The sequence below is a fragment of the Chenopodium album genome, chromosome 23, assembly GCF_948465745.1.
Source record: "Chenopodium album chromosome 23, dcCheAlbu1.1, whole genome shotgun sequence".
NCBI lineage: Eukaryota > Viridiplantae > Streptophyta > Magnoliopsida > Caryophyllales > Amaranthaceae > Chenopodium > Chenopodium album.
The window spans coordinates 24,932,795-24,999,534 of NC_137856.1; the positions used below are offsets into that span (position 1 = coordinate 24,932,795).

Genomic DNA, 66,740 nt, shown 5'->3' on the forward strand with positions numbered 1-66,740 from the left:
GTAAGACTGTCTTGTTGTCTCTTACATTTTGCTGTTTGGTCTATAAACAAGCGACTTGATGTTTCATTTAAGAACTAGATTTTGCCGTGCAATCTATGTACACTATCTCAACCCCATGATTTATTTTTTTCGTGACAGGGAACCATACTTAAGGGCATCTGCTTCAGAACTTCTACAGGTACTTCTCATACTTTTTGCAGTCCAATTTAGTTCTTTTCAAGTTAAAATGGGACCATGAAATAGGATGCTTTACTGTTGAATCTCCGGGATCTCCTCTTGCTATTCCCTCACCACCTTTACATCTTCCTGTCATGTTGTTCAGAGAAGCCACTGAAATTTCTGCAGCATATTTTGTCTTAACTACTATACCTGTACTATAATTGTTGCAATTTTATGCAGCATCCATTTGTCACTGGAGAATACCGGGAATCTCAACCTGGTTTTCGTCGTTCAGTTATGGTTAGTTCAATCTGAATGGCTATTTGGTTTATTTTACTCTCGTTGCTTGCTACTCAACCAAGTTTTTGTGGTCCTCCAGGAAAATAGTGGAAACCAAACCGCAACTACACCAATAGACCAGAAGAGCATGTAAGTGCTTTTACATCTTTTTTCCTCGAATAAACCTTAGCGTTCAAGTTGATTGTGAATTAATATGGACTCTGAAGGATTCATTCAATGCTGCAGCAGAAGCAACGTAATGAGGTCAATAAGTGGTGGTCTAAAAGATATTTGCAATATGGGTAGTGTGAGGTGCTCAACGGTTTACCCTGACAAATTCTCTGGTACAAGTCCTCTATGGGGCACAAACACTAGTGATGATGACATGTGTATAATAGATGATAAAGATGACTTTGCAGTATGTTCATCAGCACAATCAAACCCTACAGTGCTTGCAGATGACTTCAGTAAGGTAACACATTTTATATATTCATACTATGAAATAAAAAGCATTATGTTCTATAAATCGTAATGAGTTTACTGACATATACTTTGAATAAATTAGAGTTTCAATCCTATGTGCGAGCCAAATGATGATTGGCCATGTAAATTTGATGATAGTCCTGAGGTTGGAAGAAGCAACATTGACTTGTTTCCTAGGGAAGACTGTGGAACTGCTGAAGCATCTTGCAATGTAGGAACTGAGTTTGCATTCCCTAGTGAAGCATTGGGTGATGATGATGAAGAAGTTACCGAGTCAAAGATTCAGGCCTTCTTGAACGAAAAGGTAAATTGTTCATTCGTGAAATGTCCATATTCCCTCTATTATGCAGGTGCCAGATTTTGGTCATTCTGAATGTCATCTGACTTTGATGTACTTTTATTAACCTATTTCTTGAATCACTCAGGCTTTCGATCTCAAGAAACTTCAAGAAGAGTTCTACAATAATACAATAAATGTAACCTCTCCTAAAGCTTTTAGGGGCATAGACAGTGATGCTGCTAGTAATTTACCTTCCAAAATTAAGTCCCCTGCACCCATACCCAGTCGACGACTGTCTACTGCAGCTGATGTTTCCAAGAATGTGAGTCCTGTAAGTCACAGCAGACCTGTCCTAGATATGGATGGTCCCAGAGAGCAGCCTTTAAAAGAGCTTCCTGAGATCAGAGAGATACAGAAAGAAGGACATAGTTCAAGGTTTGTGAAAGGCATAAGTTTCTTGTTTTTGCTCTCTTTTTTTTTTTTTTTTTTTTTTTTTTTTTTGAATTGCTCTGATAGTAGAGATCCTGTGTTTGCAGTCCAAGCTTTTCTGAAAGACAAAAGATATGGAAGGAAGAACTCGACAAAGAACTTGAGATGGAAAGAGGCAAGTATTTCATTTGCATTTTAAGTTAGTAACTGACACCAGAGACCTTGCATGCAAGCTGAATTTGTTGATTTTCTTGCAATTTAACTCTTAAACATTGACCGGTTTCTTATCTGTGAAACTAACTGCACCCTAGAATCTTAAGTAGACTATCCACTGTTAATTCAGTTATGTCATTAATTTGATTTCACATAATGATTACCAAATGAATCTTCTTTTTGAGTTAGAAAGTGAAGGTACCTGTTGAAAATCCAAAATTCTTATTAATGACAAAGATAATACAAAGTAATAATAACCGGAGACAAAATTACATACTCTGCATTATTTTGGAAATTCATCTAGTGTGAAATTCCAGGGGAAAAAAGTGACTTCAAGTCTCATTAAAGAGTAAACCATCACCTAATGCTAGAATTTTTATTCTTGGAGGATATTCAACAGGCAATTTTTTTTGTTTGGTGAGTAGGTAATTTTGGGATGCTGTGTGGTATGCGGAATGGGTTGAGGAAGGAGAAAAATGGAATCTGAATTTGCAAAAGCTTCTTTTGTACTCTGGGTGCTCCCCCTCCCACCGCCCCCCCCCCCCCCCCCCCCACACGCACACACACACACACACACACACGGACTACACTCTTTTTAGTATGCGACTACAATAACATAACATGCTCTTTTTTTTTCCTTCTGCAAGAACATGTTCATTGAGACTAGACACATGTAGATCACGGTGTATGCAGCCTCTTTGGTTGTGGGATTTTACTCATAATCATAAGAAAACATGCTCCAACCCACACCATTTCAGAGCAGGGTAGAGAAGCTAGAGAATATGCTGAGATTAAATCAATACATATGTAGCTATTATAGGTCTGGAGACACTATGGTCATTCTCATTTGAAGATACTAGTTGCTAAGCTTGTAGATTCTATTGGGAAGGAAATAATAATATTAGTACTTTTATTGGAATAAATTATGTTCCAAGAATGGTGGCAGTCTTCTGTGTTATGCACGGCAATAATATCTTTCCCACGGCAATAAACTTCAAGAAGAGTTCCAAGAACATGTTCTTACACCACATTACACTCTTTTCATGCCAAGCTGCATATTCTTAAATCACTCACATTTTAGATACTCAACACTGTAGAGCGGGTTTGGAATCGTTATATGTCTCTTCTTTTGTGGACACATCATATATAACTACATATTAGGTGAGATAAAATATTATAGGAAGGGGGAGGAGAAGTTAAGTACTCACAGATGGTCTAGCGATTGGAATGTAAACAAGTATCTATCACAATAAGAAATTAATGAAACAAAAGCTTTGAGCGAGTCTGATCTAAAGATTAAATCACTCACATTTTTGATATTCAACAGTCAACACTGTAGAGTTGGTATGAAATCATTATTTGTCTCTTCCTTAGCTAAATGAGTCACAAATGACTGAAAGAGGAGGAATTCAAACAAAGAGTCATAAGCTTGAGATTACCAAAAAAAAAAAATCCTACTGTTATCATCAAATCTGAATTATATTAACGAAGAGCTACATTTATAAAACATATTATACAGGAAGCCACAGAGGGGCTGGCATATTCCTTCTTTAAATTTTCCATTTCTGGAAGGATTAGTTCATTGAAGGACGGAAAGTTGATTCCTTTTTTGTCTTATTTCATTGTGTCTGTTGAATACTTGAATTTTCCATTGCCTAGGAGTTTTACCAAACTAGTGGGCCTCCAAAACTATACTTTTGTGTATATGATTCTGCTGGATGGTTAGCAAGTAAGATCTTTCTGCATCTCTGCTGCGATAAAAGGGTCTTAGTCAATCATCTGAGCTCTTCTCAACTCAATTCTCCCTTGTATTTATGGTCCTGATCATATAAAACTCCATTGCAGAGAGACTAGCAGAAAGATTGCGGCAGGCAGGGGGGAAGACTTCATCTCCAAACAAGCGGGTTCCCAGTCAACAGAGGGAACGATTACCTTTTGCATCCCCGCCTAAATGAGTACATGCTTTTTAATGTCTCTGGCAATGATGCTTCGAGGAAGACGTGCTTGCCAGGAAAGCACGAATGTATCTAGCAGTATTTTTGGTAAAGAAATATGTGTGTTAAATAATACTCCATATAGCGACCACCTAGCAGTCTTTCCATGAGTAGCAGGTCTGCCAGTTGATCAATTGTATCAGTCTTCTGGAGGGTGTGAAGAGGCTGACAAATCACATCTTCATTCAGTGTTTTGTAATTTCTTACTTCTGCTTAAGCGCGATTTGTATGTTTTATGCTGAATATTAAGGATGTGATATTGAGTTTTTCTTTAGCAATGATGAAGATGTTATAGCAATGTATAAAGGCATTGATAACGGTTGAATGTATAGTGGCTCCAGAAGTTGCTTGTTTGCTTTAATCACTTAAATCCCACTTTTTCACCTATGCATCAGGATTTCATTGTTTGATTTATTGGCATTTTGACACTTCAAGTTTTGTCAAACATACTCTTGATAGCTCTTCAAGACCATGATTCTAACATGTATTGCATAACTGTTCATGATATATGAATTAAGGTTAAAAATATGTTGATTCTCAGTTAATTGATCTATTCAAACTGACTATATGTTTTAAAAATTTACACCAGTGTAATGTTTGGAAACAGAACTATGGGCTAACTATGAGTGTGATCCATCCAAAAATTAATATAAATAAATGATTTTAAATATCGACTGAGGTTATGTTGGGTTGTGCTTTTCTCTCATTGTAACTTGGTTGGATTGACAAAAATACAAATCTATCTATACTTTGGATAAAAAGATTTGTTGGAAAATTAAATTTGGCATCAAGCCATCAAGAAATATTAATGACATTAGGAGTTTTGTTAACATTCTCTTAGTTCCTTAAGTTGCCATTTGCTCTTGGTCCATCATCAAGTTGTCACTGAATTCTATTCTTGTCTAGCTTGTTTATTGCCTGAAAGTCAAAATATCACCTCTTGCATTTTTTTTTAACCATTAATCTTAGTTTTCCTTTGAGAAAATGCCATACTCATTCATGACTGACCTCCGAGATTCATTGATCATTGCGAAGTCGCCTTTTCTATATTCAAACACAATGACACCAGTTTGTACGGACATTTTGGCGTTTCAATACATTTCATTGCAATCTAAGATAATGGCACTATGGTTCGAGATAAGAATTAGGGCGTTCAGAGTGTCGCTTTTGGGTTAGACCACCATAAATGAAGTCGAGTAAGGTCAATTGAAATTACGGCAAGTAATTCCCTATGTTTTACTAGTAGTCATCATTCCCATGAATGGGATGCTTGAAGAATGTCGAGCTTAAATTGACAATATCACTTATAGTATATGCAATCTGCTCATGAATAGAAGTAAAATCAAATTGTAAGTGATCATTGTAATACGGAGAACTTTTTTTAGGAACAAATCATACATGTGTAATTTCTTATAAATGTAACTTAGTTCCCAAGTATATAAATAACTACTCCGTATTAAAGTTTTTTAAATGAAATGATTTTCAATATTCTTATTAGTTGTTTAAGTCACACATTGAATTCAATAGTCATACCATTACTTTGATTTTGTTTCTCCTTATTATATGAAAAATGTTACTCGTTTGGATATTTCCAAGTTATAGTAGCAAATTAGCAATTTCACGTGTTCTATGATCATGGACTAATAAACATTATGTAATGGAAATGGCTTGAAAAGGTTATTTGTTCCTGAAAAGTTGTTTTGATTCTTGGATACCCACTTAAATCATACGGATTTTGTTGTCCACAATCATGCATTGTTTGACCAATAGATTAATAGTTTTGTTGAGAGTTAGTCAACCAATGGATTAATGCATTGTTTGTTGAACGAGTGAACGACTTATTTATGGAGCGGCATTCCTTAAAATCTAGTGCTCTTGGTTGGTAATATAGTCCTTTAATCTGATACAAAATCTATTGTTATACTATCTACCTCGTTTAATGATATTCTTAAGATTATGAAAATGTGCTCAAATCTTAAGAAATATCACATAGGACGGAATTAAAAGAACCTTACTTTTGAGAGGAAGAGTTGAATTATAGCCGTGTGTCCTAATTGATAAAAGATAAGAGAGTTTAAAACTTTATAAGGATACATGTTATTCTTCCTTGAATTGTGAGCAGACTTTTCCCCTTTCTGACGAGGTACAACCAACATAGAATATAGATAAATTTGGTTTGGAATTTTGTCTAATTTAGGGCTTGTTTCGATTTAACAAAAACAACTGAACTGATTAGGCTAAATTGTGAGCTGAGCTGAAATGAATTGTTTATGAGAGAAGGAAATTAGAAACTGAACAGAACTGAACTGAAATTAAGCTGAACAACTGTTCCCTTAAAGTTTAAACACAAGACTTAATCATTGTATTTGACATTTGTTCCTTGTTACGAGTTTAAAATCTAGAGTTCGACAGACCAAATCTCTAATAAATTTTTATTTGTTTGTTAGTTAGGTTTATTTTTTATTTTTTAAATTTACAATTAAAAAATATCTCATGATACATCGCCAATAACTTAATAAGGGGATTAAAAATCATGAATGGATTGCACCAAAAAAAAAAAAAAAAAAAAAAAAAAAAAAAAAAAAAAAAAAACACTTAGCTTAGAAGTGACAACTTATGAAAAAATTGTCTTGATATTATCATATTTCTCACGAGAGACATTTTCTATAAGGCTTCCATGATGAATGCAAAAAAGGCAAATAATAATGAAAGACAAGCTTTTAAAAGGGCTTTTTGAAAAGAAAGATACTAGTAGCTAGGGTCCTCCCCTCTTGTTGTTGCATATTGTTGAATTGAATAGAGAGAGGTATACGGAAAACCGAAGAGTACTTATCCATTGTCTTGACAACGATTTTATGCCAAAAAGTTTGGATTTGCATATTCTCAATGGATTTCACTTTTTATTAGCTAGGTCTTTGTGTCTCCTATCAATTGGCCCAATTTTTATTTTTTCCCTTTTCTTATTTCCTTTTGAATTTAAACACATTGTTACTTGAAAAATAGAATGTTTATTTTCAAATTTTTGGTAACGCAATTAGTGGCGGAGCTAGTATACATGTAATATATATGGATTCTGAGTTAAACACTTGTACCATGTTCCTTGCCATAATCAAAGGGCCAATTTAATTATATCCATAAAATTAGATAGGGTTGAATATGGGCTATGTTGATGGCACGACACAATACATTATCTGTGTAGTTTAATGTCATGTTGCAAATTCAATAGATGGAGGAAACACAATTTGAGCTCAAGTTCTCATCGCGACATGCTTAAACGTCTAACTTAGTGTCGAATATGCTCTATACCATAGATTATTTTGCTAGATCATGATGTGCTTCAGGCTAGCCTAACCAAGTGTTATCTTTACTCGTAATGTTGCAGCTTTTCATAAAATCTTTCCACACAAACATGTGAGTTTAGCAATATCTCCCTCTATTGGCTCTATAGCTTTGTGTCGCTCCTCTTCTACCTTTTGCTTTGTTTTGGACTATATGACAAATTTTCTTTATTTATTTATTTTTTACAAGGAGACATTAGTTACTATATCATTGTGTTTTTTTTAGACATGAAGTAAAGGGAGTCAAAGAGAAGAAGACTTCTTTATAAGGGTGTGTGGTGACCATGATCCATTTGAAGATTATGAGATCTTCAAGCATAAGGTTTTTGATTTTGATCGTTCATTAACAACATCTTCTTCAAAAATTGAAGGCCATGGTTCATTAGAAGTGGTCCCTATAAATCTATATAATAGAATTATGTTATCTACTCCGTATCTACATACAACTTGCAAATCTACCAACTTAATTCAAAAGAAGAAAAACAAAAAGAAAAGAAAAAAAAAAAATTGTGACTTCGAATTGTGCTTTTATGGTGTGCGATAAAAATCTTATTGACAACATGATATTTACACACAAATACACAATGTAGAGAACATACAAGTTCGTTCAAAATTGCATTGCACCAATTGTCAATGTTTTAGAGGATCAATGATAATTTGATGCATTAGAGATAATGCTGGTATGATTACCACCCTAACTTATTATAGTTACATAATTAATTAGGAAAAGTGTGACACCATGTACATGATAGAAATTAAATGAAATGCATGCGTTGATTTTAACGGTTGTCCATTTAACTCATAAATTATAATATTCAATAAGAACTAATAAGTATACGCAAATTACTTCATTTTTACATTAATTCAATTCGAGGAGAATAAGTTAAGTCCTCTATTCAATAATACTATTGCATTATTAAATATTTCTCTCTTTCGACTTTATTTAATACTTTTGTTTTTATTTTTTTTTAACATATAAACTCTACCACTAATTACCTTCACTTGTATTGTACTAATGTTATCTCTCTTCCACAATTACAAATGATTTATACCTTCATTTACTCTACATGCTTGTACATTAATTCCTTTGAATTATTCAATACCATGTAATAATACAAACAAAGTAACAAACCTTCTTATAACTACGTGCAAATACAAGTTGTGTTTGTACTTATAAATAGAGGGAATTTTTATTCATTTTAGGCAATTAAAATTTCAAAGAAAATGATGTACAATAATAACATTGATTTTGACCACGAAAAATTTTCAATGGCTTTGTGGTTTCTTATGTTGGAGACATGAAATATTTATCGTGCTATGGTTACTTCAAATATGTAATAATAATTCATGTTGTAGTATGTAGAGTACACCTTATATATCCATTTCAAACAAATTTATAATAAAAGCTAGCTTCATTCTAAAAGTTTTACAAGTAATTAACAAAGAATACTTGCATGACTAGGAGACAAAACACCCCTCGATAACAAACTTTCACAAATGGAGACACCACCACTATTAACTAACATAAAGTAAACCACAATAATAAAGTTGAAAATAATGTAAATACTACATAAATAACAAAATAGGTTTACCACTAGCGAAGGCACAAAATAGGAAATGTTTTATTCCAAGAATGGTTTTGGCACTACCCCCGTTTGGCCGTATATGGGCAACACAAGTGAAATTTGGACTATCATAATGGAAGTGTCAAAGCTAATTTTTTGGAGTGGAGGATCACGAGCAAGCCTCAATTCATCAACTAGACGCGCAGATACAAAAGTAAATCAAATGATATATTCGTAAATAAGTCAACCACTTTAATTTTTATTAAATATAGGGCACCATACTTGTTGATTTTATTACAAAATATCGATTGAGAAAATTTATTGGCTTGTTTACAAAAGTGTCATTTAATTTGCATATTTTGTTATCAGATTGTTTTCTTTTGCAAATAATATATACTGTGAATTAACACGAGTACGTTCTAGTAATTTTTAAAAGCAAAGTAAATAATACTCCATATACTGATAATAATAAATAAAAAAAACTAGCTAGACAAAAAAGTCAGACAAAGAATAAGACATCTTATTATTATTATTCCCTCAAATGTTTTCTCTTGTTTCTTTGAAAATCTATCTTTGGTCATTTATCTGAGTCATTTGGGGTTTATACAAAGGAAAGGATAAAGATATAGAGTTGAGGATTGGTGGTCGAGTCAGAAATTGAGCCAATTACATGAATTTTGGATGCCAATCTACTTGAATGGACGCCGTAACTCCACGGTTGGCCACTGATTTATCTCCTTTACATATAAGCACCATGTGATTTATTCTATGAATATAATATATAGTACACTCATATAGAAAGTTACACTTTCTGAGTTAAATTATGCTCTCACTCTTATATTATATGGTTGTTACTTCTACTTGATTATGTGGTCCTGATCTCTTAACAATGGAAACAACGTGTGAATGATGTAAAAAGGTTAAAATCAAGTTGATACCATGCATTGGTCTATGTTACATGTAAGGTCGGTACATTCATATAGCTAGGGTGGTAATTAAATGAATGAGTCTACATGGCTAGCTAGCCTTCAATTGGCTTGATCCGAACTCACTATAAAAGCTTGCTCGATCTGAGATTTTAACAAGACGAGTCAATCCATCGAGTTGGAATTTTAAGGTCACACATAATTTTGTATATGTATGATACATTGATATACCTTTACAAAAAACAAGTTGAATTCTCAAGTTAAAATAAATGTGTATTTTTCTTAAAAAAAAGTGTATAGATATTCCTTTGCAATTTTTTATTCATACACGACTTTGATTCTCTTAAGGTTGTACTAGACCTTTTCAATTGATAGGGATGATGTGGACAAAATAGGAGCATATAATTAGTTTTATAACATTAAAGTCTTGCTCTTTTAAGCTAAAGTGAAGTAAAATATTAAGAATTGAACTGAATAAAATTAAAACTAAGCCGAAAGAACAGGGTATGTAAATGTGTTTGTTAAATTAAGGAACTGCGCTGCAATGTAATAAATAGAAAGAAAGCACTACCTTATCCAAATGATGTTAATGCTTAGTTATTTTAAATGCTTTAAAATATATAGCTTTCTTAGGTAGTGCATACATTGCATATATAATCATTATTAGTAGACGTGTAACTTCTTGCTATGTATAGCCAAACGAAAATTATAATTTTAAGATAATGTGTAAAAATGTACAAGTACTATTAGTTAACATGGAATAATAGTTGTATTCATGTAATCATGCTTCAAGTGTTTAAGAGTAAGAGTTTATCAAAGAAAATAAAGGTTAGCTAAATCCTAAATGGACATTTATATTTGACAAATAAAAAATATACTAGTTCCAATTTCCAAATAATGAAAAGATAGGATTGTTTAAACATGATGGGGACAGTTGGGACTTTATTTTTTGTGCTATATTACTATATTTAATACTTAAACAAACATGCCTTAAATTTTTAATTACAAGCAAAACAATTCTCAAAAGAGTCGTTACATGTTGTATGTTGTATCCCTTATAGATGAATAAATATATAAAATATATTCAATCTTCTAAAACTATCATAATAAGACATAATTTGATCTTATAACAATACTTCAATTACACTACGTACCATATTTATACGGCAATCATAATGAGAGTATAAGATACATTCATACTAGGCCCAAAATTGAAATTTACACTAAGGAAAATTTTCCACATGCAAAGGAAAAGTAGTCATGATCAAGACCTTAATATGATCAATTGATCAGCCTTATATTAAGCAAATTTATCGCTCTATTATCATTTTATTCATTTAATGTTGGTGTGAACAATACTACGTATAGGGTACAAGAGATGCAAATGGCGCTAACATTATCGCAATAATTGATTGAAGATCTAATAAAAGATCGAGTAGCCAACATGTTTCGGCAACAACATTACATATCAACTATTACTGCAAGCATCTTCTATAGTAATTTAGATTTAGCATATTGTTCATGCAACACTATACTTTGCTCCAATGTTGAAAATCAATGTCGAGTGTAAGGTAAAACAATTGATAGGAAGCTAATAATATTCAGTAATCAGTATCCCAAGAAATATACGCCCCGAAAGAAGAGCCTGTGATTCCCTGAAGGACTATTACTAAAGGCTGGTCATCAGTAGATTTGAGAAAGATATGTAAAATCCAAGCTACTATACTGACATACTACTAAGGACAACCAATGCTGGTTTAACTTACTGCATATAATTGGGGGCCGCAACTTGCCACTCCTCACCATTACGGAATATTTTACTCTTTTCATCACAGAGTATCCTTGTTTTTGGGGTGTTTTGAGGTGGTTAATTTTGAAAAATTAGGTCAATGATGAAAATTTGGTCAAATATAATATTTTATAAAAATTTTACCTTTTTATTAGGTAGTTCTAACGAATATTTTTATTAATCATTAACTTTTATATGTGGCTGGTCCACACAGTGTGGTCGGAATTACTCGGTCAGTTAGGGGTTATTTGGTCGATCAAGGATAATTTGATTAGGAGTTGGTCAGTCGGAGGTGACTCGGTCGGTCAAAGGTTACCCGGTCAGTGTATTGGTATATGTTAGCTTGCCGCACGGTATGACTGACTACAAAAAAAAAAAAAAAAAAAAAAAAAAAAAAAAAAAAAAACAGTTGTTTCTAATTAGGTAGTTTTCACCAAATCTTTGGGTTTTATTAGATAGTTTTTGACAAAAATATCCATTAATATGCAATTGTTATTTAATTTTTTTAATTCTATTTATTTACTAACATACAACTAAACATATTTATGGTTAAAATAATGCATTGATAAATTGAAAACCAAAATGGTAATATTAATATAAAACAAAGGGAGAACTACAATAAAATAACATAAGGGGTAACTCCTACGTTAAGTGTAAAGTTCTAAAGTGTCATGAATTAAGTAATACAAAGCCGACACACGTTATTTGACTTATTATTCAACTAGTTCCACTAATTCAAAGTTCAAACACGTACTTCATTACTTACATGCATGGAGTCATGGAGTCTAAACTAATCAACATGTAGCAAGATTATTGTAGACTTCATTCCATTAATGTGAATTCTCATAAAACACAGCAACAAACACAACAAAGTAATTAGTACTCAAAGCAATTTAATCTAGCTAACAATTAACACGTTTGGCCTTTTCTTGTGTTCAGACTACTTGTTTAAGAAATTGGCGAGTCCTCTACACTAGCTAGTCCTAGTTGATACTTCTTCCATCTTTCTTTTATCGCTCTATGTGGCAATGTTTACCTTTTTAAAATGAGGAATATGGGGTAAATAAAGAGGGATAGAGGGAGGAGAGAATGTATAAAAAGGAGAATTTTAATTATTATTGTAAAAACTAGCTAGTATCAAAAGTAATTTATTATATAATACATTTTTTTTTTATATTTTGAAATATTGGGTAATACTTTTAGGATTTATTTTTAATAATTAGCATAGGGTCTCCGACATGCTTAAAACGACCTTGCTTATCCGTGATTTAAAACTACTTTAAAGAAACACAACAAACTCAAAGATTTGACGTTGTGCAACCACCTTGTAAACATAGTAAGTCAAATTAATCTGGATTTGTACCATAACGAGAGACACAATTGACAATCAAGCAGAAAGAATTGACAATAATGTCTCAAAGACAAAGAGCAAATGATCGAGGGAGGCAGCCAATATCACTTAGCAATAAGCCCAACAACCAACAAAATATATTTTTTGCATCATCATCAACAATATAAGTATATACTTTTATAATTAACCCATATGTCTATGCCATAACACTTCATTTCATGATTTTTACACTACATATATTTGTTTTAATTAGGAAATATACTAGAATTATAAGGCACATAACTTTTAAAATGACAATTGGATTTGGGCATCTTACTCACAATTGCAATGAAACAAATTATACAATAAACAAGCATTATAAGGTTACAATGGAAATTGAGTATCAAATCTTATGGTTGAAAAATAAGAGCTTTGGTATTGATCCCTTAGCAAGCATTTTGAGGTGTGACTCGAACTCATATATTAGGTTTGAACATTCAATTCATAACTAGTGTGACTCGAATTCATATATTAGGTTTGAACATTCAATTCATAACTATTGTGACTCGAACCCATATATTATTAGTCCCCTGCATTGCATGATTTATTTGGAAAATGTATAGTCACAATTTCAATAAATTTTGCAAAATAAACTCTATTGTCTTTGTATATATTTAATTAGTCTTGGCACTTGAGAGGAAAAAAAGAGTGAAACAAAATATAGTCTCATAGTTTAGACTGAAAAAAAAATTTATAGAATAAGTCGACATGTGTTTATTAGTGATACAATATTAATATACTCCATATACATCTATGAGACTTTGATCTTCACTAACCGTAAACAATAACAAGAATAATAAATAGATAACCAACTAGATTAGTTAGCAATCAAAGGTTTGAGAGGTGATATTCATGATCTGTGATTAAATTCCGTCTACAGATTTATCCTTACAACTCTCTCTATATCCAAAAGTAATAAAAATAAAAGGGAACGAGGTACTTCAAATCAAAGGACTTTGTAAAGAAAAGTGTAAAAGGTGGATGACAGAGGAAATTGAAAGATGGGTGATACGACAATGGGTGCGTGTTGCAAGTAGTTTGGACCTCGCAGAAGTAGGATTCGACGTGCATGGGGGTCGGACGACAGTGCGTGCTGGGGGCTACATACATACATAATACATTGAGTTTATTAGCAAACATATCGAACCATTCTTACTTGATCTATTTGAATATTGGTACGGATTAATTAGTATCTACAATCATCATAACAACATGGTACACCATTCGACATATCACTAACAACTCAAATTCAGTGCATGCATCATGTTAAACTATGTTACCCGTGTTGACAAGGTCCGAGTGGAAGTTGATGCAAGCAAGGTGGTATATGGTGTTGTTGCAGGGGTTTCAATTCTCTCTCTATGATGATATTTGTTCTTTGGCTATTAATTGGTTTGTTAGTTTTTACGATTTCGATCTCATGTTAAAAAGACGTGTAATTTTAGGTGATTGAGTGATTTTTATTTGTTGATTGTATTAATTGAGTTGACTAACTAATTGTATCAACTGATCTGATTGTATAAAAGTGTTTGGTAAATAAATAGTTCGTTTAGACCTGTTTTAATACGCTAAATGACCAACAATAAGGTAATTATTGTCAGGGTAGGTACTAGGTAGTTGAGACAAGCTTTATATAATTTAATTGGCCGGAATATAAGTGTTATTTCAACTAAAAATATTAAAGCTACTAATAGAAAAGCTCCTCTAAGAAGATGGTTGAATAAGAGCTTGTTTTTTGTATGGGTGGCATAAGCTTTTTAAATCAAATTTTAATTCCACTAAATACTTCAAATTAGCTATTCAACTAATACAACTAGTTAGTCAAATCAATATCAACAATTAAGAGACATATGATAGTCTTTTTTTTTGACAAACTCTTTATTTCTTTTTAAAATGCACCACTTTGACTTGAATATTAAAATTATATATAGAAACACATATTAATGGAATATGTTGTCAGATTAATTAAATAAATGTTTTATAATGCCAACATTTAATTTTATAATTTTAACAATTCAATTTGTATTAATGATCAAATTTGTGGATTGTCAAAATATACGTATAAAAGTGATACGAGGTATATTTGTAAATTAAACAAAAAAGAGCATTATAAATAACCCGTAGTTTTCATTTTTCATCCATAATAACCCCTATATAATATAAACATCTCAGTCATAGGTACATTTACATCATCTCCTTGAATCAAACAAACCATTCAAAACTAAAATATGAAAATTCTTCAATAAAGTAGAAGATTTTCTACATCTATATAAACCAACCGAAACATGAAACATTATCAATAAAATTGTAAGTCCAAACACTTTAGTTTTGATGCAATCTGACACAGCCTATGTTGTTATAAGAAAACATACGAGTACTAGTACTACCATAAATTTGCCAATAACTTTAATAGAGTACCATAACAAAGTGACATAAATTACAAAAAATGATGCAAAAGACATTGAAATTGAAGTACAAAAAAGTATTTAGAAGAGTATGTGTTACATTCTAAACTCGACACGGTTAACAAATGTACTACAAGCATATTCTAATTGCAGTAAAAGGACGTGGCTATACCTGACATAGTCTGTACACACTAGCTATACCAGTATGATGAAACCACTTGCTAATCATACATTCTTTCTTTCAGTCTATTTTTTCTTTCTTCTTTGCAATCAATTCTTCAATCTGCTAAGAATGGTAATTCATTCTACGGAGTAGATTTTTTCTTTTGGTTCATGGTTTACTAGACAATTTTTGAGCCATGAAATTTTTTTATAATTAATAGCAACTGAAAAATAAAAATTTCTAGAGAAATGTAACTCATCTCAATAGTCATAATAATAACAATGAAGTTCTTAGGTGAATTAATAATTCTTAAAAAAAAAAAAAAAAAAAAAAAAGTTTAGGAGGGAAAACTAATAAACGCGGGCTTGGGCCGCACCCGCAAACCAAGAGAGAGTTCACTTTACAAGTCCAAGGAGGTTCCATCCCAAAACCATATGGCAATAGGAGGAGTAGCCCCTTAACCTTATAAAGTGTTTAATTCTCTCTTCTTCAACCAATGTGGGACACTTACATGTGGTGACACTTGAGAGGTTTATTCTTCAACAAAAACTCCATGAAAAAAGACTCCATTTTAATTTTGTGTTGGTTAAGTTATAACCCATACATTTGGATTTTTTGTACAATTTTACATAAATATTTTTTTAGAGTTTTAATGTTAAATATTAACCATGTCGATTGGCTTGAATTGAACTCAACCTGTGCTCTAAAGGTTATAAACGACTCGCTAAGGTGATCATTGGCTGGGCTTTGGCAAAAAAAGTGGCCCATTTTAAGTCGAAAAAAAATCATGCCTAAATCTACTATTCCTAACAAAAAAAAAATAGCATGCTTTTCAGGCCAAAATCTAGTCGGCCACAAATTTTGACTAAAAATGTAATTTTGGGATGCCCAAACCCAATTTTTTAAAGAAAAATGCGGTCGGGTCAGCCCAAAATTCAGGCCCATAAATTTGCTCTAACTCGACTTTTTTCAGGTCGGGCCAGTGGGCCAAGCCAACTTTGATCAAGTATATGGCCCACGTAATCTAAACCGAATTTGATGATCTGACCCAAACTTGTACCCTAATTGAAAGCTAGGTTAATCAGACATGACTCGGCCTGAATATGACCCAAGACTTGACAAGATTGGACTCATACTCAACCCGAATATTTAAATTGATAGCTTTGAGCAAATGCACTAGCTAGTTATTTGATAAATGTTTAATGCGAATTCTTGCTTGATTTTCAAAAGTTGCATGTATTCCACAATTGTATAAATAACTTAATTTCGTCTGGTCAATGAATTCATCAATCATAATCCTTGTAGCTTAATTGAACTTTAGGTTATTTGAATCATGTTAAATTTCACTCCAACCGAATTAAGGCTTTTCAATCAATAAAAATTACAAGCAAGTCCTTTACATAAACCTCTTCACCCAACGTACTCACTTAAGAATTATTATCAATAATGTAATAGGGGATTTGGGGCTGAAATAGTGAAATCTATAAAATATCAATGAGCGCATGCACATGAGAACTTTGAAGAATTAGAACAAATTTTTTAATATAATTTTTTTTTTTAAAAAGGTGGGGCTGGAAGTAGATTGGCAATCTGATACGAGAATCATGACACATATTTGACTAAGTTTGAAATAGTATATAAAATATACATGCAAAACATAATTGATGCTCTAAAGTAATTATGAAGAGCCTTGACTTAAAATGAATCAAATGTCAAAAATGCAAAGTTTCATGGAGCTTTTTACCCTATTTGCATGGTTGACAGAGTATTGGTACAAGGAAATTGACTAATTACACCCTAAATAATAAAATAAAATAAAATAAAAAGTAGAAAGAAATTGACTAAAATTAATCTGTATTGCAATATAGATGATGTCTCCACTAAACTACTGAATTTATATCAATTTCTTGGTTACCACATATTATTGAGCTAACTGTACAAAATCATACTCCATTTTAGGGTTTCTTATTAATCTATGTTTATGGGTGTGTATTTCAAAGATTGTTTAATAATTTTTTAGTTATGTTGGCTAAAATAAGTATTTTTCAAACAAAATATATAATTTTAAACAAGATAAATTTCAAATAATTTAGAAATACTTCGACATTCATATAAGTGCGTAAGTAAGTTAAGTTTATATAATTTTAAATATACTTTGATAAGTTGAAGAAACACACCCCAAGTTTATTAACAAAAACTGTAGCTCCCTTTCTCCCTCCACCTATCATTAAAGTTAATAATTTTTAAGGGCCACCATCAAAATTTTAAGATTAAATTTTTATTATGTCATTAGTTTTTTTTTTTTACCATCAATTGTCAATTCCTTATTCACGTTTGTTGTATATTCTAAAACTTTTACTGACTTATATTCATACTAATTTTGATTACGATTTTAATCAATTGTTTTGATACCAAAAATGAATTGATACTGTATTAAATACTTTTTGTTTTAAGATTAAATTCTATCATTTTTTATAATACAAGTAGTAGTTGAAGACTGTTATCCTTGAATCAGATTGTCAGCTTGCTATCTCTCGTCTTTCAAAAGTGGCTACCCGTTTCACAGATCTTGATTCTGTTCTTGATGATATTTTCTATCTTAGCTCTAGTTTTGATTTTGTTTCGTGGTCACATGTACGTAGGGATGAGAATTTTGTTGCCCATCACCTTGCGTGTTTAGTTCCGTTTGGTGTTGAACAGGTTTGGGAAAACTTTTGCCCCGATGTAATTTCCCCTTATGTTCTAATGGACAAATTGTCCATTAATTAATAAAATACACTAAACGCGTTTCAAAAAAAAAAAAGTAGTAGTCCATGCATGCATCATTTTACACAAACAAACTCAATTATTATTTATGTATGTAGGTGTCATTAGATCATGTTAACAATAGTTTGGATTAAACACACAATTTGCCTTAGAATCAATATTGGTTGTTAACACCTGAAATTAAAAGGGAATAGTTTTCATATTAGACGCACTACTCAATTGGCCAATAATTACCCAAATGAGAGTAGATTAGTAAAAATAAAAATAAGAAGATGTCTCTATCAATTCACAAACTACAATAACTACCATAGTAGTCAACAATTTCTATTAAAAGATAAATAGGAATTGCATAAACCCCTAAAAAAATTACTATTTATATTCAACAGTACATTACATGAATCAAGCAAAAGCCAGGAGAAATGGAGGGTACAAAAAAAAGTTTCCTCTTTTTCTTTTTTAATTTTATTTTTCCTTTTTTAAGTAGCCACCCAAAAAGGTTCCCAATTAATTAATCTCTTATTCCCTTGCCCTCTTTCTTTGCATCTACTTGTTCTTTGAATTTTCCCAATTCCCAATTTTACCCCTAACTCTTTTGAAATTCCATTCATATCCTCCAACAAACATGCATCATTTTTTTTGTTACATTCTTCTAAAAACTCCTCCTTACCAACTTCTTCCTCTAACCCCTCTTCATCATTTTCTACCAATTCTTCAACCCCATTGTCGTTTTCGTTGTCGTTATCGTTAATGTCTTCCATCACCATGGACAACCTTAGACGGCCATCACTTCGTTCGGCTTGCATACAAGGCTGAATATTAGGGGTAGAGACAGCCTCAATTACCAACCGACCATCTTCACGGTGTGGTATAACACATATATTACTCGTACCGGCTATTGTAGTCAAGGGAGGCGGAAACTTCCCTTGACATAATGATAATTCCTTCCTTATATCAAACTTTTGTCGCGGTGTTGTCCTTTCTTTCATTGTCTTCGTTGTTAAGTTTGTTGTTGTTGTTGTTGACGTTGTTGCTGTTGTTGTTGATGTAAATAAACTATCGGCACTTTCCATGTCGAAAGTGCCGGTTTCATTTCCTAGACTCTCGGTACACATTTTCAAACTTTTTTCACTAAGCATGAACGATGATCGTTTAACTAAAGGATGTACATATACAACCTCTTCTTTAGGTACCGCGTCTCTTTTACTAGGGAGAGCTTCAATTGAGCTCCAACCCCCGGAAGTACTCGAATTCGAGGGTGTTGCTTTAGCTCCATACAAGGAATTAGAGCTAATATTTTCGACCGAGTTTTTTGTTGATGAATTTAATTTTAGGCTAAGGGTAGTTCTTGACTCAATCAAGTGTGACTCATTATTACAACAAGGTTGTAATTCTTGATAAACAATGGTTGACATTTTAAAGTTTTTGTAGATAAAATAATTTTTTGGAGGAAGTATAAGAATAATGAAGAAGAGAGTTTAAAAGAAGATTTTGTATTTTTGAGTAGTAGTAGTAGAAGTGAACATGGGATGTAATGAAGAGGTGAGGTTCTCTATTTATAGGCCATAAAAATAAAGTCATCCATAAAGTTTCTAACGTAAGAGAGAGAGTATGGGATTGTGGGGGGTAGAAGACCTTTTTTCCACCACTAGAATTGTAAATTAGCTTGACAAAAATTCATTTATTTTAAAAAGTAAAAGATTTAAATAATAAATGGTCTTGAATATAAAAATCTAACATAAGGGAAGCAAAGAATATACTCTCATGTTAATTTAATATTGGGAGAGAATCAACAATATTTTGTTCACTAGGTAAAAAAAAAATAATTGATAGGCCACTTTTTGGGTTAATTATTGTGCGCCTTCAGAAGGACTGATTATTCGGCTTGATGAAATATTAGATTTATATTTTACCTTTGTGGATTTTATTACGTTTATATTCTGATCCGACTTGTGACTAGCTCTACAATTTGGAGTTACGCTCCTCCTATTTCCTTTTATTATCTTTTTCTAAAAGAAAAAACAGAAAAAAGAAGAGCAGAAACAAAGGATTTTATCAAATTTTGTTGATAACGATTGTTCATAACATTACAGATAACACCATAAATCAGCCAACATCCTTGAAATTTCCAATAACCAAAAGCACAACATATATTCCACATAATAATATTAGTAATCAATACATGCTTTGAAACTTATAACATGTGTTTACTTTAAAAATATTGAAACAAATAAATTTGGGCTGACTAAAAGATCCGGTGGGCCGTGGCAACCCATGCCCAACCAACCAAACCCAACCTGTTTAAAACTCCACTCTGCTAAACCCGATCACAAACGCGATTTAGGGTTAAAATTCCAACTCGCTAGCTAACTTAACCCATATGTTACTTAATTATGTGCATAATATGTTACTCGAACTTTAACTTTAGTTATTCAAAACTTAACGTATTGACTACGGAGTAACACTTTATATTATGTCAATATCACCAAAATGTTTGCAAATTAACCAATTGACATACACACTTGAATTTAAAACATGTGCCAAATAAGGTAAATCAAGATATTTACCATGATAAAAACAAAATAATGATATACTAAACCCCCATGAAAAGGACACTACATAGTATACAAACTATATACAAAATCTAGTACGCATGATATCATATACAAGTAGTATATTAGTATACTATACCATAAACTTATCCAAATAAACATTTCATGCAAATTAATCCAACAATCAATTGCTGACCTACTTTAATTTAGTATGATCCAACAACAAACAAGTTAGATGGTATTCTGAGCATTTTGCTAAGAATTGTATAGTATTAATAAAATTAATTTCATTTGCTAAGCCACAAGATGACAACTTACAAATTCCACTATGTATTTAATTAAAACACAGTGTTTCCCATTCTTGAACTTAATTAGTTTTCTAATCTAAGCTTTAATTCAAGGTTGGTTCGTGTTAACATCATAAACTAAAGCCTAAATTTTAGTTTAATACATATTTCTGATGACGTTAATAAGCATAAGACACCTTTTCACTCGTGTATGTCTAACATCCATGTATGTAAAGGAAGGAGATAAAATGATTAATCCAGGTTATTTATCGTCTCGAATGTCGGTGATTAATCTAATTAACCCACCGGAGGCTGCTAATTACCGGCAACATCATTGCATTATTACGGCCTTATGTCTACGTTGCACTCTAGGATCCAGGCATCTGGGTCCTGCTAGTAAGCCTCATGTTAATATTTTTTTTTTCACTTTAAGCAGTTAGTCATTGATGAAATAGTACACATTTTGTTTTGTAAAAGTTTAATTAGTCAATATAATACTCAAGAGTCAAGAGTCTAGGTATAGATCATAGTATAAGTAGCACGTTACACTATCATAATTTATCCATCACTCATATGAATCCGCTTAATTGTGGTACTTTAAGTTGAGGATCCCTTACTCTCAACACCCCCCTTCTCTACTTTCAAATTTAAATTCATTCATGGACCATAAATAATAGATCAAAAGAATCGTGAGAATTGAGGTCTGGTCAAGGTTCATCTTATTTAAAAAAATTAAAATAATACCTTTGCTATCAAGTATATAATTAAAGATATTGATTTCCATCGGGCACTCCAGTGCATTATGAAATTCACTAGTAATAATCGATTGAGCTAGGTAATTTTCACCCGGTACACCTAAAGTTAAGATTCAGGGAATAAACAAAATTTGTGGTTTTTTTTTTTCTTTTGTTTTTTTGATGTTTAGAGAGCCACAAGGGCGGCGGAGGTGAGAATTGATCTCTAAGATTTCCTGGAATCGGGAGGGGAGCTCTAATAACTTAAATATCCCTCACTCTCACCAAAATTTGTGTTTAGAAAACGCTCCGGTTATTAAGATTTGTTGTTAATGTAGTCGATCCAAAATGGATACAAGTTGAGAGACATTACAGATCAAATATATCTCCGTCGTCCTTTAACACCCAACTCCCATAAGAGGATGTTACATGTTAGAAGAATGGAACATAGGCCAGCATAACATGGGAAACTCCACTCTAAAGGTTGAACCCACTAGTATATTAATTGTCTCTAGGACCATGTTGTCTGGTGGAGGCCAACTTACATCTGACCTACCCTAAGCTAATAATCTTTTAAAGTACATACTACTACTAATTTCACAAAATTAATTAGAATAGGGGTAGTGTGTATATATATAATTATACTTCTAATAATACTTGTACTAGTTCATTAATACAGTACTAAACACCTTGTCTGGGTTTCCTAATGTAGATAAATACTTGTTACTTTTGTGGGAAGTCAAAACTGCTACCAATACAAATTCATGAACATGTATTTGTACTATTTTATACTCTCTTGTTTTGGTATGCCCATGTGCAACACCCCTTTACGTTTGTAGATCTAGTTTAAAGCAACTTAGCCTGTAGGATTGCCTAAGGGCCATGCTAAAGGGCAAGCAACAGAGCTACCATGTAGGACTATGGTCTGGATTAGTGTTGCGTAATAAGCTAGACTTATAGTAAATTACTTGTAATTGTGATGATGTACGAAGTACGGAGTAGTTTTTGGTTTGTTATGGCTCATGAGTGTGTCCACTTTTTTTATTTCCTTCTTTTGAGAGGGGAGGGGAGAAGGCTGAACAACCATTATAAGAATCCGTGTTTTTAACGACTGATATATATAATATAATCAGTCGTTGAAACATTAGCCAACTATTTGGCCATTCGTTTATAGAGTTGAGTATGGATTAGATATTGATTCAAGATATATATGATAATATATTTTTTGTCTAGTCTACTTGGAGAAATTTGTTGATATGATATCTGAAAATTTTGGAGTTAAATGTCATCAGGTTTTTGATTTTTATTTTTTATTTTTTTTTTATTTTTTTTTTGTGTCATATCAATTGATACTATAAAAGAATGTTTATTTGCCATAGGATAAATAAATAACTTAAAACACTATTAATGGCACGTCACCAAGCTAATGAATTACCTAATTTAGGAAGCATGCATCTAAATGATAGTATTACTAGTATATACTTTGTATTTGTTTCTAAACTACTAGTTTATCATTCAGTTTGAATTGAATATTTTCCATATTCTTAAGAATCAAATTCAATTCCATAGTGGATCCAAATTTTAGATTTCGAATCATAAATCCGAAAAAATGTACTTATGATACTCCGTAGCAGATAGAACAGTTGATTTTTAGACGAGTATTGCATTATACCCTAGCTAATGATTGTGTTGCTTGGAATTTGCCATGTAATGGTGATATTACATTCCAATGTACAAGATGTCTTGATCAAAGCATTCTCCACTTCTCCAGTAATAATCAAGTATACCTAATGTTTGGGGACGATTGGACATAAATTTCAATGTTCTACAATTGGGAAAAAGGTACATGTCTTTGTTGGTACTGTATCAAGGTCATATGTGCCGGAATTTTAGACTATTGTTACAATAAAATTGAATCTTGTTTTCGTTGTTATTTGTTAGTTTTGTTACCTTACAATCCAGACCCATGAGCCGTCAATTTCCTATACATGACCAAAGAAAATTTGCTTAGGATTGTCAGCATCAAATGAGTCTTTTAAATTGTCGGCCTAACCTACATCGCTCCTCTACTTTAAGATACATAGTTTAGTAAATTTTATCTACATTAGTTACGAGAAAACATGTGACTCAGTAAACGAACACGTCAACATTTACTCTATTGTTGAAATTTTGATTAATTTTAGGTATCTCGTTGAATTATTGACTTGGCAAGTTGAACATCACTATTATATTTACATATGTCCACTTCGATGCTAAATTAAATTGTAACTTCATCAATTGCCTAATCTAAACAAATATTTCACATTATTCACAATAGCTAGAGTAATTAAGAATGCCAATAGAGATGGAATGTGACTCAAACTATATTTTTTTTATATGACCTTTTATTTTAATCTAACAATAATATTTCTTAATTGGTTTGATTATACCTACTAGATATTTTGGGTGTTATGTTCGAGAGCATTAAGCAATGGCCTCCAAGTAAAAAGTTAACAACAAATGAGAGAATGACACGTCGTTGTATTGATAAATTGTGTCATCTTCATCATAAGTTAAAAGCTTCTAAAAGTAGTAAAATACAAAATGAAAATGGAAAATGGAAGCCATATGTAAAACAACATTCAGTAACAACTTCTTCTTGTTCGTCAATGGTTTCTGACGCAATGTTTCAAACTATTTTTTTTTTATTCTCGTTTATTCAACTCATATGACTTTCAAGTTAATGGACCCATACATGAAATAATCAATTCAATGCAAAATATTGATAATTATTGGATAAATAATTGATTAATTTCCAAGATTAGAAATAAAATAATTGTACGTAGCCACCTTAATATGTAATAATTTGAATGAATTCTTTTGTTTGGCAAATTGTTATTGGCCAATGTTTTGTGTACTATGTATTGGTTATGGTCAAACAATAAGAAAATATATTTGGTAAATGACTTTTTAACTGATTGAAAATTTGGCTACCAATAAAATAATGACTTTTTTTTTTAAATACTATTCTACATTTGATGTTGTTGAAATGCTAAGAAACGGTTAAATTTATAAGGAGAAGAAAGTAACTATTATCAATTAATCAAACAAGCTAATAAACTCTAGCTATTCACATAATACACATAAAATAAATCAGTCAAGTTAACATACTTTAAGTAATTTAAAGAATACTACTATTCAAAAGCAAAAAAAAAAAAAAAAAAAAAAAAAAAAAAAAAAAAAAAAAAAAAGTAATTTGAAGAATACTCGTAATATATATTCATGGTTTAAGGACCTGTTCACATTTACTGAACTGAGCTGAACTGAACTGAACTGATTGGAGCTGAACTGAGTATTTTATGAGAGAGAGAAATTGAGAGCTGAACTGAACTGAACTGATTAGAGCTGAACTGAACTAAACTAAACTAAAATTAAGTAAATGTGAACATGTCCTAAGATTTAAGAAGAAGTAGCTTCTTCTTGCTAAGAGCCTTAGATTAAGGAATATGAAAGATGTTATTAAGAAATAAAAGAATGTTTATACTTGTATATTATTAATGATTTTTAAAAAAATGATTAATAAACAACATTACAAAATATTTCTTTACTTAAATATTAATATATGGCTACTTGTTCAAAAGGTTCATATTAATAATATAATTTTACTATATTATCATAATCATAGTTAATTATGATGTAAAACGAAGGTATAAAAAGACTGACGACTACTTCTTACGAGTAGCCACATTACTAATTTAAACTACAGTATCAGCTTAATCAATAATTAAAAAATCCGAATAAAAAGTATCCGTCAAAATAAATAATATTCATTCTATTTATATGTCTACGTATGCAAAAGGAATCACTTTAAAAAGATGTTAACCTCAAACAAGATACATGGTTAATGGTCCCCTACACTAATAGATAGTCTAATTTGAAGCTAATTATAACCCTTAAAGTTAATTACAGAGACAACCTAACAACTGGGAGCTTAAAAAGGCGAGCCTCGTAACCTTTGAGAGGGTCTACGAGAGTAGCTAATAGCTAATTATAGACATAATAGTGTATTAGTGTGTGGTTAGTAAACCGAAGAGACAAATTTAAACAATAGATTATTTATGTTGCTAATTTAATCATAGTATTAGAATCAAATTTGTTTGCTAATGACAACTAATTTGATCTTTCACAGATCTTATTTGTACATGTTCTTGCTTGCTTCTCCGTAGTACTTTCCTGACATAAAACAGCCTGTGATTTTTGTAAAATCTTTCTGGATTCATACACTTTGAATTGGTAGTTAATTACAAGTACTAGTATTAGTTTCCTAGAAATACTCCGTACCATTTACATACACCCTCTTTTTTTTTTTTAATTTGTTTGATGAGTTGTATGATATTTTTGCACACCCGAGCACACCTATATCTGAATCAATAGAACTACGGAGTATTATATATAGATGTAATTATTAAGAGTGAGGAATAGTTTAAGTGATTAGAGCTCCTCACCCTATTTCAGAAGACCTTGGGATCAATTCTCATCAATTGTCATTGTAGCTCTTCAAACACCAAAAAATAAAAAATTTGTGAAAATTTTACATGATAAACTCTAATCTCCCCCCTCCTGTTTTTTTTTTTTTTTTTTTTTTTTTTTTTTTTTTTTTTTTTTTTGCGCGCGCTCGCGCTAAAGCATTAATTAATTTGTCTAAGATCTTCATTATTTAATTATTTATTATGATTGACTATTAAATTACGAGTACATCTTCTATATTTCAATTTATTACCATTAATTCTAAAAATCGAACATGACTTGGAAATAATCTAGTTTTAATACGGAGTACCATAGAAAATTTTTTATTACTTGATACTCCGTAATATTTATTATTATTGACTTAGGAATTAGGAGTATAAAATCTTTTGACTATTGGAGCATTTTTAAAGATAAATAAATTGTGCAAAAAAAATAAAAATAAATAAATAAATTGTGTAACCTTAAAAACAATACGTGATGATGCAACGTCATCATCATTCAAATCATCCCCCTCTTGATGATTTAGGAATTTAATATTGGACTTACATATGTGACATGCACTTCACTAATTAAACAGTCAGCAACCTAATTGGCACTAGCTAGTTACAAACTTAAAACTTACAATCATACACCATAAGTCCATAATCCTTCTATACATACCGACTTAAGCTCGGTCTAGTCGAAAATATTGCACCTTTTTTGAGGTTAAGGGTTCAATCCCACTAAAAACATTTTAAGGGTGAAGATTCCTTACCCTTTTCATCAGTTAAAGTAGTGTCTAATTAAAAAAAATTATAGGATTAAGGTATTATAAAAGTCATTCTCCTTACCTTGGTAAAACAAAATAAAAAATAAAAAATTAAACCTACAACATTCAAATTCCAATGCTTGAAGTTTAGCGTCAAGCTAAGTTATACTCCATATGTGGTCTTTGGTGTGGCATTAATAAATTTTGTGTGTGTGTCACACGGTCTCGATGACTCGATCCGGGATCGAGCATATCCTCAGGTACCCCCCACCCATAGTTTCCTACTGTGACAAGATGAGCTGCTATACGGTTTATTTTATGAATTAGTAAACTGCGCACAATGTGCATCTAAAGAACATAAAACATGTCACTATAATAAAAGAACATGATATCATCTCTGTTATATAAATACTTATATTATTCTTTATGTATACAACGTTATGTGCACCTTGTTCGACCATCTAAATTGTGCTTATAAATAGCAAGAAGTCACAAAGAATGATGTCATGAACTAAAATCCATCCAAAATATTGCATATATATCTCCCCTAAGCTAACAACAATACCAATTAAACTAATCAAAACCACTACGCGTTTTCAATGAGGAACCAATAATTCACAACTACCCTAAGAGAGATCAAAGGAAATTAACATACATTGACTAAATTACGTCATTATGCAAGAGTTTAGAAAGCATGCATATCAATTATGGTGGAATCTCTTCCAATTAAGTTTCTTTTATTTAATCAAATCTAACACCATTGTAATGGACAACAATAAAGAGTCATAATTTGTCATGTACTATACCGTTACTATAATAGACGTTATTAATCTTCCATTAGCATATAATTTAATTATATACAGTATATAAAAACTAAATCAAAATGTACGTATACATATTTTCACAAGTACACACCATGTGCATTTGTAGCTCATGTCTCTAATACAGTTTATGTTTAATTATGTTTAGGTTTATATTAACATATATAATCCGTGATTCGCTAATTTGGTTTTGATTAAGCAAATTAACTAAATCAATAATAATTGAGAAAATAATAAGCTTGCGTCATCCATTTTTTGGCCTTAAAATGAAGTTAAGGGTCAGCTCTTTTGATATTGCTCATTCCTTAATTAATAAATAAATTGTACTATAATTTTCTCTAAAAAGTTAAGTCTTTAAGAAAGAAAAGGACATTGAAGCTTATGTAAGCACTAAAAGAAAGAAGGGCACCCATGCACTAAAGGCATTCTTTTTGACTAATACATTAATGGATAACTTTTCTTCTCTCCCTCCTGGCCTCATCCTATTAGTTTCAAGGAATCGAATCACATTGGTCGATAAAGAAAAAAAATAACAACATAAAGAATATATGCCATATTTGCCACAATTTTAATTGCTTTGGGATATTATGAAATAAGGGTTTCTAAATTTTGAATAAATAGACGTGTTTGGATACCGACCTTTGTATATGAATACTCGAATTTCAAAAAATCTGGATCAACCACTAATTAAGAACAAAGTTGAAATCGAAATAAGCAAAAGTTCATAGTAGTGGTCGGATAATGGTTAGCAATGCTCATTTTTCATGGTAAATAGTGATAATATTATGAAAAGTCTAATGAAAATGTTTATACTAACAATCCTAACCTAGCAAAAACAAGAATCATAACCTTATGCCCCATGTAAAAGAAATTTCTTCTTTCATTAACCCTTCAGTGTGCTTTTGATCGCTCAAATCTAAATTTAAAAGCTATGACCTTTGTTTTCATACTTTGAAATGATAACGGAAATCTTGTATTAGCTATACCAACTATCAAAGTCTATTCATCATAGCATAGCTTCTTCATTCTAAGCTTCAAGTTTAGGCAAAGGTTTCTTATTTCTTGGAAGCAATCGTCTCATTTTATTATGTTAATGATAATAACAAGTGTCTATTGTTATTTTTAAAAGTCAATTAAGTTGGAAAAAATATTGTATCACCACAAGATCCGAAAATGTTACTCCGTACAAGGTTATTGGTATTTTTAGACCTTATGTTAATCTAAAGTCAAATAAAAGTACCAATAGGCACTTGTTGTTCCAAGGGCATAACCTAGCCTTGTTCTTTTCCTCGATAATTTTCATTGCAATTCAATACAACTTTTAGAACTGAGGTAATAACCCATCAAAGAAATTTGATGATATATAGCTTGAATTCCATTATTATGAATATACTAAACATTGTTTGTTGCTGCCTTTCAACTTGCTCAAGATTGAAGTGAACATGTTGGCAATCAGGATACGAACTTGCAATGTTCTTTCATGCAAAAACCATTACGTAACCAACTAACCATATCTAAGAAAGAAATATTAATTGTGCCTAAAAACTTATACATATATCTTTTTTATGCATATATAACTGGCATTTGCAAGGACAAGCTGCAATCTGTACTTTGTTCCGAACAAATTCAGTAAAATCGCGTACTGCATACCCTGTCTGACTAACAGAATAACAATCTGATGGAATTTCCACTGCACAATTTCTCCAGAAGCTGTACAATTGATAAAGTTGTGTTAGACAAAAAATTATTCATGCAACTACAAAAAAGCCCTGAATTATCATTTGCATCAACTAGTTTAGAGACAAAAGAAAAAGTGGAATGAATGATGTGAGACTTGGATGAATGCATCTAGATACAGCTATTAACCAAACAAATTACACAAGCTTAGCCAAACTTGACATAAGCATCAATACATGTCAATAAAACAATCAAGACAGAGAAACTAATTAAAGTGTTTCCATTATTTTGTAAATTACATTCCTTATGTCCCCCATTCATCTCTTATCAGCAGTAAACATATGGTAACCCATCAATAGTACTGTAAGCATAAGGCAATCGTACACAGCCAGACTAGTTATCTTAATTTACTCGGACTACTCTTCGTTTCTCCTCAAGTACCCGTGTCAGATTCCTGACCGTTGACACTTCACTTTGGATCAAAACAACGTAAATTTTCATCAGATTGCTGAACCAGACACTTGAACATGTACACGTGTTTGACACAAATAGGCTAGTCTGGATAACGTAGGACTAACCATTAACCAGAATTTTTAGGTATCATTTTTTTAAAATCTATGTCAATATAAGCTTTGCCATTTACCATTAGACTAATAAAAATCCAATGGGTCAACCAATTTAAATACTCGAATCTAACTCACAGGTATGTAGTTCGACTCAGCTACACTGCTAGCTAATGATTTGTTAGTCATTACGAACAAATGCTTAACAAGAAAATTTAATATTAGACGCATGGAAAGTTGCTAATGACGCGCATGCATGAACTTCAGTTATACATAATTAATTTGTGATATTGTAACCACGCTAATGGAAATTCTACTAAAACAGCAAAATCTTAATTAAATTACTCTTACATCACACAGTAGTTTTAATCAACTAGCCATTTTAAATGACAATAATGAACTAAAAGCATACCAGAAAGCGACAACAACAACTAGCACTAAACAGCAATAGCCTTTAGCTCCCTCAAACTTGGCACAGTAGATGATGTTATAAATCAATCCTTTTAGTAGACGCCGGTGACCAAACAAAATCGGGTCCATCAGAAAAAACATACCTTAAATAGACTATTACAAGTCCAATTATGCATCAGAATCGCCTTTTTAATGTTTGATGGTCATAGTTTGGAAGCATGTCAGCAAGCAAGAAATGCTTAAGAATGAAGGAAATAAAACTCGAGTGATGTAATAACCCATGTACGCGAAAAGATTGATGAATCATACAACACTTTAACTAATGGGTGTTACACATAGCATTACAAGAAAGTATACTTACACGAAGCCAATTTCGCTTTATGCAAAGCTTGTTTTGAGTGATTGCATTAGGTCCTTGTATAATTATTGTAAACACTATCCATTAATATTATGATGTCAGTGTTAATGAATTGATGGAAAATCCAGGAAACAAACTTTCATGTGTATGGATAAGGGCTTGGCATTTGTGATGGTAACGACGAGTAAGCGAATCAATTTCATGATTCCTAATGTGAGGTCCTTAAAACGTTTACAAGATTGGAAAAAAGAAGGGGAAACATAAAGATTTGGAAATTATTTAATTTTGTGAATGGTCTATTCATCTAAAGAGTTTTACTTTATATTTAAAACACAAATTCAATGAAAAACTAATAGCAGTAATAATCACACCCAAATAAATTATAACTTAGCCGTTGATTTACCAAACGAATCATACACATAAAAAGTCAGCAATATATGCAATTGGATAAGTATGTATACTGCATACATGTACACATAAAGTATTACAGTATATACGAAGAACATACTTTCCTCACAAAAATATGTTATGAAGGTCTTAAGGAACAAGGGACTGTAGGACTTAGGAAACCTTCCTCGCAAAAATTCCTACTGCATCTAATACGTGTAATATATCGACTTCAGGGGAACCTAAATGTATTCTGTTTGTTAATCAGCTCAGTCAATTGCTCAATTTGTATCTGATAGCTAAAACTATTTCCCAATGATCAAAAGAGTTGAGAAGAGAACGAATATTTTGAATAGTGTGATCAATTTGCCATGGAATCGTACATGTTTATACCTATATAAGAACGCTCTTGCATATGCTAATATGCACATACATACGAATAAGCATAACCGTGCATATTGTACATATAAGTCTATAAAGTGCACATACACATGTTTTTCAATATATAGGTACAATCCCGAAAGGAATCACTCAACTTAGCGCTTTGCTGGCAGGTCTTGATCTGGAGAATCTACTTATTTTTTGTTATGCAGGAAGTGTGTAGGAGCTCATCAGTGTGAATACAGATTCGAAAGAAATGACCTGCCGACCTGCCCTGATCAACATCGATTTTGAACCATTCTTTGTTTTCCAACATCACATAATAATCACATATGCTAACCCTTTTCTTCCCCAAACTTACAAGTACCTGCTGCCTAGAATCCTAATATGCTACATCCCCACCACTATCTCAGATTGTCTCACTGGTTCCCTACAGACCCAAAGATTCTTCTCATTGCTGCTGCATCAGAAACCATCATTACCTGCTCCAGCTCTTCCACTTAATTATGTCCTGTCCGCGCACACCAACTGACTCACTCCACCCCGCTGACAGTCCACATCACATTTACAACAGCAGACTTTCAGACCATCAGCAACCCACAAATAGCAGCAGATTGTCAAATTTCAGCTGCAATTACTCAGACTTGGTTTGTTCTCGATGTCCCACCTGCTGCACCTCATAACAGTACCTGAAATAACACTCTAGTAGGAAATCGCACATGTAAAGGTGCATTGAACGTTCAGACCCCAAATTTAGATTTATTTCAGAATTGAACATACTATATATGTTTGACACTTTGACCATATGAGATTATTTTGTAGATATAAAACATACTGTATCCTTTGAATGACTTTTTCCTTCTTTAAAATTATGAGCTTAAGGAAAAAAGTAATCCCGAGCTTCACTTTGAAACAAATTTCATTACTATAAGTAGCATATAGACTCGAAAAAATGCAATGAGTAACATATATTCAATCACTCAAGAGTTCCCTAGAATAAGATTAAGGTCCAACAAAAAAATTTCATATTAACTTTGGTTAAGCAAAACCAGAAGAGAGTACATGACTAAGCAAAACCAGAAGAGAACAATGTCCAGAAGATAGTAGCAATAAGATAGTAGAAAAATAGATCACATGAAAAGAGCGAAGCAGTGTCAATATGATTGTCAAATGTGCTTGACAAGCACAATGGGGAGCAACACTTTAGAAGAGAAAAACTCATAATCCTTGAAGAAATATATCAAGACTATATGCTACAAATATTCTTCAAGGCACATGTGTAGGAAACATTATGATGCATGAGATACTATTTCAATGGTTTGAGTTTTTGACATCTACACTCTCAGATTATCAAACACTGGTTTCAAGCAAAATAGACGCATTTGGAAATACTAATGGAACAGCGCAAGTACCAAACAAGAATCTTACAACGATAGGCACAACAAAATGGCAATACATTATGGGAAGCCATAGGCACAGCAAGATGTATATATATAAAGAAACAAGTTAAAGAAGCCAAGCAAGAAGTTGAACCTCAAGATAAATTAAACCCAATCCTCCTTATCCAACTTCTTGTCCAGATATTCATTATGAATGTAGTTTGAGTCTATGCTAGTGCAGCGGTTGGGGTTTATAGACAGGAATGGCATGAAGATAGGGTTGTCTCGGAGGCGCTTCAGCTCAGCCTTCCACCCTACTTTCCTGCAGAAACTAGGATCACTTAACAGCTGATCATTTACCATTTGGAAGTCACTCTGACACTGCTTCCACGAATGAGCCTTGAAGCAAGCACCATAGGTGTCAATGTCAGAAGGCCTTAGGTCGAGCCATTTGATGTTGACAATGCTGCCCTGACTCACACCTGCACGCCTACATTCCTCTGAGAGATCCACCTTGTAGTGGGTAAGGAGCTCATTGGGAGGCGTGTCAAGGAAGGAAAGGAGGGAAAGGTAGTGGTTGTCTAGATCGGTGACAGCTATAAAGGTCAAGCCAGGCACACATTGGGCGAGTTTTCGGAGGAAGCAATAGCTTGACGTGTCCCAACCAACCCTAACAACCACGTAATCATCTAAATGCTTGGCAACATAATGCAGGAGCTCCCCCCATGTGTGGTTAACAGCCAAAAGAACACGCTTACAGTTGGTGGTTATGTTCACAAGGTCGTCTACACAGGGGACATGGCCACCAACCTAAAGGGTATTAGTTCTGGTGTTATACCCCTGGATGCGGCCAGCGACCTCCAAAAATGTCCGACCCTTCACGTCATCTATTGAGACAGGTCTCTTGTCATGCTTGTCGTTACAAGGACAGCTCTCCCAGTCATCATCGTTGTCATCATTGCTAATGTTCTGCTGCTTGGTAGTAGGCTCCTTATCAATCATCACAATGTCGTGATTTGATGCACCAGCTTTCTCCAATAAATAAGCCTTGACGACTGGTTCTCTGCTAGCCATTAATGCAATCAGGTCATCAGACGCAAAAAATTGGAAAGGTGTGCCTTCATTGACGGGTCTTATGGATATCTGAACCATAGGAACCAGAATAGTTACAACAAGATGAATATAACAGTACGCCATCAAATATCAGGTGCATGAACCACATAGCACAATCATCGTTTATAAATTTTACCTATTTCTTCAAACTGACAGGTAATGGATGGGCAAATGAATTAGAGGTTCATACGATTTAATACTGATCAATCAATTTAGTTATTTAATATCTAATTATATTTTTGTTATAGTTAGTCAGCATCCGTGCATTGCACGGGGTTTAACCTAGTTTGCAATATAGTCGTAAAAAAAAGGGAAGTACTTTGTACTAGTAACTCAACAAGTCACCATAGATTTAATTAATAAACCTACACACAACTTATATTGTACCAGTATTTTAAGATATTATGAAACTAGAAAACCCTGAGAAATTATCAGATAGCTAATAAATACTAATCAAATCCGTACAACTGTACAAAATATTTTGGAATTGTTGCGACTCTTGAGTGTCAATAACTTAAGGTTAAGTACAGTTTCACTTGAGCTCCCATTATTTTGCATTGCCGAGACAGCCAACCTACAAAAAAAAACAAATAAATAAATAAATTAATTAAGTACTGACCAGCATTACAATGTTATTTACAGAAAAAGAAAAAAAAATATTGACCAGAATTGCAATGTTATTACAGGAAAAGAAATAAAAAAACAGCTATATACAAGTTAGACTTAGGCATTAATAATAACACCCAGATAAACATATAAAACGGAGCAATTTCCCACAATAATGCTAGAATAAAAATAAATTCCCTTTGTGCGTCGTTTTGGAAACTAATTCCCTAGATACCGTCCATGTAGGATCGGTGTTGGGTGTAATTTTTTTCACCTTAAAACCGCTAATGACAATAGCGGTTATAGCTTTAACACCGCTACTGTTATTAGCGGTTTCAGAAAAGAGACCGCCTATTTCAATAAACAGGTCTCTTTTCTTCTTACCTTTTTTAAAAATAAGTTCAGGAGGCAAAGAGACCTGTCAATAAAAAAAGGAGGTCTCTTTTCTGATACCATGTTTTAGCCAACAACATGAAAGAGAGTGCCCACTATTACTGTTAAGTTCAAAGAGACCTAATTTCATTAATAAAAAAAACAAAACCGCTAATGTTGCTAGCGGTTTTAACATAAAACCGTTAACAACATTAGCGGTTTTAAGCCAAACCAAATACCAATCCTACATGGACGATATTTTGGGAATTTGTTTTTAAATGGGTATGTAGTGGGAATTTATTTTTGTTTTAACATTATTGAGGGTAATCGCTCTTAAAACCGCTAATGATAATAGCGGTTAATGCTTTGAAACCGCTACTGTTATTAGCGGTTTCAGAAAGAGACCGCCTATTTCAATAAACAGGTCTCTTTTCTTCCTTACCTTTTTTAAAAATAAGTAAGGAGGCAAAGGGACTTGTCAATAAAAAAGGAGGTCTCTTTGCTGATACCATGTTTTTGCCAATAACAGGAAAGAGAGCGCCCACTATTACTGTTAAGTTCAAAGAGACCTAATTTCATTAATAACGGGTCTCTTTGCTTTTTCTATAAAAAAAAATAAACAAAACCGCTAATGTTGCTAGCGGTTTTAACATAAAACCGTTAACATTAGCGGTTTTAAGCCAAACCAAATACCAATCTTACATGGACGGTATTTTGGGAATTTGTTTTTAAATGGGTGTATAGTGGGAATTTGTTTTTGTTTTAACATTATTAAGGGAAATCACTCGCGGTTTTAAGGTGAAAAAAATTTAAAAAAATTTACAGCCAACACCGATCCTACATGGACGGTATCTAGGGAATTAGTTTCCAAAACAACGCACAAAGGGAATTTATTTTTATTCTAGCATTATTGTGGGAAATTGCTCTATAAAACGCATTTCCCAACTAACAAATACGAAGTACCCAATAATAATTAAGTAACATTAATAGTAAGGGCTTAAAAGCAGCAGTTTTCTTCCTTTATATATGATGAGTGATAGATTCCTTCCACACAGTTGACACCACCAGAAACAAGGGATGATATTAAGACGTAGAAACTAAATATACAAGTCAGGTCACAGATTTTAGAAATAGGATGTTAAATTTACATGAATGATTAATTACCTCAATCTTGCTTTTGTTGACCACACTCTCATGACGATCTGTCTGGCCTCCACAAAATTTACTCTCCAGTTCTTTGACTTCATTATCACTCTAGAGAACAAAAAAATGATGTGAGAAAGACAAAGGAGGTTTAGAAATTAGAATACGGTGAAGGAGAAGGGGTGAGCAGAATATACCAATTTCCTGAATAAAGGACATGGCTTCCCTATTTGATGGCCAGCAGGAACAATGTCCCAAGGCGTTTGGGCCCTTTTTATATCTTCATCAAGAAGTGTAAACTCACAAGCATCCAGCTTAAGTTGCTTGAATACCTTAATGCCAGACAAAAGTTCAATTTACAACAGAAAATTTAGCTAAGGGAAATAAAGTTCAAGAATTAAAGCCACAACACATACCTTTGTGCTGAATGATGGCATATATGGTTGAAGCAAACATGCAAGAATGCAAACAACTCCAACTAAAGTTTTGACAACAAAAGAACACCTTGATCTATCTTGAACATAAAGCTTCCAAACTTCAGTTCTCTATAAATGAAATGATAGCAAAAATATGTTAGTGCCATAAATGGTAAACAGCAAGGATTGATGAAAAACCACGAGTGTGATCATGACAAAAGTCTCCAATACCTGGAAGTGTCGATTTCCCTCAGTAGCAATAGCCATTGCGGCCTTTAAACCATCCTTTAACTTACCCTGCAATTAAGGCGCAAGACATTAACAGAAAAATTAATAAAAATAAACAGTTAAATAACAAGCATTAGGTGACAAGCCGATAGATGCACTCATTCAGTGTAAGCAACTTCAGTTAAAAGGGAAAAAAGGCTACCTTCTCTAAAAACGTGACATATTTTTGCACATTACGTAAAAGAAAATCACCAAAGTCGGTGTCAACCTCACTGGGTATAGCATCAGAGACATCAGGGATAATGGAGTGATATCCTTTGCCTGCAAAGATAGAGAAAACAAATATACATATAGATCAAAATGAGATGGAAAGGTAAAGAAAACAAAAATTTCTCACGAGAGAACATTACATGTTCTTATATCTTTATCTCTAAAAATCAATTATTACATATGCAATCCATTCTCCTTTCTTCATTAGAATACTTGAGTGACGATAGGTTGAAAATCCACGCATAAATATATCCATAGTGCTTATAGACCACGGGAACCAAAATGTTTAAAACAGTTTGAATAAGACAATAGTCACATTATTCACCCCATAATTATAATAATATCCCATCACTTGCACAATAAGGTCAGATAAGTCTGATGTCTGATGTGTACAGAACAAGAAAAGGAAACATCAAAAATAAAACACAAATAGCATAAACAACAGAGAGATTTACCAGGGGGCTTGGCGACAAAAGAGATCACACGATTCATGAAATTGCCCAAATTATCAGCAAGCTCTCCATTAAGTTTAACTTGCAAATCGTCCCAAGAAAAATTTGAGTCGGATGACTGAAAATGAAATTCATCAGCAGTATAATCAGCAAATGATATGAAGTTCTAACAAGTATTTACTGACACATGTCCAAACCTGTATGCAGAGTTTCAGGGGGAAGGGGGACAAAAAAATAAAAGACAGGGATGTCAGTCTCTGCTTACTTCTGGTCTAACACTTGTCAAATAAAATCTATATACTTCTACAGGTATATTCGAGTCTTTCACTTCATCACCAAAAACACCGATACCCCTGCTCTTGGAAAATTTTCCTGGAAAAAGCATTTGAAAGAAAACAATAATAGATCATTGGTTCTGAATACAATTGTAATCATTTTAGGGGATACAGATGGCAAATGACGCAAAAAGAAATTGTGAACCCGAGTAGAACCTGCTTTATATAAAAGAAAATGAGTAGCATGTATTGAATGAGGAAGGGTCCAATTTTCCCCGGTGCCAATCAAGTATGAAGGGAAATGAACCTAAAGCAAGGGTGACAACTCAAGCAATTATTAATGGTAAAAGATATAATACATAATAAAAGAAGAAAAGGAGTAAAAAAAACAAAACAATCACCGAATGAAAAGGAACATTGTCTTTTCCCATGAAAAGGTGTAGCTCGACATTCTGTGGATTTTTCCACCACAGCTCCCACTTAGATGTGTGACACTTTGTGATAGACAAATAACCAAGGGGAGCATCAAACCACACATACATCACCTGGTACAAGAAACAAGGAACAGTCACTACTCAGAAACCATACCAAAGCTAGGGTCTATAAGGAAACAAACTTTCAAAATTGAATTATCCTATATTCACCTTGTCTTTAAATTTTTCAATAGGAACAGGAACTCCCCATTTAAGATCACGAGTAATGCACTTTGGCGGGATTTTGTTTTCTTTACTGACAAGTTTCTCAGTAATTGTCCGCGCCAGTTGGTTTGAAAAGGTAATTCTTTCAGAAAGGGCATGTAGGTTGGGCTGCAAAGTAGCTAGCTTTAGAAACAGATGGTCTGTCGAGCGGAGTGTCAGGCTCGAATTCTGACAGATCTTGCATACAGGGTTTAATAAATCTCTAGCATTGAAATATGCATTGCATTCCTCACATTGATCGCCTTTACATGACACACGGCACTCAGGACAAAGACCTTCAACAAGGCTATCGGCCAAAAATTTTAAGCAATTTTCACAATACAACTGGATAACAAAACAAATAAAAAACCGAATGAGTGTAAAAGCATGATGCATAAAACTAAAACATGAGGTGGTGCGTATTACATCAATCAGGAGTATTCAAGAGTCTAAATACAGAGTCTATATATTGACTCATGGGCGAGCAATTATGAACAACAGAAGTAAGCTAAATCAACTCATGAAAGAGTGAATAAAATTTGAAATCAATACATAAAATAAAATCGAAAAGATAATAACTGAGAAGTACCTGTTCAATTGTATGATCCATAAAGTGATGATTATGAAACAGAGAATTGAAGATCTGATGACAAACGGCAGTGTGTTCAGGGGTAGAAGTTCGGCCAAATTGATCAAAGCTGATGTCGAACCAGTCATAAATCTCCTTGTGTAAGGGATGGTACTTGTCGCAGATCTCGCGGGGTGTGAGATTCTCGGCAGCAGCACGGACCTCGGTGGTGGTACCGTATTCATCGTTGCCGCCGATGAACAGGACGTTGTAGCCCCTTTGACGACAAAACCTAGCAAATATATCAGCGCTCAGGACTGAACCTACAATGTTTCCTAAATGAGGCACGTTGTTCACGTACGGGAGCGCGCTCGTCACCAACACGTTGCGTTGCCCTTCTACCGGAACCTTCTCCACAGTAGCGGATCGAAAAGAGAAGCGTTCATCTTCTGCCGGGAAATTCTCCATTGTTGCAGATTGAAGAGGAAGGATATGATAGAATTATGCACAAGAGAAACTTATATATATAGGGTTGTAGGGTTGGAAAAAGAATTAGAGCTTGATTAGGACTAGGAATCTAGGATAACAGTCCATCAGTCGCTCAATTATCAATTTAAGAATTTTTTCTTCCAAAATCCCCCTTTTATCAAAACATCTTTTATTTTTAGAAAATTTTTAATATTCTAAAGCTTATAAATTATCTTTACATAAAATGTATTTCTTTTTATTTCGTGTTCTTAATTCTTCCATACACAATTACCTAAAATATAATTCTAACTCTTTTTAATTACAGTTAATAGGCTTCAAAAAAAAAAAAAAAATTACAGTTAATATGGTATAAGTGAGCCACTGGTTCAGATAAAAGATACTATCATAACCGTCTATTGAAATTTTTCCCTAAAAGTAATAATAAAATTGATTCATATAATTGATATTAAAGAAATTATTTTAAAACATCACTTTAATTTTAATTTTTTTAAACTACCTCTAATATTTGCTTTCTTAAACTAGTGGAGTATTACATATGACTATATAATAAATGTTGTGTTCGACAACTATATCATGTGTCTAATTCTAGGAAAATGTTAAAGATCCTTCAATTTTTTGTTATTATGTAATTAAATAAATTTATATCTTGGTAAATACAAAAAAAATAATTATTGTCTTTTGCTAAAACATGTAATTGAGATGATAAATTTATTACATTCAACATTATAAAAAAGACGTATAGTAAAAGACACATCGAGTATAGTGACAAGTGACATCTTCTTGTGTATCAAACAAATGTTACCTAATTGTTGATTATAACTGCCTTTAATGATCCGAGTGCTTTTTATTTCCATTGAAATTTTTTTATTGGATATAAAGGTGACATATTATTTGTAACTTATATCCTTCGTTTTTATATGTATGTTGTGCTAATAGTTTGATTAATTCATGTTTATTAAAAGGCATATATAAATAAGTGTTTAGTCATATAGTCACTAGATTGTACAGTTTTATTGGAAATGACATGCATCATTAATGTAATTTTTTTTTGGTGTTCTATCCGGTTCACCTTTTGGACTAATCCGGATTCGGGATGTAATATAATGTGTACTATTTTTAAAGATTTTCAGCACAACTAATCAACAATAAAAAAATTTCTTAATTGTAGTTTTTATAATTTTACGTTATTATTTTATTTTTCTAAATGCATTGCATTTTTTTTTTATTCCACATGAGTTCCTCATTTTCAATATTATATCACAATTAATTATGATCGTGCATCGCACGGGCACTAATCTAGTTAAGATTAATAAAATTTGGCAAGATGAAAGTTTTTGGGTTTCTCATAAAATGGTTTAGGTTACTAATTAAAGTAGTTATTGGCTCGTGCGATACCTCGGTACATCGTAAAATTATAACTAAGTTTGATCAAAATTAATAAAAAGGGTATTATTAATAAGTGAGTGAAAAATATACGGAGTAATAATCTATATTATCTTTTATTATATATATTTAAAATAGGCATATCAAATTTAAATATGAAGGTTATACATATGAAGAGCTTTTCATGAAGATTAAACATTATTACAGAAAATTAAAGTTATAGAGGTTTTTTTTATTATTTATTACACATTACAATTCAATGTATTCACAAAAGGATGATACGCATAGGATGACACATGACGCACATGTGGCAATAAATAATAAATAAGAGTGACACATGGCGTTAGCATGTGGTTTCTATGTGATTTAAAAATAATAAATAAACTAGTTTTTGAGCCCGAGCGATGCCCCGAATTATTATATGGAACTGATCATATATATATGTTGTAGTTATGATTCAATTTTCTTGTAGTTAAATTTGTTGTTCATATTGTCATTTGCTACATATTAATATTTTGTATTCAAAAAATTATATATAAAATCACATAGGTTGGTGATAAGACACTAAGTTCTTGAATTAGAGGTTGTGAGTTCAAATCTTGTGGTGAACTTTTTTTTTTTTTTTTTTTTTATTATTATTACAAGTGCATGACATGTAATGAAAACAAATGGAAGGGAGAGCCACATGTCGTTATGAGTAGTTGTATGGGTGACGTGGCGTAGTGATGGGAGTTTACGTGACACGTGGACGTTATAAGAAACGCCTTTTAATATATTAGTATAGATATAAATATATATACATATTAATACTCGTAGATTTATTTTTATAAAAAAATTCTCTTATTGTGTATCAATTAAAGTACTTGTAAAAATTAATCAAGTTCCCTCTAGGAATTTCTTGGTAGGGTTTCTTTTAGCTATTGCTACTTTTGCTTCTACGTCGAAGTTTTGCTCTCAAACTTCTTCATTTTTCTTTTTTCTTTGATAATTATGGCCTTAGAGAAGACTTCGGATACACTACTTGATCTAAATAAGGAGGATGGAGTATTGATTAGGAAGACGATGGAGGTGGAGATGAGGAGGCACAAATTGAATTGGCAGTCGTGGGAAAAATTCATACCCCCTTAATGTCAATGCCAATGCCCTTATCACTACTATGAAGAAAATATGGATCCTAAGCATGGGTGTGAGGCAAATATCATCAGAGAAAAAACGTTTTGTTTTTTCAATTTCACCATTGGAAGGATAAGCAATTCATGATGGAGTACTCTCAACCATGGCATTTTGATCGAGCAGATGTGATTTGGTTGTGATTTTGGCACACCCTTAATTGATTTTGGCACACCCCTATGTGAGAACACAGTTTTCTATACTCTTCTCATATAGGGGTGTGCCAAAATCAATTAAGGGTGTACCAAAATCAATTTCCGTTTTATGTACATACTTCCTCTCTCTTTTTCTCTCTTTCCTCCAATGTACTTGTTAGAAATAAACAAGACTCAGAAAAATAAAGTAAACAAAAGAGTGTGTAATCCTGTGTATATGTATTTTAAGAGCGTTGAAAAATGAAAATAAAATAATTTAAAAGCGACGATTTCATCAATGCGGTATTCTCGCAATCTCCCCCTATCATCATCACCTTCTTCTTCTCACTTTCTCTCTCTTCTTTCTCTCTCTAGAGAGAACCCGTAGGCTATGGCGATGCTCATGCTAGCTACCTCCATTGTCGTCTCCATCTTCATTATGCTTTTTCTCGTTGTCCTTCTTATCCTCCTTGCTTGTAAACCATGGCGATTCTTCTCTCGCTATTTTCGTCATCAATCACCTTCGCCTTCTAAGGTCAGTTTCTCCTCTTTTCATTTCATTTCAATTCGTTTTTCTAGGGTTCATTTCGAAATGATTGATTTTGATTTTTTTGGGTTTTGCTTCATTTTGATGTTGCATTAGGTTAGGGTGATCGTGTTGAGTTGATTTTAGATGATTATGACGATGTTTTGATTTTGTTGTTGTTTGTTATTAGCTGATTGTTTATGATATTTGTTGATTTTTTTTTTGGTGATTTTCAAATGTTTTTTTGAGTAATTATTGTGTGTAATAATGAATTTAAAGTTGTGAAATGATTCATGAATCTGGAGTTAGGGGATTGGATAATCATGTTCGAGTTTTCAGACATGCCGTTGTAATATGTTAGCATTGTTCGATTTCGAGTGTGAGCTTAGGTTCTGATTTTATGGATGTAACAGTGTCACAAAGGAGATTAATTTTTGTGGGATCATATGAATCAATTGTTTTGAAAAGGAGTGTTTAGGTGGTTGTAGTGATTTGTTTCTTCGTGCTGTCGCCGTGTATGATGTAATTGAATTACTGTTATATGACTGAGGTATGCTTGGACTTAGCACCCAACTGCCCTCAATTTTGATTTGTTCGTCATTTTTTCCATTCGGTTTTTCTCTATAAAAGTCCATCATTATGGTAATATAGATGTTTCATTAATCATTGTTGTCGGTCTTTGATTAGTTATATGTACACTATAAGTTTGAGCTTGTTTAGTGGAAAGATTTGTAATTAATTAGTTATCAGTGAGCATTGCTAGCATTAGCATTGTATATAAGTTGAATCTAGACTTTTAGGCTATATGTTATCATATTAGCAGAACAACTTCCAGTGTTCATTTACACTTTCATACTGCCTCTTTCTTAATTACTGAGCTGATTGTGTGTTCTGATTAGGCATTATTAACTAGGTATTAATCTTAAAGCTAGATGTATATGGTAATAGAGTGCACCTATGAGGTAAATAGGTGTGATATTGTTTTAGGGTTGGCGGCGTGATTAATCGAGCTCCCTTCAGTTTTTCAATACCTTTTGTAGGCTAGAACTTAAAAAAATCTGCACAACGTCACTATTTCCATCTCTAATATATAATTTTTTTTGGGAACCCTTCAATTTTTCAAGTCTGAAGAGACCAGTATCGGGTATGGCTTGTTTGACATTTTCAAATGGTTAAATGGAAACGGTATTGATTTTTTTATAATCTAAGATGACTAGCCTTTGTTATGGAAGATATAGAATCCTCTGAAACTTAATGCTTAAAAGAAAGATTGAAGTTTTTATGATTTGCTCTTGGTAAAAATGAACTACAATAATTGTAGGGATGTCAAGTGAGCAGTATAAAAACACCAGTTCTATTGTCATTTTTATGTCAATGATTGATATATAGAAACTATGCCTTATATGTATAATGTATACCTCCTAGATACCTTAGATTATATGTTTTCCTAACATGGAGCATGCTAGATATTAAGGAAACAATACTTGAAATAGATTCGTTAATTATTTAAGCGTGTACTAGATAGTGCTACATTGATTATCTAAAAAGTAGCACCATATTATCTCATCAGCACTTATTGCTAATTAATTATGTACATTATCTATCTATTTGGTCTTTTATATTTAGGTAGCCTTCCATTCCTTAACATTCTGAACTCCCTGATAGCTCTTTTTTATTTTTATTTTATTTTAATTTTGTTTTACTGAGTAAAGAAACATCACAAATATTGTGATTAAAATTTTGAAACTTGAACAAGTTTGGAATGATTAAAATATTTAAATTTTAAATATACCTGAACACAAAAACGAAGCTAATTTTTTGAACAAAATAGTCTTGTTAAAATCTTGTACTCAAGCCTCCATGTTTGTTAAGCCCACCCATATCTATGTTACATAGCTATTGTTTATTACTTATGTTACACGCACTCGGGAACAACTGTCGGACACGGACACGTCCAATTGTCTGCTGGCAACTTCCAAAATTTTAGGACACGTGGACTCCGTCCGATATTAGGATATGGGTACAAAGACACGTCAATACATCACTTAAATTTACGTTAATAAATTAGATATTACAAAAGGTTTAATTTTTTCATTACTTCCTCCCCTATTTTTTAAATTTTAATTCTTTCCTCGGTAAATTCAATCAATAGATGGCAGTCTTCTTCTCTTCATCTTTTCTTTAGTGGTGGTCTTCGAACAAGATGTGTTTCTCTTTCATGCTTCTCTTTTCTCCTCTTCACTCTCAAGTCTCAATGGATTTGTCCGAGTGCACAGTGAAATCCACACGACACGGACACTCCGCGATTTTAGCTGTGTTGGATTAACATAGTTTATTTCTAATGACACATATCATATCTATCTAGTTTAATTTGGTTTTTGACCATTATCATTGTTGACTTTTACTTTCTTTTTTATTTTTTATTTTTATTTTTATTTTATTTTATTTTATTTTTTTGGTATCATGCATAGGTTGATGAAGAGAGACCTTTGGTGCAAGAAGATTCTGATCAGCTCCAAAGCCCAAGAAATGAACCATTAAATTTTCAAACATCAGAGGGTTCACATTTGCAAACTGAAGGGAATTATAGCTCACCTGGATCACATAGCCTTACTTACAAACATAGGCTTCCTCCTCCTATACCTCAGTTGTCACAAGGCATGCTACTTTACTTTGTCATCCTGTCAAATAACTCTTTTTGCTTTGGCTTATTTAATAGTAATAATGTAGAAGATTAGAATCTGATTGCTTTCCTCTTCATCTTCAAACATTTAATTTCTATATGTCGCTTTGAGTATTATGTTGGCGTACAGAATTTTGCTTTCGTGTAGAGTGATGTTTCTATCAACCTGCAAATTTTCATTTTTCTTGAATTTGAAGTACATTTTGTTGGTGCACATCTTTCTGTTGGCTGATTGAGTAAAATTTATATTCTTGGTGCACGTATGCATTTGAATCTTGGAAGGTATAACAAGAGGACTTCTATCAATGTTTTCTTTCTTACCCAGGTTGAATGATAGCAATCATCTAATAAAAACTTTTTCTTTTTGGTGTCAGTATCTTTCTCTTAATTGTTCATTTTGATATGTCATGTTAGGGACGCCTATGATGCTTAAAGTATTTCTCATTTGAAATTGACCAGTAATCTGGGTTCCTAAAGTATCACTTACAATAATATATTATGTAATATGTATTGATCTAGATAGATCACCTAGATGGTTAGCATCTACCTTTCATGAGAATGTTTCTCTTGTATTGAATTGTGATAGAGATTTTGCATTTATTTGCAAACCTTTATGCCTCTTATTTAATTATGTACCTCAATTTACTGGAGCTTATACTTAGAACTTTCCCATCTTCCAGGTGGTAGTTTAGTGTTAGACATAGGTGATCAGGCAGAAGACCTTGTAGTTGGTCAAACATTAAGGCGTCCCTTGCTGACTAGCCATAATCCTGAAGAGCAGAAATGCATTGTAAAGGAAGGCCCAAATCATGACTCGAGGTTTAAGCCAGAAGATGTCAAATTGCATAGTTTTACCAGAGATCAAGGTACTTAGTTCCTTATACCAGTTATACATGTGTAGGAAGAGTAGGAACTATTAAAAAAGAATTATATATTATTGAAGCTGTAATGCATATCATTATATCTTCCTGTTAGTGGTGCAGGAAGCTGTCTCTCGCTTGAAGTTATCACTGGCCCTGCATGTGGGCTTCGTTGTTCAGTATGGTCTACTGACGCATCTAAGCTTCCACTAACTCTTGGAAGGGTCCCGCCAAGTGATGTACTGCTGAAGGATTCAGAGGTTTCTGGAAAACATGCTATGATAAACTGGAATTCTAATGTAATTTTCTTTCCTTATATAAGAATAGGACGATACTACCCCTACATTTGCACTGCTTTTATCTGTTCTCTTTAGGGATAAATTATTATTGGCTTTTTCTTACAGAAATTGAAATGGGAGCTAGTGGACATGGGTAGTCTTAATGGAACTCTTCTAAATACAAAGGCTGTACATCATCCTGATTTTGGAAGCAGAACTTGGGGTGAGCCAAAGGAGCTTGTTGGTGGCGATGTAATCACTCTTGGTACCACTTCCCAGATAAGTGTGAGTTCTACAGTTGTGATATGGTAATCATGTCTTTGGTAAATACATCAAAACTGTACCATTAGTTATTTTGTTGGACTTTTGTTGGTTGACTATTCAAATCCTTTCATGTGACATTGTGCATGCTTCAAAATCTATATGAAGGTGTAAAGGAAAACATGATAAAACCAACATCCATGAGCATAATGATTTTCATGTGTTGAAGTAAAATTGTGAATAAAATTCGTAATGTTGATAGTCTGTTGAAATGAGTTATTGGTTTATGAATGGCTAAGTTCGAATGTTCTAGTTTTGTAAGCATTGTCATTTTAAAGGTGCGTCAACAGTACGAAACAAACAGAAGCTACTGTACCTTGTGGTTCGGAGTATATTACTATATAAGTGCAATCCATAGAAGCCTTTGGACAAGCAAAATGAAAATAACGTCCCCAAAACAGCTTTTCTTCTTAAGTGGCCCTGTGACTTGGTTGCTCTTGCTTCCCTGCTTTTTGAGAGTTATTATTTCCAATTGGCAGTCCATGTTTTCATATGTTTTGTGTTAAATTTAGATCTCAAGTCTTGTTAGCATTGTGGGCATGCTTAGCTATCGAATATACTGTCTATTATTTGGAGTGATGTAAGCAATATGCCATTTACTTCCGCTGACAATCACTTGCTCTATACCCCTTGGTGTTTTTTTTGATAAGCAGCTGAATTTTACAGTTGCTTTAAAGGATGAAATCTGTTTTTGATGGGAAGATTATGAGTCAATGGCACCTTTTTAAAGTCTCTAGTGTTTTGTTCCTTGTGGCAGGTGCAAATTACACCCCTGACACAATCAGAGAACCCAGTTGGAGTAGGCATTGCATCAGACCCCATGTCTACTCGTCGTGGTGGAAAACGACTTCCAATGGAAGATGTCTGCTATTATCAATGGCCACTTCCTGGGGCAGAACAGGTGCATAAATGTTGCTGGTCATGGTCATTTGACTCATTTCTACTCTGAGTTTTTACAATCAATGTAATCAGATGATTTTATTTTTTTTTATTTTTTTATTTTTCACAGTTTGGACTTTTTGGTATATGTGATGGACATGGTGGAGCAGCTGCAGCTCAGTCAGCAAGCAAGTTAGTATATTTGGCTTTCTTTTAAAGTTTTTCTTTATTATCTAGGAGCTGGATTGAAATGATCGGTAGGTTTATTATATTATCATGTATGAGGATCATATTAAACATGGTCAATTCTTTGGAATTCTTAACCATCAGTTACAGAAGCTACTTAACATTACTATTAGACTGTGTTTGGTAAGCTAGCTGAAGATGATAAGTTGGCAAGAATCGGTAATTGAAATTTAATTATTCGTTGATAGCATGTATTTGGTAATTTGGCTAAAAGCTGAGGAGGCTGTTATGTTCAAAAGGCGGATAAATCATAAATGTTAAGAGTTGCTAATTTTTAGAATCTACTTACATTACGTGTAGTGGTTATCTAGCTAAAAAAGGGGTGAGATGAGCTGAATTTGATGTGTTATGCTATTATGTAAATTGATAAGCTAGTTGAAGTGCTTTTTTAATTTAGCTGAAAGGAAAAATTAGCTTAGTTAAAGTGCTTTGATAAAGCTACTCAAATGATTAGTTGGAAGGAAATATTAGCTAACTGAAATTTTTGCAAGCTTGACTAAATATGATATGTTTAGCTGGAATTGTTAGTTAAATGAATTGTTAAGTTAATTTAGCTCCTGTATTTGGCAAGCACTAAAGTTGCTTCGTTTGGCATGCGCTTGAGCTGTTTCATTTAGAATGCACTTGTGCTGCTTTGTTTGACATGCAATTGAGCTGCTTGCTTTGACATGCTCTTGAACTGCTTTGTTTGACATGCACTTATAATGTCACCTAGTGGCGTAATTACTAGTTTCTGCTTCTTTCTTTACTTTTCTTTCTTTTTCTTTTTTTAATTAATAATCAAATTTTGTCCTGTTAGTCAAGCTATCTTAAATGTAAGCTAGATGAATTTGCAAGTTAATGTAGCTGCTGTGTTTGGCAAGGGCTTAAGCTGCTTCATTTGGCAAGGGCTTAAGCTGCTTCATTTGGCATGGACTTGAGCTGCTTTATAACTTTATTTGGCATGCACTTATCATGTTACCAAGTGACCTGATTACTAGTTTTGGCCAATTTATCAAATTTGGTCCTGTTTGTCAAGTATCTCAGCTGCCTTAAATTTTAGTTAATTTATTAATACAAGTAATTTCACCTCTTTTCAAACCAGCTATACATTTTAGGTTGTGATTATAATACTTCCTCCGTTATGCTATTATTGCACCGCTTGCCTTTATACCCTTACTTGAATGCAGGAAGTATTAGCTTATTTTCTGTAACTTACAAATTAATCTAGCTTACATTACCCAATACACCCTTACTTGTAAACACTTGTTTCTTTAATTTATGTAATTATGCTTACAATCACATGGACAATTTTGCATTTTTTCCTTTCGCTCTCTTCCTTTTTCCCACTACCAAAAATATTGTGCCCTCCTCCCATGGTGCAATATTACTTGAACAGAGGAAGTAATAGTTTTTTATAATCAGCAAATTTTTCAGCTTTAGCCACCTTTATTTTCTCTAACTTTTCTGCTTTCAACTATCTTTTTAAGGGTTTTTACTTTTAGAGGAAAAAACAAACACAATCACACAAATAGTTCAGGTGTTTAAATGCTAATATCAAACAAAATCTTGAATTACAGAGCAATAACCTCACAAATAACCCTTAAACTTGGTTACGGACTAATCCTCACGTAGCAAAACATTTCGTTATCTTCACTAGTGCAAGAGATGATAACACTTTTCTCTTCACACTAGCTAGTCATAGCTCTTGCTTCCGTTCCATAATTACCTCGGTTACAATCTTAGCTACTTTTAGCAATCCTCTATTTGTGCTTCTTCCTCTTACCTTTTTCTATACAAAGCTTGCTCGAGCTTATCTTTTCATAATTTTTGTAATGGCCTTTGTATATAGGCCTACAATTTATACATAAATTACATAGTAATCTTTCAAAGGGAACTTTAGGAAATCCACACATAACATTAACTTCCCATCATTTGCCATCTAGTGTACTAGGGCAGTCACTCAAGATTTTTGAAGCTTCCTAAACTTTATCCCCAAGTACATAGACAAGCCTTCATTTACTTTTCCTCGCATACCCAGACTTCCAAACAAACTTTACAAACCACCTGCCTGGGCAAAAGCCTCAAAACATTGTGGTAGCCTCACTGCTTAAACCACCCACCATGCTCTGCTTTAGTTTCTTTCTTGTTTTTTCTTTGTGGTCTTGCTCAGTTCTGGACTTTAATCTAGTTTTTCCCAACTTACTTCTGGCATTTCAGCCATTTTCTTTTGAACTTTAACTACCGTTTCAGGTTGGTTTTGGTTAAATTTCAAGTTTTGCCATTTGTCTGAGATCTGCCAAACACACTCACTCAAACACACACTTGTTTTTCTCTGATTGTATGTGTTATTTAGTATTCTTTGAGGGGGTAGCTATTCTTTCTTCTGTAATTCATAATTTGGTTTCAGATCGGATAACCGGATACAAAAATTAATATATTTGATACGTGTATCTGATAAGAAAATTTATAATACAGTATCTGACATTTTGGATTGAATATTGATGGATATCAGATAATCCTGCCTATGCTTTTGATGTGACAATTAGTTTTCTCAATGACTAATCAAACTACATTTTTTGTAACAATTTATAGGTTATGAATACATTAATTAACTTCTTTAGTCAATGAGTAATTAGCACACTATAACCAATTTAAAACTTGAATGACAAACATACCTTTCGTAAGTATAGTTCAACTTATGTAAAATTACTCTGGTTCAGTACTACTACACTTGCTTAAAAATAAATTGAGCTTTAACCATAGGGTAGATCTAACTCAGATTACAAACACAATGCGTAGCCACTATGCTTCTTTTATCTTTCAGTCTTGTTAAACATAATGCCTGGTTGTGTTGATTGATCTCTCATGGAATTAGATCTTGGAAGGTTCCCAAAACCAAAACAGAGTTTTTTTTTTTTTTTGGGGTGTAATTTTCAAATATAATTGTTAATCAATTACTTTAAGCTTGTATTATTATTAGTGATGTTGATATTTGACTTGTGTGAAACTGCTGTCATCTGCCTACGTATGCTGCTTAAGAAATTTACAACTTTCTATGGGACAACTACTTCAGTATTAGCGTCTTTTAATGCAACACATTATGCTTCTACCCATGTTTTTATGGCTTTTTTGTTTTTTGTTTTCTTTTAAATTAATTGTATTTTGCTATTTGTTTTCTAGAATACTTCCTGAGACAATAGCAACTATTTTATTGGACTCATTAAGAAGGGAGAAGATTTTCTCACGGCAAGATGCATCAGATGTCCTGAGGGAAGCAATTTTTCAAACAGAAGCATGTTTAAATCACTATTATGAGGTTCTATTCTGTGCCATTTCTTCTACATGGATGTGAACTGTTTTCAGGCATTAAATTTTTTGTATGGGTTTATTTTACATGCTTGCAGACTCATACTGTCTCCGTCTACTAATTTTTGTTCCATTATGTTTTTTCTATGGAAATAAAATCTATATAAGCATTGAGAGGACAATCTGATAATCTGATATAATATTGGACATAAAAGAAGCTGTAGGTTATAGATACTCATTGTGGATGACTGTAGCCACTAGTTTTCTTGGAAATGTTTTGTATATCATCTAACATATCAAATGACGAGGCATATGTGAAACTCCACCTTATGCAAGTTTATTTTTCTTAAGACCTGCTAGCTTTATCAAACTTACCATACACTGGCCACAATGTGACTTTTAACTTTTTAAGGCTTAAACTACTCTTTCTTGACCTTAGTGTGGTATTGTTCAAATTATAAAGTATGCATTTTAAGCTCATCATGCCTTGAAAAATTCATGTTATGACTTTTATATCCCATCCAACATATCTGTGACTCGTTAGTGGTTTCTTTTATCTGTCTCCAATGTATGGGATTTCAGTGCTCATAACTGTAGTTCTTTCAGGGTTGTACTGCAACAGTGCTTCTGGTTTGGGGTGATGGTTATGACAGTTTCTTTGCTCAATGTGCCAATGTGGGAGACTCAGCCTGCGTCATGAAGTATGTCCTTATGCTATATTTATATGGTGCTTGGCTTTGATATCATTTGTATTTGCCTTCACATGGCTGCCCATCTTCAATCCCCCCCCCCCCCCCCCCCCACACACACACACACACACACACACACACATGAAGTATGTGCTTATGCAGTTTCTTTATGGTGCTTTGGTCACATCGATAACAGCCATTATAAGTTTTCTTTTCTTGTCAAACTCAGCTAACAAAGTAATGCATCCTTTACCTCTTTTTTTTTTGGTTTACAAAGTCATGCTTGGCATTGTGATTTATCATATGGTGAAAAAGTTGCATGCATACAGAAAGTGTCGACTTTACTCTTCTGCTTCTTTTAGAAAAAATTTGCAAAAAGATCTGTGTCGTATGAATTTTGTACTTGTGAAATAATTGTTTGGTCCTTAGCTTTGATAATTGATACTATCTGTAATTGCCTTTTACATTGATAACATCTACAAGTGTACTTTGTTTTCTAACCTTGTCAAACTCAGCTCGCAAAGTAATGTATCCTTTTACCTCAGTTTTTTATTTACAAAGTCATACTAGGCATTGAAATTTACCATGTGGTGAAAAAGATACTTTTAAACATAAGAATATGTAGTTTACTCACTCATGTAATCTTAAGATATTGTGCCTGTTTAATATTGATTTCTAATGCACCAAATTAAGTCTTGGCTAAAATTTTTGCATGTAAGATGATGGTTATTTTGCAGCATTTATTTTACTTAATGTTATTGATTAATGTTGGATATTATTTTGGCATTTAGATTGTTCTCAGCTCTGCTTGAATATGGTTTTTATTTTAAATGTATTTATTAGAGTATTTGTTTTGTTCTCAATCCTTTGGCAGTATTGATGGGAGACAGATCAAGATGACGGAAGACCATAGGATATCTAGCTACTCTGAGAGACAACGTATCAGTGAATCAGGAAATCCATTAAAGGATGGGGACACACGCCTGTGTGGTAAACACAATATTATGTTGTCTATCATCTTATGGTCAATTGTATAAAAGATTTATATTCTTTTATTGACACACCACACTAAAACTAAAATTAAATGTATCTTTTGGTTGACATCCATATCATTCAATTTGCCAATTTCAGGTCTTAATCTTGGGAGAATGCTTGGTGACAAATTTTTGAAGGAGCAGGATGCTCGATTTAGTTCAGAGCCATATATAAGCCAAGTTATCCGTGTTGGTCAAGCAAGTGAAGCCTTTGCAGTGCTGGCAAGGTAACGTCACAATCTGCCACACTTGATTAGGAGCTTCTTTTGCAAATTCAGCATGTACCTCTGTTGCAATATAAAGACAATTGTCCCAAAACTCCCTCTCATTATACTAAAACCCATTGAATTTGCTAAACTATCTGAAGAGATATGATGGAACCGTTTGCAAATTATGTGGATATGCAAATGTGCCAAATGGCTACTGCACTTAGTCCGTCTTCTTTGCAAACACATGATTAATGATCTGTGTTGCCTGTGGAAAGTCTTTTCATTTAGATATGTTGTATCACTTATGAATGAAATGTCTTAGAATCATTCATGCGTTTTCAGGTGCCCTTAAATTCATAGACCTTGTAACTACTAACCTTAAATTTTGGATATCTCACCATATTCTTCTGTTATACAGTGACGGTTTGTGGGATGTCATCAGTGCAAAGAAGGCTAGTCAGTTTGTTCTTCAGGTAGTATATTGTTCATGGTTATTAATTTTCTTGACTATGAGACTATTAGATAATGTAATTGAAAAACCTTATTCCATCATGACCTTAAAATTTTTCGTTGGACACAGGCAAAGGAGAGATTTTCCAGCGATAGGAAGGGCTCTGCACAGAAGATAGCTAACTTTTTATTAAATGAGGCTAGAAAATTGCGTACAAAGGATAACACCTCCGTAGTTTATGTAGATTTTGACACTGCTTTGAGAACCTTGTGTAAATATGAGCCATGATATGTAATATTTAAGGGTTTGGTAGATAAGCATCTACTAATATTCGGAAGAAGTTAATTGATTGCTGGATGGTCATCATCTGTGATAAACGCAATACAGTATTTCTTCAAACTCTGGACATTGGTGGCAGATCCATCAAACTGCTGAGATTTGAAGTCAGCATTTCCAGCTCAGAATCTGTCTAATGCATGTGAATAATATATGGCAACTGATGCAGGCTAGCAAGTCATGCTTGGAATGCTTACATTTCCGTGATTCAATCCTCTCCCAGCTCAAATGTAAATTTTCTGGAAGAAGTTGCTTGCTTCATCATATTAAGCTAAATGGGTTTTCATGGTGGAAAATCAGAGGCGGATAAGGCCTTTTCATCTGCAAATGGTCTGTCACTGGCCTGCCTAACAGCTCCATTGCCTGCCTGATTTTATGAAGATGGGAAAATAGTTGCTTATGGCTAGTCATGAGTTGCTTGGTATATACCTTATAACTGCAATTTAACTGAGTTTTATTTATATAAATTAATGTTCTGTAGAGTTCCATAGGAAATAATCCTTCAATTGTCGACAATGGGGTATACTCTGTTGCTGTTACGCTGTACTTGTACTGTGCATAAATAAGCCTTTAACTGGCATGATGCAGCAAAGTCGGATAAACTGATTCTTAGATGTAGCTTAATGTAAATTTGGTGGATAATTTGCTGCTGATTTTCCTGTACCATTTAGACTGTGGCCTTGAGAATCAGTACATTATTTGGCTTCATTATTATGGTCTCTTTAAATCCTTTGAATGTAGGAGTACAAGATTTTAATGTATGAAAATCCTTGAAATCATAAGAGTGATTGAATGTACAATGCATCTTTTGGGTTAAATTCCTGATTGAAATTTTTAGGGTTTTTCCATGAATACTATTCTGGTTACAAACTGATAACTCTCAACATAGTACCATGTAGGAAAATCAACAACTCGATAGGATCAACTTGGCTTTGCAAATAAAAATCAAAGGTGTTGGATCCAGACTTCCTGTATATAGCCTAGCAGACTCTTGAAATGCTATCACCATGGGAGCCACCATCACCAAGAATGTTAAAAAATGAAAACTTCTTGAAATTTGTGTTAATGTCAAATGTAGTATTAAAATTTACTTCATATATTTTAAGTTTTCGGGCTATCTTATTTTTGCCAAAAGAATACAAAATTTAATAGATGCATGTCCAATTATAGATAAAATATTAAAAGACATACAATCTACTACTAGATTTAAGTACATGCTATGCACAGCTTTTTTTTTTTTTTTTTTTTAAAAAAATGTATAACTCTCTATTGAGAATTTTTTTTTATAAGGAAATTCTATATGGTGATATCCAAGATTTAATTTTGGGAAATTATCAATGGTACACATGAGGTTTGGCTTTTTATCAATGGTACACCAACTTACCTTTTGTTTATCAGCGGTACACCTAAGATTTAATAGACTCATCTACAGTAACTCTTACGTTAATTAAACGTTAAGTATAGGTTAATTTAGGTTAATCTGATGAAAATGAAATGACTAATATGCCCCCCTACCCCCACAAAACATTACGTAGTAAATTGCTCCCTCCAAACTTCAACTACCAAATTAAAAAATACCCTAAAACGTTTAGAAGATCGTTCATCTTCTTCCTTCTCACTCTCTCCCCTGTTCTGCTGCTTTGAGGTGATTACTTGACGCGATTTTGGAAGCAAAATTCCTGCAAATTCTGCTCTACATTGTTGATCGGTAAGGTAAGTGCACATCTAAGCCTTAAAGTTTCTGTATTTCGCTTACAATTGGATGAGTTTTGTGAGTATATGAGTTTGTGGTGTAAAGGGTTGAATTATGGTTTTCATGTACACTCTGGTGTAGCAAGTGTCCATATCCTGTGTTAGATATTCTCAAGTCTCAACAAGTATGATGCTTTTCACAGGCCAAGTAACACAACTTTTTTATATGCAGGTTATGGCTATGCGAATTTTTGTTTAAATTATGCACAATATGCTTGTGATTATCATTTGTTGCTTAATTGTTGTATACAATGCACAAATAATTCGAATTGGGTGTGTTTGAGTTAATATATGTATGTTTGTGTGTGATAGGTAACCCTAGGTCTGATCATTTGTTAAGTATTGTTGCATGGCGTGTAAAATTGAAACTGGGATTGAAATGTGGTGTTTTGACCTAATTTTGCAGAATGGATGACATAAGGTTCATATTATTGATATCGAAGTGGATCCTGATTTATGCAATCTGATGGACTTAATGATTGAGTTTGAAGATAGGCTACAGAAGAAGGGTGTAGTGATAGTGAACCCTATCTTTGCATATGCATATAGGGGGAAGCATTGGCCCATAGATGATGATGGGGGTATACAGAGGATGTTTAGGACATTTCCTAGGGCTAATGTATGTGTTTGAGATTATAGTTGGAACTAGGGATGGCAATGGGTCCTGGATCCAACCCAGACCCGGTTGGACCCGGCCCATATTTTAGGGTCAAGGTCCTTATATTTTAGACCCGATGGGTCTGGGTCGGATCTGGGTCTAAGCTTAATGGGTCTGGGTCCAAAAATTGTAGACCCAGATCCGACCCATAGACCCTTTTTTAATTTTTTTTATTTTTATAAATAATAAATATATATTAGTAATAAATTTTTAAAAAATCACTTAATATACTACATAATTAGAGGTTGAGAAGATAAACTTTAATGAAAGTGAGCAAATAAAACAACAAACAACCAAGAAATTAAGTTTTTGCGTAGTACGGTTTTTTTTTCTTACATTGTCTTTACTTTTTAATGAAATAAATTATTTGTGTGTCAAAAATATGAACACATTTTTTTAATGCATTTTTTATTATTTTGAAGTAGTAGTATAATTATAAATTTATAATATATATACAAAATAATAAAAAATAATAAAAATTATAGTTAGACCTGTTTCGGACCCGTTTTAGACCCAAGATCCGCTAGACTCGATGGATCTGGGTCTGTGTCTGATTTTTTTAGACCTCCTTGTGGGTCTGGGTCGGATCTGGGTCTACCTCCGAAAATCCGGGTCTGGGTCTGGGTCTCAGTGGACCCGACCCAGACCCGACCCATTGCCACCCCTAGTTGGAACAAACCCATTGAAATCTAGTTACATGAATGACTTAGTGTCGTGTCTGAGTTTAGGAAAAGGAATGTAGCTGCTGAACTAGCTAATCAAGCACCTCCTTTGGATGAACCAGAATCACCCCCACCTCCACCTCCACCTGTGAATGAACCAGACTCACCTCCACAAGTGATTCAGCTTATAATTAGACCTAGCACTAAAGCTCCTGTGATTGAATTAAATCCCCACCAGCCCTTGAATGATCCAAATCCTAACCAGCCTGTGATTGAACCAAACCTTGACCAGCCTTTGATTTAACCACAAGTTGAGCAACCATCAAAAGAACTATTGACCAAACTCAAACCTAAGAGGAGATTGGTAAAGAAATATCAGGAAACCAATTATGCTACTGTTACAAATCTGTCATTAGATGATATTCCAACTGACCCCTTTGTAGATGAGATGTTTCCCCTAGAGTTTAACTATGATCCAAGTGTAACTGTTGTTGATTTGCAAAGTGAACTTGAAGATATTGTTGTAGATATGTGTAGTAAGGAATACACCGAGGGAAGGAAGGCATTTGAGAAGGCAGAGGCAAAAACAGTAGCTTATAAGGGAAAGGGTAAGGGTAGGGGAAAGGGTGAGAATTCTGCTGCAAGTAAGGGAAAGAGTAAGGTCAAGGGTAAAGGGAGGGGTAAGGGCAAAGGTGAGAATTCTGGGTTACCTGTTACTAATGCACTTGGTCAAAAAAATTCCACTTTCTCTAGAATCCCCACACACCATATTCAAGTCCTTGCCTTTAAGAAGGAGTCTTAGATTCACAGTCCCTCAATCTAACCCAACTATTTCTTTACCCCAAACCACCTTGTTTGATAGGAAGATGCCAAAAACCACAGCTTTGAGAAAGAATATTTGGGAAAAACCTACCAAAAAGGTCCAGATTCTACAGAGTTGCAGTGTTAGTGCTGTGAGGAGAAGGGTCGACTTTGATGATGACAGTGATGGTTCTGATGGTGCAAGTGAGGATGTTTCTGACAATGGTGGGTCTAAAAAAGATGATTTTGACAATGAAATCATAAATTCTGGTGACATTTAACCAGGTGAAATGGAAGATATAAGTGATGTTCCACATGTTGAGGACAATTGGGAGCTTGAAAATTGGCATGGGTTTATTGATTCTGATGATGATGACAGCTATATAAACAAGTTATACAAAAATGGAGAAATGTATGAATTTTTTTTTTTTTGGGAAAATACATTTGAAACCTTGGATGCTATTCATTGATAAGGATCATTTGAGAGATACATTGAAGGACTACGCAGTTCAAGAGGGGTTTGCATTGAATGTTGTGTTTGCAGACAATAGGAGGTATACAGTCACCTGCTATCCTGAGTGTTGTGGGTGAAGATTACATGCAAGCAAGCTCCTTGATGGCAGGACATGGGCCATAAAGAAGACATGGCCTGATGTGCACACGTGTAGGGGTTTAGAGACATACAACCCAATAATGTGCACTGTCAAGTGGGCTGCATACAAAGTGATGGAGGATATCAGGGCTAATCTAGATATCCCTGGGAAAGCTTTGAATGAGTTATTGTTCCAGAGGTATGGCATATATATGAAGCAAGCTTCTCTCTATAGATTGAAGAGGTTTGTGAGAGATGTCCTGTTTAGGGGGCATGATGAGTCTTACACTCATCTTCCAACATATGCAGAAATGATCAAGAGTACTAATCCAGAGTCAGCTGCATTTCTGGCTTGGAATTTGAGTGACAGCATTCCAAGGGTGAATTTATTTAGCAGCATCTTCATTTCTTTTGCTGGGCAATGGAAGGGTCTATTAAGCAGTTAGAGGCCACTAATTGGTGTTGATGGGGCACATTTGAAAGGAAACTATGGAGGTATATTGTTGTTTGCTATTGCAATTGATCCAAACAATGAAATTTTCCCAGTTGCTTATGCTGTAGTCAGTGCTGAAGACAAGGACAACTAGTCATACTTCTTTTGGCATCTGCACAACATTCTCAAACACTCACAGAGGAAAGATTGGACTATAATATCTGATAGACAAAAGGTATGTACTTGTATTTTTTCAATTAGTTAATGATATGGATTGAAAGAGCCTTATATGTTGAATAATAGGTTTGAACATGTTCTTGTAGGGTGTTGACATAGCTTTGAAGGAAGTGTGGCCTAAAGCAAGGAGAAGATATTGCTGCAGACATCTAAGTAGAAATTTAAAGAAGCTCTTCCTAGGTCCATTGATGTATATCCTGTTCTGGAGGGCCTGTAATGCAACAAGCGAATTCAACTTTAGAAAAGCCATGGAGAAGCTTCAAAAGGAGGGAGGTGATGATGTTATGAAATGGTTTGCAGACATTGGTGATAAGTCAAGATGGTCTAAGCATAAGTTTGACCCAACTGTTTGTAATGACTCAAACACATCAAACTTTGTGGAGAGTTTTAACTCCACTCTTGGGGTTGACAGGTGCAGACCTGTGTTAAATCTGCTGGAAGGTATAACTCAATACCACTGACTGATTTAGCTTTGAAATTACACACATTTGCTAACTTGTTCATGTTTCTTGTCATTGGAATTAGAAGGGTGTGTATGGTCAGGATGGCAACTAGGCATGAGAAATCAAAGTCTTGGAATGATAATGATGTTTGTCCTAAGATAGCTAAGAAGGTGAAGGACAGCAGCAAGGCAACCACCTCTTGCAAGGCATACCCATCTAGTCCAGGAGAGTATGAGATACATGAGGGTAAATCTCAGTTCCCATTGAGCTTAAACAGCAAGATATGCTCTTGTGGTGCTTGGAAACTCTAGGATACCTTGCAGACATGCCATCAGGGCAATGGTCCATCCTAAAATGCAAAGGTTGATCCATACAATTACATCAGCTCTTGGTATTCTGTGAAAACATATAAGCAACTTTACAACCATTGCATAAATCCAGTGCCTGATATGAGTCAGTGGCCAAGCATGGATGCATTCCCTCACATTGACCCTCCAAAAATGAAAAAAGGGATTGGTAGGCCCAGCAGGAATACAAGAAGGGAAGTAGGGGAGGAGCAACCTGGGAAAAGATCAAGGACAGTCAAGTGTGGCAACTGTGGCTCCTTTGGTCATAATTCTAGGATATGTAAGGGAGGCCCTGCCAACAAAAAGGCTGCACAACAGATGGCAACAGTGCTTGATGCTTCACAACTGCAGATTCAGCCCCCTCTCAGTCAGTCACAGTCCCAACCTTAGATGCAAAGCTTAATGATTGATGGTTCTTGTTCAAAACAGTACGAAACTTAGTGTGCTGATGCTTTTTGCTTGATGGCTTAATACTTTGGGTTGGTTTTTGTCTGTAGTAGCTATTGACAATCAATTTTAACTTTAGCTTTATGAAGTATGCTTTTGACAATGAATATGGTGCTGTAAGCTTTTGACATGTGCAATGAATGGCACCTTCAGTTTACTTTTGTTATTTGTGTGTTAAGATATGCATTTGGATTTGTTTAGTTATGAATATGGTAGTATAAGCTTTTGACATGTTTAGTTATGCATTTGTTTAGGGCAGATTGTTTGAAATGAAGTACAACAATACTGAAATAAAAACTCATCAATGACTTAGCTTTTATTGATATGCATTAACCAAAGTACAATAGCATTACATTATTTCAAAGCTACCACTAATAACACCAAATACATAACAATTGCAATTTTGACCACCAAATGAACAAAGTTAGCAAATTCCTCTGTTCTTATCATAAACTCAGTAAATTCTCTCCTTAAAAGTTGCACAGTTGTAGATCCAGATGTACAAGCCACTCTACTTGCTGTGTCACTAACCATTTGATCCTCCTTCACCCACATAAAGAATTCACATAATCTGCCCTTGTAGTAGTGTCTTCCTGGGTTTGATACAGAGCTTGAGAATCTGATATACGCATATCTTGAAGGGTCACAGTTGCAATTAACCGATTTGAACCACAAACCCCTCCCATTTCTGTTGCTAGAAGAAGACATTGATAACAAAAAAAAAAAAATAACAGAAAAAGAAGAGAGAAATTCGACAGAAAGATTGAACAGTAAATATCATGAGGGAGGGAAACTACTTATATAGTAAGAGGGGGTGGGTAGGGTAGATTAAATAAAGGAGGGAAGGTGAAGAGGGAAAAAAAGGAGGGAATTTTTTTAGTTAAAAAAATTAGATTAACCTAAAATTAACCTATACTTAACGTGTAATTAACGACAGGGTTACTGTAGATGAGTCTATTAAACCTTAGATGTACCGCTGATAAACAAAAGATAAGTTGGTGTACCATTGATAAAGAGCCAAATCTCAGTGTACCATTGATAATTTCCCTTCAATTTTTCTACGTGGAAATTATATATGGTGGTATCCAAGATTCAACTTTTTTCCAACTCTCTTAAATAGCACCCTAGTTTTGAAAAATTAAGCATATTGACCATTTTTAGGTTTATGGATAACTTTTTAGTTTTTGGTTACCCGTAATTAATTAAAAAAATAATTAAATAATTAAATAAAAAACACTAGCAAGCTACTAACGGCAGACGACACTTGCTGAACCCCACTATACCCGGTGCCTGCGGCTCCCCAACCCGCCTCCCTTCCCCCTCCCCTAACCATTGTAATCCCACCCCCCACCAATCGAAAATCCCTTAAAGTTGCTGGAAAAGTCTGATCGCCCCTCCCCACTCATCCGGAAAGCGCCGACACTGGGGGAAGGGATTTGGGAGTGTCGGCGACGGGAGACAGTGGGGTTTGGCTGGTGGATGGATGGGTGGGTGGCTGACTAGCGATTTTAATTTTTTTTTTTTAATAAAAAATAAATTACGGTTAACCAAAAACTAAAAGAGTAGCCACAAAACCTTAATGAGGGCACTATGCTTAATTTTTCTAAACTAGGGTGCTGAGAGTTGGAAAAAAGTTTATCTTCCACGTTAGTTGAATTATGGAGGCCACCATGTAAAACTAAGAGAAATTAAGCATAAAACCTAATTTAGACAAATTAAGTATAACCTAAAAAAGGGCACTACGCTTAATTTTTCTAAATTAGGGTGTCACTTAAGAGAGTTGGCAGGTAGAATAGTTGAATCTTGGAGGCCACCATTCAAAAGTTCCCTTTTTTATATATATATAGTACAAAACTAGATCTCCTTTGTTGATATTTTAGTAAATTTACACTTGAATTTATAAAAATATATATAAATTAATTTAAAACTCATTTTCTCATTTGAACCAATAACCTAGATTATATTTATTTTTATAAAAGTGAAATTTCAAATCATCAGTCATTTTTTTTTCTTTTTAGAGTAACACTTTAATTTAATGGTTAAAATAATAACTCTAGAATATTTTGGCTATTAGAAAAAACGATAATTTTTAAAGTTAAGTTGATATTATTTACATGGTAGTTGAATCTATTAAAATTAAAATAAATTGTAAAAACATTTTCTCATTGAATGTTTAGATTAAATCCTTATTTAAAAATCATTCTCTCTTTTTCAAAAAAAAAAAAAATTAAAAATTAAAATTAAAAAAAGAAATCATTCTCTCATTCGTTCCATATTTCTTTTTATTTTTTAGAAATTGAAGTTTCAAATCATCAATCACTTTTTAAGGTGACACTTCAATTTAGCCTCTCACAAGTTAAGAAGCGCACGCAGTGTGTGCACAAAATTATAAAATGTTTTAAATAGAATATTTTGTATCTATGAAAGTACATCTTCGAGAAACAACGAGAAAGTTTTTATTTTCTAATTTAGTAAATTAAACAATAGTAAAAGTACATCCTTGAGAAACAAAGAATAAATACTACAACTTTTAAAAGCCACCAATATTACCACCCTAAAAAAGGGTAATTCTAATTAAGAGGTTAAATACATTTGGTCTTGGGGAAGCTACACTACCACACCGATTAATTTAAGCACCAATAAGATTCGAAAATCCAATAGGACAACATTAAACACTACCAAATTTAACTAAAAATACACCATGACTAGGAAAATCAAATTGCCTTCTTGTGAATCTACTTTGTATATTTATTATTTAATAATTAATATACAAAAATGAGGGGGTGATGTATAAGGTGTTAGCCTACAAATAAACAAACTCATGTCATGTCATATCCAATTCATAACACTAAATTGTAATATATATATATATATATATATATATATATATATATATATATATATATATTAAAACCCGAGGAAGTAAAAAGGGAGTGTTGTGAGACAAAACAAAATGTCTCACAACTATTAAAAAATTAAAAAGTTACAATGAAGAGAGAGAGAGAAATGTGGAGAAAGATAGGAAGAGTGAAAAAGGTAGTGTGGGCTCCACTTCACGTGCAAAACGGACCAAAATTTGACAGGACCACTACCACTAAGTCTATGTTTTGTTCAACTGAAACTCTAGTTGAATCTTTTTGAGTACCACTAAGACTATATTTTATATCACTGGGAGTGTATTTTGTACCACTGAAGTTCCAGTGGTATGATTTAAGAGCTCAATGAGACATCTCTAAAATGACGTCCGAAATGTCTATATTGCCCTTGTGAGACATAATTTATTTGTCTCACAACCCTCCGTTTGGAACACCTCTTAAAACCCAAGGCAAGAATTGTAATCATGCCACGTGTCATCATTTTTGCCACGTGTCGTCATGAATTGATAAATGATGTGGGGTCATATGATTCATGTCATATTAAAACTAATCATCAATTTTCCCTCACAAAAAATTAATGTTCATAAATGCTAATCTTTTAATCCTCATTCTTTTGCTTGCTCATCTATACTTTGAAAAACTTTATAATGGTAGATAAAAATTCATTTAACAGATAAAATAGACTAATATGAAGTATAAAAGTTAGGTTACTGCATATTTCATAATGAATTTTGTTAATGTTCAATAAAATTTATAAAAAAAATGATTTTTTTTTTAAATTATAAAACCATCAATAGATTTCCCTTTAAGTTATTAAAGTTTTTTTTTTAAAGCAATTTACTATAGTTTTTTATATTTAGAAAATGACCCGGGGCATCGCCCGGGCCTCAAACTAGTTATACTTTAAAACACTTAAATTAAATGTTTAATCCACCCTACATCATAATCCTTCAATAAATAATAATTTATGAATCTAGGGTTTCAAAATTGGGGCTTTTTAAATAGAATAAAAATCTGAAAATTAAATTACATACTAATTATAATCAAATATCATAATTTTAAACATAAAACCCATATTTAACAATTAGATCTAGGATTAAACAAGAAATAAAACAAAAATAATTTTTTTTCGGGAAACGGACAGCAGCCACGGCACCACAACCAACTGCTGTCGGTGCTGCTGGTGGTGGCCAGCGGCCCACTGATGGTGTGGTGGTGGCCGGCGGTGGTGTTAGCCAAAAAAGGGAAAACGGAAAAAGAAAGAAAGAAAAATAAAGGAGAAGGAAGAGAAATGGGAAATTCCCAATGGTAAATTGGTAACCCCCAACTTTTGCTACGCACCAATGGTAACCTTCCCTCTTTTTTATTATACAAAATGACCTTAATTAAGAATTTCATCTCACTTATGACATTAATGAGTGTTATTTAGTTAAAAAAAATTAACTATGGTTAGCTTTGTAAAAAATAAAAATAAAAAAAACACCAACCTAACCACCAACTCCACCCTCATCCCTTACCAGACCTAGCCAGCCCTCCTCCAATCGCACCGGACCTCACCGGACCAACCAAACAGCCTAATCCCGCCCTCACCAGACCGCCGAATCACCCATCTGAACCACCGAACCATTGCCTCCCCCCTTTCCTCCGCCTAGACCCAAACCCTAACCTCGCAACCTTCTCTCTCCTGTGGCCATTCTTTCTTCGACCTAGGCCGTTTTGGTCGAGGAGGGGTGGTGGGTTAAGGGTTTGAGATTCGATTCTAGGCGGGAAAGAGGCGGAAGATAAAGAGAGAGAGAGGGCGAAGGAGAGGGCGGTGGAGAAAGAGTGAGAGGGAGGATCGGTGATTCGGTGGTCGGGGTTTGTGGCGTTCAGTGGTCGTGGGGTTTGGGTTCAACTATTTGAGGGTTCGGGTTCGACAGTTAGGGGTTTGGGTTTGGGTTCGGGTTCGACAGTTGGGGGTTTGGGATCGTCGGGCTAGATCGAGGTGGTCGGGCAGTAGGTCGCCGGCGGTGAAAGGGGAAGTAGGGTGGCTTGTTGATGGAGATGGTGGTGTGGGTGGATGGGTTGGTGGTTGATATATTTTTAATGGTTATTTTTTAAAAAAATTAACCATAGTTAATTTTAATTATTTATTTAATGAAATAATGTCCTAAATGAATAAAATTCTTAACTAAGGTCATTTTGTGTAATAAAAAAAAGGCGAGGTCACCATTGGTGCGTAGCAAAAGTTGGGGGTTACCATTGGGAATTCCCCAAGAGAAATTTACCTTGAGGTTTTTTTCACTCTGGGGAAAAATTTGCCCAAGTGTTGAATATTTATACCCTCTTTCTCTAGAAACCTCCTTACCTAAACTTTCCTTCTTTACTCTTTCCTAATCCCTTTCCCCAATATAACTTTGTTAAAATAAAGGAAAATTTGAATTTTAGTACCTCAAAAATGGGGGTAATTGAATTTTAGTACCCATCTAAAATTTATTTTAAATTAGTACCTCCAAAAACAAAAAATTGTAGATTTCAGTACCTCCGTCCATGTTCCGTTAAGTTTTCCGTTAGTGGGGCCCATTTCTAATTATTTAATAATTTAATTTATTAAAAAAAAAAAGAAAAAACATTTTATAAAAAAAAACTTAAAAAAATAAAAAAATGAAAAATCCCTAACTCTTAACCAGCCACCACCGGCGCCAATCCCCACCGCCGTCACCCATCCCAATTGACACCCTCGACCCACGAAGTCAGCCGGCTGACCTTCCTCGAACCACGAAACCAGTCGTCCGACCACCCTCAGCTCGATCGACCTTCGAAACGAGCCCAATTGTACCCTAACAACCACGACGCTTTGTGGGTTTTGGTATGGGTGTGGGTTGGGGTTTCGGCAGTTCGGCGACGGTTTTGGGTAAGGGAGAGGAAAACTGCGGCGGTGGTGGGTTGATTTGTTACTGTCGGCTTCTCGCTGGGCTAGTTTAGGTGGTTCGACGGTGATTTGGAGTCGGGAGATGACGATGGAGGCTCTCTCGCTGGGCTGGTTTGGGTAGTTCGGCGACAGCTTCGGGTCGAGGAGACAACGATGGGGCTGGCTGGGTAGTGGTGGCCACCGTTGCGCTAGGGTTCCGGGGAAGGGGAAAATAAGGAGGGAAAGGGAAAGGGAGGGTTGGGGTGTCGCGGCCAGGAACGAGGAAGGGAGGGAAGATGGTGGTGGTTGCGCCGGTGCTAGGGAAGGGGAAAACAGGGAGGGAAAGGGAAGGGGTGGCCGGCGCCGGTGCCAGGGGAATTCGGCCACCAACAGCCGGCGCCGGCGCTGGTGGCAGTGGCTGCTTTTTTTTTTGAGTTTTTTTTTTAATAAAATGTTTTTTCCTTTTTTTTTAATAAATTAAATTATTAAATAATTAAAAATGGGCCCCACTAACGGAAAACTTAAC

General features: G+C 33.7%; 4 protein-coding genes across 5 annotated transcripts in view; 2 read left to right on the forward strand and 2 right to left on the reverse strand.

Annotated features, from left to right (window-relative positions):
- LOC145607858 (mitogen-activated protein kinase kinase kinase NPK1-like) overlaps positions 1-1,994 on the forward strand; it is a 4,766-nt gene extending 2,772 nt beyond the window's left edge. Inside the window, exons 10-16 of one of the 2 annotated variants that reach the window (XM_081663454.1) lie at positions 139-178; positions 400-459; positions 539-588; positions 688-910; positions 1,004-1,225; positions 1,347-1,636; positions 1,738-1,994. In XM_081663454.1, the coding sequence (XP_081519580.1) occupies positions 139-178; positions 400-459; positions 539-588; positions 688-910; positions 1,004-1,225; positions 1,347-1,636; positions 1,738-1,834 (982 nt within the window). In that variant the 3' untranslated portion in view covers positions 1,835-1,994. Of the gene's footprint in view, positions 1-138; positions 179-399; positions 460-538; positions 589-684; positions 911-1,003; positions 1,226-1,346; positions 1,637-1,737 lie in introns of both variants that reach the window. The other variant, XM_081663453.1, reaches the window with a different exon arrangement.
- A 16,476-nt stretch (positions 1,995-18,470) lies between these two features.
- On the reverse strand, positions 18,471-19,677 carry LOC145609083 (protein FANTASTIC FOUR 2-like). Its single transcript, XM_081664647.1, has one exon. It carries the CDS (start codon positions 19,589-19,591, stop codon positions 18,656-18,658), a length of 936 nt encoding a protein of 311 aa, XP_081520773.1. The 5' UTR covers positions 19,592-19,677; the 3' UTR covers positions 18,471-18,655.
- Positions 19,678-34,422: 14,745 nt separating this feature from the next.
- Positions 34,423-39,577, reverse strand: LOC145608980 (methionine--tRNA ligase, cytoplasmic-like). The gene is made up of 12 exons (XM_081664555.1): positions 39,122-39,577; positions 38,500-38,877; positions 38,257-38,400; positions 38,072-38,162; positions 37,846-37,952; positions 37,584-37,698; positions 37,061-37,179; positions 36,862-36,927; positions 36,631-36,759; positions 36,412-36,546; positions 36,236-36,325; positions 34,423-34,667 (listed from the first exon to the last, which is right to left on the reverse strand). Exons 1-12 carry the CDS (start codon positions 39,566-39,568, stop codon positions 34,641-34,643), a joined length of 1,848 nt encoding a protein of 615 aa, XP_081520681.1. The 5' UTR covers positions 39,569-39,577; the 3' UTR covers positions 34,423-34,640.
- A 2,967-nt stretch (positions 39,578-42,544) lies between these two features.
- LOC145608372 (protein phosphatase 2C 70-like) lies at positions 42,545-54,850 on the forward strand. Its single transcript, XM_081663982.1, has 13 exons — positions 42,545-42,811; positions 45,274-45,460; positions 46,166-46,351; positions 46,469-46,644; positions 46,750-46,908; positions 47,702-47,845; positions 47,954-48,015; positions 51,232-51,367; positions 51,964-52,058; positions 52,921-53,036; positions 53,178-53,307; positions 53,708-53,762; positions 53,870-54,850. Exons 1-13 carry the CDS (start codon positions 42,668-42,670, stop codon positions 54,026-54,028), a joined length of 1,749 nt encoding a protein of 582 aa, XP_081520108.1. The 5' UTR covers positions 42,545-42,667; the 3' UTR covers positions 54,029-54,850.
- The last annotated feature ends 11,890 nt before the right edge of the window (positions 54,851-66,740 follow it).

Bases quoted from the DNA above. Each gene is read 5' to 3' on its own strand.
- LOC145609083 (XM_081664647.1), bottom strand. From the start codon at position 19,591: ATGTCAACCATTGTTTATCAAGAATTACAACCTTGTTGTAATAATGAG.
- LOC145608980 (XM_081664555.1), bottom strand. From the start codon at position 39,568: ATGGAGAATTTCCCGGCAGAAGATGAACGCTTCTCTTTTCGATCCGCT. The intron at 37,180-37,583 runs GTAAATCTCTCT...CTATCTTTGCAG, and splicing joins TTTTGTCGCCAAGCCCCCTG to GCAAAGGATATCACTCCATT. The intron at 36,326-36,411 runs GTATATTCTGCT...TTTGTTCTCTAG, and splicing joins GTCCTTTATTCAGGAAATTG to AGTGATAATGAAGTCAAAGA.
- LOC145608372 (XM_081663982.1), top strand. From the start codon at position 42,668: ATGGCGATGCTCATGCTAGCTACCTCCATTGTCGTCTCCATCTTCATT. The intron at 46,645-46,749 runs GTAATTTTCTTT...TTTTTCTTACAG, and splicing joins TGATAAACTGGAATTCTAAT to AAATTGAAATGGGAGCTAGT. The intron at 53,037-53,177 runs GTAAACACAATA...TGCCAATTTCAG, and splicing joins TGGGGACACACGCCTGTGTG to GTCTTAATCTTGGGAGAATG.